Here is a 62,609-nt window from a genome sequence, read left to right as displayed (position 1 = left end):
CCTTAACACGGTTGCCAAGAAATAACTCTACTAAAAATCAACATTTTCCTCGAAAAAACTGTGCAACGATGATTAGTTTTGCAGTTAATTGACAAAAAAGTTGATATTCTAGTAATATCAATCACAGTTCGTAATATTTTTTTTCAATTTTTTTAGTAAATAGTGGTGCGCAATGTTTGGAACCATTATTTGCACTGTGTTCCTAATTTTCGCGCACTTTCAGTAAATGCATGTTGAACGTGAATACATGACTAATGAACCATTTAAATATTATGTAACACCAGTACTGATAATTTCCGGCCTGCCTCTCTACCATGTAGCAGATTTTGTATAGAAATTAGTAGAAAATTGTATGAACCGTAGCACTACGGCAGGCACTCTCCATCTGTCTACAATGAGACGTGATTTGTGAACAGCCCTTGGAACAGTCCTTCATTTGGATTTTCCGGCGGTCAATGTTAGGGACGATTCAAATATGACGTTCACAATTTTTTAGATTTTTAGAACCCCCTCTTCCCTGGGCCACCCCGCCACGCTTCATAGTATACCTAATACATGGCATATTACACTTTTTCAGACAACCCCAGCCCCATCCCCCCAAAGATGGACGTCATATTTAAATGATCCCTTATTGTTCCTATCCGTAACGGTCACTTAATTTATCCGGATGCTTTTACCTTTGAGATTTAGCCACAGGAAACAACCCCTCATGAAGTTTGGGTTGTTCACACGGTAGGTACCTAGTACGAATCGCAGACGAAATCAAGAACTCCGGAGGCCTCCGTTCCCCCTCTCTCGTAGGACAAAGTATTTCAACAAAGGTCAACTAAGGGCACACTACCTGATCTGAATAACTTTAGTTTAATGGGCAAACATTAAGTAATAGCATTTTTGATTACTTTTTTTGAGCAATTCATAGCATGCGCAAAGTTAGGCACACTATGCGCAAAGTTAGGAACAATCGAAGATATTGTGCGCAAAGTTAGGAACAAGGCAATGAAATAATTTTTCTATTTTAAGTATTTTTTGGTTAATAGACCCGTAACGTGGGTAGATCACCTTGGAATGGTGCGTTACGGCGTAAGATCTACCATTTCAAGTTTTGATCTTGCTATTTTCCAGCCTGGTTTATTTAAATGCAGGAACATTCCAGGATCAAGATTTGGTGTACTTTTTAACACAATTTATTTATTTATTTATTTATTTATTTATTCTATTTATTTTTTATTCTATTTATTTTTTACTGCTAATACATATACCGTTTGTTTCAGAGGGATGGAGGTAAATTTAACCTATATATAAATAACAATTTACAAAAATATAACAGTGGAGAACATATCACAATTTAATACTTTTTTCTATTTCAGATTTACAAGCAGGTAATCAGCGATCAAAACGGCGAAGTATTTCTTTCTTTAGAAAGGTCAAGATTACCGTACGATACAGTGACAAGTAGACCACGTTTTCCGTGTCGATTTATTCGTGCCGAGTTCCATAATTTCGATTTCTTTTTCGAACATTTACGATAATGTATTTTTGTTCATCACACCTTCAACTTATATTACGCATTGCGAACATTCGCGGATAATAAATATGAACAACGGTTTTATTATCCGCAATCTTATTAACACGGGAACGCGAAAAAAAAAATACAAGAACATAGATGAAACTCAAAAGCAACGATTCTAGTTGTTTAGTTGTCCAGTTTTCTCGTAAAGCTACGGTGCGGGTTTCGGTTTTACAGCATTGGCAGTAACACTAAGCGGAATTGCATACAGTTTATTTTCTGACTGAGAAACGATAAGCTTAAAACGTGCGTAATTACGAGTTGATCCGACATAAGCGTGGTTTAAAAATTATTCATACCCGGTATATACACCCTCATTCTTGTTTTCGATCGAATCCACTTTCGATCGAAAATCGTTCGCATTCCCGTTTACGACAGCAAAATCAAATGGCCTACTGATTCGATCGAACCAAAAACGTTCGAAAGTCGATACGTCCGTAAACAAGAATGGGGGTTGTTCGGATTGGTGAAAGTCTTCTAGCAGCGGAGTTACTCAACGCCAGCTTAAAGCTGCAAATGTATTTAATCATTAGAATTTTAATAATAGATTGGAATTAGTATTATTGCTTACATGGTCTTTGACCGTTCCTCTCAATTTTAGAGGGCCTTCGTTAGCGCTTTACTCGTGGGAGAAATCTATAATAACATAGTTTAGAGAACGAATCTTGACGAATCTCTGCCGTCTTACCTGGCTCTAGCTTATTACCGATACGCAATCGTCAGCTAGCTTAGCCGTTCTGCCAATTCAATGAAGCGCTATTATCGTTAAACCTAATAGATTAAGTAGATTACAATTTGCGATGCTAAATATAACCTAATTCATTTTACCCAAAATTTAACTGCTCATCGGTATTATAAATTCACTTTGTTATAATCAATTCACGAATTCTCAACGTAGTGTAGAAGAAATTTAGCAATAAGGTAATTATAGGTACATCTAAGGAACGAATTTCATGGAATTATAATTTTGCGGAACGAACATCAAACACGCTGTTAGTCTGTCGCAGTGACTATGCTTTTTCACCCCGATGACAATCTGATGACAGATATCCACGTCACTCACGAGAAGTGTCACCTAAAGCTTGAGCTCCAGGTTCGGTAGGCGAGAGAGGGTTTTCAGTGTTGCCATAACATGCCCCTCCCCGTGAATCCGGTGGTATTTCCCGACGGTTAGCTCTGGATTCACAGTCGTCCAAAATCTCCATTACTGCCAGTTTCACTACTGGTCGTTTAAACGTACCTGAAGCAGTCTTCACCATGACCTGACGTACCCTCCCGTCCTTGTTGATAATAAGCTCTTCAACCTTACCACGAACCCAAGTCCTCCTTTTGCCTTCCGTTACGTAGACCAAATCGCCGACTTCCACCGGCTTGGTGTCGCAAAACCATTTCGACCTTTTGTTCATTGCAGGGAAATACTCCTTCAGCCAGCGGTCCCACATGGTATCGGATAGATACTGAGACCGCATGTAACTGTTGCGAAGTGCTTCAGCTAAGTCCACTGGAGTCCTTAGTGGATTGTGGGCACCGGATGAATTCCCGAAGATAAAATGGTTCGGGGTTAATGCCTCAGTACCTCCCGACTCTTGTGGCATATATGTAAGGGGTCGTGAATTGATGAAACTTTCTGCTTCAGCCAGAACGGTTACCAAAACTTCATCATCGAGTTTCCTGCCGTCGTCCAATGCCCGCATTGCTTCCTTTACGCTTCTGACCATGCGCTCCCAGACGCCACCCATATGGGGCGCACCAGGAGGATTGAAGGTCCATTTGGTTTTGGCGTCCGTGAATGTGTCTGCACAGTCCAGATTGATTCTTCTTATTTGCTCCGCTAATATCCGACTGGCGCCGACAAAATTGGTCCCATTATCAGAAAAAATTTCTACTGGGGATCCTCTCCTCCGAACAAACCGCCGAATTGCCATTATGCAGGACGGTGTAGACAGGTCATATGCTACCTCGAGGTGGACTGCGCGGACCACGAGACACGTAAAGACCGCCACATAACGTTTCTCCCTGCGTCTTCCTACAACTACCTCTAGTGGCCCTAGATAGTCCAGTCCCACGTAGCTAAACGGACGGATGTACGGTGTCAAACGTTGTTCCGGTAGGGGCGCCATTCTAGGTGGTTGCGGCTTGCACTTCTTAATTTTGCACCACTGACATCCTTTAACTGCTTTATCGATCGTAGTACGCAGATTAGAAATCTCGAACCGCTGCCGAACCTGGTTCACCACAGTTTCTCTATTCGCGTGACCATATCGGCGATGATAGTGGTTTAGCAGTAACAAGGTTAGATGATGATTTCTTGGCATGATAATGGGGAAGCGAGCATCGAAGTCAGCGTACATGGCATGCGCGGTTCTTCCTTCAACCCTCAGAACACCATACTCGTCCGCAAATGGCGACTTCTTGAACAGAACGCTCGATTTTTCCAAATTCAGCCATTTGTCACTTGCCTTGTCTCGATTCTGTAGCAGTATTTCTGATTCGTCAGGATAGCTATCCGATTGTGCGATTCGAAACAACAGGTTTTCTGCTTCCAAAAATTCCCTCTGCCGCAAAGGTGTCTGGAGTGCGGGAACAGACTGTGGGAAATACCGTGAGCCCAAATAAAATGAATTAAAAAAGAAAATGAATGAAACAAAACAAAATAAATAACGTTGTATTGATTGCCTTATTATGAAAAATTGAAATAAATTGGTAAAGTGCATACCATCCTCACAGTTCAGTTTCAGCGCGATTTACTTTTCCGTGATAGTTGGAGCATTTTCAGCTCCAGGGGTTTCTTCCAACCGATCAAGGCGGAAGTTAGAAAAAAACAGAACAAAAACCGAACCGAACAGCCTACGAAGAATCACGCGAGAGAGTGGGAGAATTTCTTCATAATTGTCGGGTTCGGCATCATGCAACCGGAGTGTGCGAGCTGAGTGAGAAGCAAACGGTCTCTAATGAGAGGAACGGGTACAGCCGCGCATGTGTGTGCGATCATGTGCGTTTCCTCCGTCTCTTTCGCTCTTGTCGGCAGTCGAGAATGTGAGAGTGTAGGTGAGTAAACTCTCCGATCCCCCTTTGAACGATCGGGGATCGGGTGCATGACGGAGATCTGTGGTACGATTCGGCATTCAGTTGACGACGCTTGCCACGGACGGGTGCAAATTTTAGTGTTTGGGATGGAACGACGGGAGTACCCCAAGCCAGCCAGATCTATGGACGCGCAAGAAAATTCGGCCGATGGACACCGCAACGTGGACGTTCCGGTGAATTTTGCTGATGGGCACCAAAACGCGGACGTGACACAAAATTCGGTGGATGGGCACCACAATGGCGCAGCAAACGCTCCCATGCGGTAAGTAGCAGGGAAAAACTGTTGGGTGATTATGTGAAGAATACGGTGTAAGCGGTTAGTGCAGTGATGGTGCAACCGGCATTTGTAGCTAAAAATGGCCGCGAGGGGAAACAAAAGGTGTCGAATGGATGAAATTTGCTGGAGTCAAGCGGAATCGTGGAAGGGACACACTATGGAAGTTGGAAATGGATTATGTAAATTGCGAACGTGTTCCAACGGAGGAGTGACATAAGGGTGGCTGAACTATTGAATGCTTTCCGACGGAAGGGCGGAAATGCGTCGGGATGAAAAATATGGAATAGATGGTGTGGCAAATGTCAGTGGAAAGTCGATCAGATGGAAACGTGGTAGTAAAATTTTAAAATTATCAAGACTTAATACGCAAAACATAGCAACCGTTCCGACGGAAGGGCGGAACTGGAATAACGAGACTATTGAGTGCTTTCCGACGGAAGGGCGGAAAAGCGCAATTATTGCATGCTTTCCGACGGAAGGACGGAAAAGCGCTGTGTTTCAAATATATATATTTGCTTTTTTTGATGGAAGGGTGAAAAAGTAGTTTTGTCGAAATTTGAAAAAAAAGTTCAAAAATAAATGAGCGGCATGAGAAAAAGAACAATGATTATAACATATCTGAATTTACAGTGTTCAAAGGTGGAAAAAATGTGAAAACGAATGGTTTCGGCACAGACAAACAGACGTAACACTTGCGAAATTTCTATCGACCACGCTTTTAACGATCATTTCAAATTTTCATAGTTGTGGCTCTCACAACCAGAGGCGCGCCCATCGTTTTTCTATGCGTTTGACGTTTCACACTAGCGCCTTCTATTGACGATATTGCACACCACAGTGATTCGTGCAACTTTTCCACCAGGTGATGGTAGTGTGAACTGGGCGATGGATTTCCATGAAAATCATTCAAGGTGTTACGTCTGTTTGTCTGTGGTTTCGGGTTAAATAAAAATGGCTCAACGTAACTTATTGTTCAGACTGGACGCCAAGAGAAAGATTATATGGGGTCTCAAATCAGCGTAGAAATTAAAGCTTTTAGAGAACGCGTGTGCCAGAAACAAGAAGTGATGTTTGATAAAACGAGACGGGGCTTTTTATTGGTATCCATAGTATGGATTTGGAAGTGATGTACGATCGCGTGGATATTGTTGAAAAATGAATTTTATTCTATGTTTGTATTGCAATCATCTTGCATTCCACTGTATAATGCAAAATTCTTGGATACTAAAAGTAACGCTAAGAGAAAATTGATGTGATCGATAATGAAAGAAAGTTCCAGAAGACACAGTCTTAGTGAATAGAATGGAATAATTTGTACTGCATAGAGAAAAATTGGTTAGATGTGGTTTTCAAATTGGACATATAGATGCACAATTCTTACGCTTTGTACATAAGATACTAAGAGAAATTTTTTATTTGATTGTTTCAGCGAGCCAACGTCAAAGAAGAAGAAAGTTAAAGTCGCTAAGGCGTCTAAGACGACGGACAAATCATCGAAAACCGACAAGTTCAAAGCATTAAGTAAGGAGCTGGAGGAATCTAAGGCTCGTATGTTAGCTTTGGAGGAGGCGCTGGCACGAGAACGTGCGGAAAAGGAGGCTTTGAAAGCACGTGCGGACATTTTGAACAATAGTCGATGTGTTGTCGAGGAGAGCAGCGTTGACTTCGATGGAGCGCCAAGACCATGTAGTACTCGTCGAGCAGCAACGGTGACGAACGCCGAAGAAACTCGTTTCATGTCATCGGTGACCCAGCTTTCAGTGTCCTCGCTGAACGTCCCGGAGTGTGTTCCACTGGCGGACGACGATGACATCAACAGACACTCTTTTGAGATGTGGAAGGACCTGTTGATCGACTCGATGAAGTTGGCAGGGATTCAAGATGAAGAAACCAGATTCACCCTGTTCAAAATCAAGGCCGGGCCCCGACTACTTGGGGTATTCAAGAACACAAGCTCCACCGAGGATGCTCCCTCTGCAGAAACACAGCCGTTTGCCAATGCAATGCACCGTTTGAAAGCCTACTTCGGTTCGGGGTCAGACATTATGTTGCAGAGGAGAAAACTTGCGCTAATGTCCCAGAAACCAGATGAGTCTGATCTGCAGTTCGTCAATCGCGTTGCAGCGACCGCACGGCTATGTGAATTCAGTACAGGAAAAGAGTTCGAAGAAATCACCGGAACAGTCGCAGGACAGGCACGAAATCGTGATGTACGGACAGCAGCGCTACGAATCCTGAACAAAGGGGGTTCAATCACTGACTTGGTCGATAAAGTTCGCGAGATCGAAACCATTCGACTAAACGAGGAGTACTACAGGCAAAAACACATTCAGTCAGAGCCGGCAGTCATTGCACCGATAAGAGCAGATTATCCCAGGAACCAAGCAGCCCGTGGTCGTTTCCACCCGTATCAGTCGGCGCCTGCTTTCAATTCTCGGGGCAAATCACGTTTCGGAGAATTCGCTAGTCAACGCAACACCCGTCGTGACACGCCCGGGCATCGAGGAACAAACTATGACCGCGGAGAACGATGCTGGAGATGTGGAAACGTGTACCACTTGCCTTCGGAATGTCCAGCCATTGACAAGATCTGTCGAAACTGCAGCAAAGTTGGTCATTTTCAAAGAGTTTGCAGGGCTCCATTCAGACCGGCTGTGATGAACGAGTTCAAATCGGAAATACCAGAAGCGAGCATCAAGAAGGTAGCAGCAGTCGAAGAGATGGATGTGGAACCAAAACCGGAGAATGTAAGTGATGTACCCGGAAATTAATGATAATGTATACCGATATTTGATTTTTATACCTGTGACAGCATTCATAGGCGTTGTCGTTTAATTTGTTTCATGATTGATTTCGTTTCATTGTTTAATCTATCAAAATAATTTGATATGCTTTCATTTATTGAATAAAATGAATTCAAACAATAAATTTATAGCATCTTTTATTTAATTAAAAGTTATTCCTTGTAAAAAAGGTCTGAAATAAGTTAGTCGTCAACGGTATTATTGGAAATCAATAGCATCAGTATTCGAAGAAAGATCTATGCGTTCACTGTTAATTAGTGTTTATTCCATCACAGGTTGAGATCGCAAAACTGGCTCAAGAGGTGTCTCCTATGACTGTTTTGAAGGACGAAGGAATAATAGCAGCCACGGTTGCAGGAATGCAGTGTGAATTTTTAATTGATTCGGGCGCACATGTGAATACTTTCACAAATACGTTATTTCAAAAGCTAATGAGCAAGACAGATTACAGCAGCTCCGTATATAACCTTAAAAATCAAGCAGATAGATCCCTCCGCGCATATGCCACAGCAGGTGAAATTGCGGTTATTGCTACTTTCGAAGCACATCTTTTCATTTCGGACGATCGACCGATACTGATGGAAAAGTTTTATGTGGTAGACGAACGGCGTTCGTTGTTGAGTAGGCCGACAGCTACTCGATATTGCGTGCTGATGCTTGGAATGAAAGTCCCAGTAACGTTCAAGGAAGACAAAAGCGTTGCTTGGGTCGATGCAAGATTACATTCAGCGGACATATTGTCCGTTTCTGGTAGCACTCCGTTCCCGAAGTTCAATATACCACCAGTAAGGATCAACTACAACAAGGACGTGGCCCCTTGCCGCAATATATTCACCAACATTCCGTTAGCGATAAAACCGATGGTGCAACAGAGATTAAACCAATTGATGGCAGCAGATATTATTGAGCCCGTGTCTGACGAAATGGACAAGTCCTTTTGCTCATCGGTGCTTGTTGTCCCAAAGGGTGGCGAAGACTTCAGACTGGTTATTGACCTCAGAGGTCCAAATCAGTACATTTACCGAACACCATTTGTAATGCCTACCCTAGAAAAGATCCTTGCGGAATTGGATGGCGCTCGTTGGTTTTCGACAATTGATTTGTCGAACGCGTTTTATCATGTCGAATTGGATCAACAGTCGCGCCATTTGACAAATTTCTACACGGAATTTGGAGTATACCGGTGCATTCGACTTCCCTTCGGATTATGTAATGCCCCTGACATATTCCAGGAAGTTTTGGAGAAGAACATCCTGGGTGGTTGCAAGGGGGTAGTCAACTATTTGGATGATGTTTTAGTTCACGGGAAGACGAAAGAGGAACACGATGCCAATCTCGCAGAAGTACTAGCCCGTTTCCAGAGCCACAACGTCCAACTCAACGATTCGAAGTGCGTTTACGGGAGCCAAACAGTGAAGTTTGTGGGCTTCATCTTGACCCCAGATGGATGGATGGTAGAAGGCGATAAAATAGACGCCATAAAGAATTTCAGGAAACCAACAACCTGTTCCGAGGTTAAAAGCTTCTTGGGCCTCGTAACATTCACAGACAAGTTCATTCGAAATCGTGCGGATAAGACAGAGAACCTACGAAAACTGGCTAACTCAGTATACTTTTATTGGACTTCGGAAGAGGAACGGGAGTTTAACTTTTTGCGGAATGATGCGTTAAACGACATTACGAAACTTGGATACTACAGTGTCACGGACGATGTTGAGCTATTTGTAGATGCCTCTCCAACGGGACTGGGAGCAGTAGTAGTGCAACACAACTCTGAGGGCACCCCAAGGATTATTGCATGCGCGTCAAAAGCATTAACTGCGCCCGAGAAACGCTACCCACAAACGCAAAAGGAAGCGTTAGCCGTTGTGTGGGCGGTAGAGCGTTTTGCGTACTATCTCTTAGGTCGCTTCTTCGTCATCCGTACAGATTCGGAGGCCAATGAATTTATATTCAGTTCGCAACATCGGTTGGGTAAAAGAGCGGTCTCCCGGGCTGAATCATGGGCGTTGAGACTCCAGCCATACGATTTCGAGATCAAGAGAGTACCTGGAGAGCAAAATGTGGCGGACGCCCTTTCAAGGTTAGTAACCATTCAGTGACACATAGAACAGGGGTTAGGGTAATATATTTTACCGTTTATCGTTTAGATTGATCCAGGATACTCAGAATCCCATTCCCTTTGAGGAGGAAGACTCTAACAACTTTCTGTACACGTTAGATTCCGGGTGTATGGAAATCACATGGGATGAAATCGAACAATTCTCTGGACAAGACGATGAGCTGATCAATGTGAAGGAAGCAGTAAAAAAGAACTGGTGGCCGAAACATTTGCAAAAATTTGAGGCCCACAAGAAAGAGCTACACATCTTGGGAGATCTCATATTTAAGAGCGAAAGTACGGTTCTTCCGAAAGCTTTGCGAAATAAGGCTATGAATTCGGCTCACGGGGGTCATGTTGGCGAGGTCGCAATGAAAAGAATCATGCGCAGATTCTTTTGGTGGCCAGGCATGTCACAGGATGTAGTACAGTTTGTGAAAAGTTGCGAAACTTGTGCAGTACTGGCTCGTAAAAACCCACCTCTACCGTTGTCCAGTAGAGAGCTTCCGGAAGGCCCCTGGGAGATCATCCAGATTGATTTTCTTTCCATTCCTGGGACTGGAGTGGGCACATTTTTGGTGGTTGTTGACACATATTCTCGATATTTGTCAGTAATCGAGATGGGCCACACCGATGCGAACAACACCAACAGAGCACTTTGCCAAACTTTCCGGACTTGGGGTTTCCCAACGATTATCCAAAGCGATAATGGGCCGCCGTTCCAAAGCTCGGTTTTCATTGAGTTTTGGGAGGAAAGAGGAGTGAAAATCCGAAAATCGATACCTCTCTGTCCGCAGACAAATGGAATAGTCGAACGGCAGAACCAGGGTCTGATCAAGGCGGTAGCTTCCGCAAAATTGGACGGCGTAAACTGGCGAGAAGCATTACAACTTTACGTCCACAAACATAATACATTGATTCCTCATTCTCGGCTAGGCGTTACGCCTTTTGAGCTGTTGGTCGGGTGGAGGTATCGAGGCACCTTCCCTAGCCTGTGGAGCGGGTCGGAAACAAAGCAATTGGATCGATTGGATGTAAGGGAGCGAGACTGTGAAGCCAAGTTTCTGAGCAAGCAGTATGCAGACTTAGCACATGGGGCCAAAGAATCTGATATTCGCATCGGTGACACGGTATTGATGGCTCAACAAAAGAAATCGAAGGTAGATCCAACATTCTCATCGGAACGTTTTACTGTAATAGCAAGGCAGGGAGCTAAAGTTGTTCTGGTCAACAGTGGGAACGTTCAATATACCAGAAACGTTCAGGATGTGAGGAGAGCCCCATTGAATCATCACACAAGCCTCGAAGAGATTACAGGTGAAACCCAGCCCGCCCTTGAGGAGGGTGCAAGCCACTCTCCAGCGAACACTGGAAGAACCGATGACACAACTACAAGAGTTTTACGACAACGCGATACTCTGCGGAAACCGGCGAAGCTTGATGACCGTTTTGTGTATAATATTTACTGTTGAGAGTAGAGACGGGATGGAATGTGGGAAATACCGTGAGCCCAAATAAAATGAATTAAAAAAGAAAATGAATGAAACAAAACAAAATAAATAACGTTGTATTGATTGCCTTATTATGAAAAATTGAAATAAATTGGTAAAGTGCATACCATCCTCACAGTTCAGTTTCAGCGCGATTTACTTTTCCGTGATAGTTGGAGCATTTTCAGCTCCAGGGGTTTCTTCCAACCGATCAAGGCGGAAGTTAGAAAAAAACAGAACAAAAACCGAACCGAACAGCCTACGAAGAATCACGCGAGAGAGTGGGAGAATTTCTTCATAATTGTCGGGTTCGGCATCATGCAACCGGAGTGTGCGAGCTGAGTGAGAAGCAAACGGTCTCTAATGAGAGGAACGGGTACAGCCGCGCATGTGTGTGCGATCATGTGCGTTTCCTCCGTCTCTTTCGCTCTTGTCGGCAGTCGAGAATGTGAGAGTGTAGGTGAGTAAACTCTCCGATCCCCCTTTGAACGATCGGGGATCGGGTGCATGACGGAGATCTGTGGTACGATTCGGCATTCAGTTGACGACGCTTGCCACGGACGGGTGCAAATTTTAGTGTTTGGGATGGAACGACGGGAGTACCCCAAGCCAGCCAGATCTATGGACGCGCAAGAAAATTCGGCCGATGGACACCGCAACGTGGACGTTCCGGTGAATTTTGCTGATGGGCACCAAAACGCGGACGTGACACAAAATTCGGTGGATGGGCACCACACAGACCAGGTCGCAGACTTCAGCACCTTTTCAGTCACGATTACAGCTTCTATTGGTAGCCCCTTGAGTCGCAGTTTGCAGTTGGAGATAAATCGCTTGACTAGCGCTACTGTTCGGAGCAAAGTCTCCCACTTGGAAAAGCGGCTCACATCGATTATACCGCCTGGCATGGGGCAGGTGGTATGATGCAGAACAAAACGAGGCCTTAATTCTTCTTCTGTTCTTGAGAGTCCAGTATCCTTCGTCGGCCAACATTCTTCGGGGGTATAAAGAAAGTCCGGACCATTGAACCATCTTCCATCGGACGTAGGCTCCGTCTCCTTGCACCATTTTGTCAAGCAATCCGCGATGTTTTTCTGCGACGCAATCCAATTCCATTGTTCCGGTTGAGTAAGGGAAAGAATCTCTCCAATACGGTGTGCGACGTATGTTTTAAACTTCCGATGGTCAGAACGAATCCAACTTAGCACTGTGCTGCTGTCTGTCCACAGATAGCGTTTTGTTATCTTCAACGAGTGATTGGTACAAACACTATCCATAAGCCTCGATCCAAGAACCGCCGCTTGTAGTTCCATTCGAGGGATCGACATGGCCTTGAGCGGTGCTACCTTGCTCCTGGCCATCACCAATGTGCATCGCACTTTTCCTTCTGAAACGGATCGCAAATACGCAGCACATCCGTAGGCCTGCTCACTGGCGTCTGTGAAGACGTGCAATTGCAAATCCGACAGGTCCTCGGGCCGTACATGCCCAAAATAGCATCGGGGTACCTTCACGCAGTTCAATTTGGAAAGAAGTTTGGTCCATTCACACCATTTAGAAAACAAATCGTCTCCTATCTCTTCATCCCAATCCGTACCAGCACGCCACAGATCCTGCATGATAATCTTGCCATGGATCAGATAGGGCGACAAAAGCCCAAGAGGATCGAAAAAGCTCATAATGCACCGCAAAGTTGCTCTTTTCGTCGGACGTCGGCTGCCTTGTATGTAATCTATCAAGCTCTCGTGCAAATCAATAGAAAACAAGAACACGTCTTCTGTTGGCTCCCAGGTCATGCCAAGCACTCTTTCTGACATCTGCGTATCCGTGGCGATTTGCAGTGATTTCTTCGCGTCTTCCTCTCCCAACATTCCGAGGACTTTGGGGCTATTGCTAACCCAATTCCTCATTTCAAAGCCAGCACGTGCATGAATTTCCCTCACTTGTATAGCTCGTATCCCTGCTTCCTGTGGTGTGTCGAGGCTATCATAGTAGTCATCCATATAGGTCTTTTCTTTTATGGCCGCACTAGCATCCGGAAATTCTTCCTTGCAGGTATCCGCGTTCAACCTCATTACGTACATCGCAGAGCAAGGGGAGCACGTTGCCCCAAACGTCGCAACGTCCATCACGTACACGTCGGGGGGTTTGCTGTTGTCAAATCTGAAGAGGAACAGCTGAAAGCGCTTATCGGATTGTCTCATTCTTAGCTGATGAAACATTTCTCGCACATCCCCTCCGAATCCAATGCTGCGTTCTCGAAATTTACAGATAATCGAGGGAAGCGTAACGAGTTGGTCCGGGCCTTTCAGAAGTTGGGAATTGAGTGAGATACCATTCACACAAGCGGCAGCATCCCAAACTAGTCGTTTCTTCCCGGGCTTCTTAGGGTGGGATACCACATTCAATGGTAGATACCAAACTTGATGTTTATTCATTGCAGCAAGCTCTTCTTCTGTGGCCTTATGAGCATACCCTTTGCGGATGTACTCATTAATTTGGTTGTGTACGTTCGAGCGCAACTCAGGGTTTTTCGCCAATTTGATCTCCAAACTTCGCATTCTGGACAAAGCCATCGAACGACTATCTGGCAATTGTGTGTTGTCCGACTTCCACAACAGTCCAGTTTCATATCGCCCGTCGACTTTCACCGTGGTGCTCTCCAGCATTTTTCGAGCGCGCCTTTCCTCCGCAGGTTCTAGCAAAGGAAAAGACGAAATCCCTGCTTCCTCGAGCTCATATTGCTTTCGAACCAAATCGTTCAATTCTTGGTCACCATCACAGCCACATCTATGAACGCTGACGATTCCAGGAATAACAGAACCGGTCGAGACCGGTCCGTAGATTGTCCAGCCAAGAAGGCATCTAACTGCTATTGGCTCGCCAGATCCACCTGTTCGACATTCTAGAGGCGAGAACAGCTCAATATTATCGAGTCCAATCAGTACCCGTGGAACAGCCTTTTCGTACGAAGCCACTGGGACATCGCGCAGGTAGGGATATCGTTCATGCAGATTCTCTATCGACAGACTCTGACGCGGTAGATTGAGAGAGCCAACGGTGTGGGCTGAATTTAAACGGTAACAGCTTGTTTGCCCCTCGCCGGTGACGACTATGTCTGTACGTTGTGAAGCGTACTCCACTCGTCCGATGTCCGATGTCCATTTCAACTCCAGGGGTTCCGGTACGCCTTCAATTCCTAGCTGATGAGTCAAGCTGTCTTCCACCAGTGTCATATTAGAGCCTTCATCCAGAAATGCATACGTATTGCAACTGCGAGAACCGTGATGCAGCGTTAGCGGTATGATCCTGAAGAGCACTGATTTTTTCGATCGTTCGTGAATTTGTACGACACCCTGCGATAGGGTGATCGATCTGTGCAGTAACGGATGGTGTCGTCCTTGGCAGTCATTCACGTCACAACGGATTTTTGAACGGCATCTCCATTTGCCATGATCATAGAGACACACGTTGCATAGCTTCCATCGTTCGACCGCCTTAGCCCGGTTGTCTACGTCCATTTGCTGAAATTTGTCGCAATTCCGAACCCTATGGTCAGTTCCGGCGCATATTGGACAAGGTTGTCTCTCAGAACTGTCCTTATCCTTGGCGGTGGAAGCGTGAGTGTAGATTTGCCCCTTCTCCCGCCGTGGCTGTTTGTCCGATTTCGAGGGTCCTTGTTTTGGTTGAACTAGAGTGGTAACTTCGCTAGCGTCGGCTACCAATGTCTCCATGAATTCGCCGAACTCTTTGAGCGATGGGTGCCTAAACAACCTCTTGAACCGAACCCATTCTAGCTTCACAGTGGCCGGCAATTTCTCCACTAGTTCTTCGAGGAGTGTGGGGTTGAACAAGTGTCCTTGCAGGTTAGCTGCTTCTAGATGGTCGCACAGCTGATTAACGGCCATCCCGAAGGCCATCAAAGTGTCAAGCCTCTCCGGTTTAGGCGTCTCCAAACGTCGCACTTTCTGTAAGAGATTTTTCACTAGTAGCTCTGGCCTTCCATATAAACGGCGTAATGTTTCCATGATCGAAGGGACACTGTGAGGGAACATAAGCTTCGTCAGGACTGCTTCTCGAGCCGGACCATGAAGGCATTCTCGTAGTCGAATCAGGTTTTCGATGTTTGAAAACCCACAAGCCGTGTTTCCCGTCTCAAAACTGCTATAGAATAGCGGCCAGTCTTCCGGGTCTCCAGAAAAACTCGGTAACTTCTTTGGCCATATCTGTCGCGCCGATAGCTGCTCGGCTGTGGGCCCTACTTCTCTCGTTACACTTCTTGCCACTGAACCAGCGAAGCTCGGCGATTCTTGACCGAAATACGGGCCCTGGTCCTCCAGTTCTTCTTCGCGTTCGGGTCTTCTTACATCTTTAAGTAATTGTTCGGATTGGTGAAAGTCTTCTAGCAGCGGAGTTACTCAACGCCAGCTTAAAGCTGCAAATGTATTTAATCATTAGAATTTTAATAATAGATTGGAATTAGTATTATTGCTTACATGGTCTTTGACCGTTCCTCTCAATTTTAGAGGGCCTTCGTTAGCGCTTTACTCGTGGGAGAAATCTATAATAACATAGTTTAGAGAACGAATCTTGACGAATCTCTGCCGTCTTACCTGGCTCTAGCTTATTACCGATACGCAATCGTCAGCTAGCTTAGCCGTTCTGCCAATTCAATGAAGCGCTATTATCGTTAAACCTAATAGATTAAGTAGATTACAATTTGCGATGCTAAATATAACCTAATTCATTTTACCCAAAATTTAACTGCTCATCGGTATTATAAATTCACTTTGTTATAATCAATTCACGAATTCTCAACGTAGTGTAGAAGAAATTTAGCAATAAGGTAATTATAGGTACATCTAAGGAACGAATTTCATGGAATTATAATTTTGCGGAACGAACATCAAACACGCTGTTAGTCTGTCGCAGTGACTATGCTTTTTCACCCCGATGACAATCTGATGACAGATATCCACGTCACTCACGAGAAGTGTCACCTAAAGCTTGAGCTCCAGGTTCGGTAGGCGAGAGAGGGTTTTCAGTGTTGCCATAACAGGGGTGATAATTAAATTTAATACACAAACATACAATAAAATTATTGTATTTTTCCGACAGCCGGCTGGCGGAAAACTAAATCATATCAAGGGTTGCATAGCTCACATCACTTACCAATGTGAATCCAGATCTATGTAACTTTCTATCCCTTCCCTTCCCACTAACAAACTTCCTTCCTGTGACAACCGTGGGGATGCGGAGGTACACATGGTCTCTAGTAGCAACGGATGTCACACCAACATTCCTTCCCTTCCCCGATGACCGTAAGGACGTGGCCGGCGCCGGTACTGACAATTTAAAGTTTTGAACCTTCAAAATTGCACATTGAGGATGGAAAGCTACACCCAGGCCCCATCCATTTGGTTCCCTGTGCAATGTTGACTGTTCTGGTCAGTAACGGAGTAGCAACTACGAATTGTACGGTCATCTCATGCTCATGCTCATGCTCATGCTTTAAGTATTTTTTGGTTAATATTATGATTTTTTTTATATTGCAGACTAAAAGAAGGATCATAAGTCTATCGTATGAGCATGCTGTTCATGATATATTTTGTTTGTTCGTATTTTTTATAACGACTAGAAATTTGATTTTTCTTAACTGCGCAAAGTTTGGTGCATACACGGTAGTAGCTCTTGTTTACTCAGTATGGATATGGAGCATATATGAATGCGGAACAAATCTTATATTTTGACGTTTTTCGTTGAGAAAATGTGAATTACCTAAAAGGTGACCCATCTTACCCCGCCCTTTTTTCACGGCGCAAAATCGATCACTTTCTAAAACTGCCTGTTTAACATCATATTTTGTATTTAATGATCTTTTTATCGACCTTTAGCATAGCTAACTAGTGTATTGAAGAGTAGCGGACGAATACAAACCAATACGATTTGTATTTACAAAGTTATGGTGATGCATCCTTAGGTGACCCATCTTGCCCCGCCCCACCCTACATTAAAGTCAGCTTTGAACAACACAGCCGAGAGCACCATCGGGTACGTGGAACGAGGTTCCACGTGGAGTGCAGAGCGATTTTGAAAAAGAACGCAGCGCGGGCTGTAATGCTGCAGCAAGGAACCCGCAGTACATGGAAGGTTACAAACAGAAGGGGGGGGAGGAAATGACGGCTGAAAGAAGTAAAGGACGAAGAACAAGAACTGCTATATCGCAAGTCGAATTCTTCAAGGAATAAAAACAAGAGCCTCTTGATGGACGTACGTGAGGTAATTGAAAGGTGGAAACAGCACTTCGATGAGAACCTGAGTGGCGAGGAAAACCAGAGCACGGGAGACCAAGGCAACGGAGAAAATGACTACGCCGGCATAAGAGGCCGGCAATGATCCAACTTCCACACTGAGGGAGGTTATGGATACCTATGGATACCATTCACCAGGTCAAAACTAACAAAGCAACTGGTAAATACTGATAAGGATCATAGATCAACTCATGACCAAGTTAACCACCTGCCTGCACTGGTTGATAAGTAAGACCTGGTACACCAAACAGCTACCGGAGAAGCGTAAGGAAAGCGTAATCTACCTCATTCACAAGATAGGAGATCATTTGGAATGTTAGAATTCCAGAGCGATCAGCATTTCGAAAGCTGCCTACAAAGTGCTATCCCAAATCATCTTCCGTCGCCTTTCACCTAAGACGAATGAGTTCGCGGAAAGTTTTCAAGCTGGCTTCATCGATGGCCAATCTACAACGGATCAGATTTTCACCTTACGGCAAATCCTCAGAAATGCCCTTGAATACCAGGTCCCAACGTTTCGCCTGTTTATTGACTTCGAAGCGGCATACGATAGTACCGACTGCACAGCTCTACAAAGAATCGTGGACAACAACGGTTCGTCCATAATTTGACTACATTACCACCACACGAAGAACGATTCTGTAAGTTGTGTTCACCTCTTAGTAGTTTTCTCTGTCTAATTTTAATATGTAAAACGTCAAATTTCTAATAGAACCCTTGAGAAAGATAGCATATACCATCGAAACGTCGGGCATAGAGAACATAATGTCGTTTTGATAGCACACCGAAGACTGCAAGGCCGAAAAAACCCTCAAGTCCAAGAATCAACAGTCGATAACATCCACATGAAAACGGCTTTACTGGAAGCTGGTCAGACTGATCACAACAACGATGGAACTGCGATCGAGAAAGATTCGTCTAGGTACATCTAATGAACTCTTTAGCAGCAATCAGTTTCACAAAACTGATGCTCAATTATCTTTCCAATCCATTGGGATGTTTCTTTCATTATTCCTTCCTAATTGCCAAAAATAACTTTCAGTTTTTTTTTTCAGTTAAATTTATTGAATTCTCTTCAGATGTTTCTTTTTTGTTCAAATGTCATTTCGGTAGATTCATTTCTCTTCTGTTTGTGTGTTGTTTTTTGTTCAACTTATCAACTTATGTTTAAAGTATTTCTTTTACTAGGATCTTAAAGCTTCCTCACAAACAAAACAAGGGGGTGCTTATTTCGTATTCCAGGGATCTTGTTCTGGTTGTTGGCAAACGTTTTGTATTTCTAGTTGGGATGTTGGTTGGTTGATTGGATTTTTTTAGGTAGATGTTGACGTTCTTCAAAGATGATGTTTCCAACAATAATAATTTGGGTTTTCTCTTGAGAGAATAGCGGGGGTTGGATTACGCCACCAATGCCTGGGGGAAAACTGGCTCCACCTGGTCCCGGGGACCCACCGCTCACCCCATTCCCGAACGCAGAAAAGGATGTTAATTTATACAGACGATCGGTTGACGGGAGGTGATGGGAATTCCAAGCCGAGGAAGTCCCTCTCGAATGGAGAGTCGAGCGTGGTACGTGACCTCCGCGTTTCAGCATCCAAACGCATCGGACCACGTCCAGGAACGACATTTGGGCTCCGTAAGGTCGGGCAAAAGGAACTAGCTTTGCTAGCATTGGGACGTTAAGTTATTGATTGACTGCGATTGATGAGGGATGTTAAGATGGTAAGTTCATCAAATCTTTTGTCAGTGTGTGTGTGTCGTTTTGTATCGGTGTGTGTGTCTTCTGTCTTTTGAGATTACTGCCATCTGGCGGCGAGGTCGTAGTAGGCCTGATGGCAGAGCATTTCACTTCAATTTGCCAGTTGGACTTGGGTTCCTTGGTGGTTTTGATCTAAGTCTTGATGAGATGGTCTTCAACGTCTTTTCTCTCTCTATAGTCAGTTTAGTGTTCTTAGTAAACAATCATAAATCATCACATTTTGTAATATACAGGATGTTTAGCGTTTTTTTTTCTTCTTCTTAACACAACTTACGCGATGAAAACAAAAAAGTATTTACGAACATTTACATTAAGAATATAGAACAGGTTTTGGTTGTTTGTAGGATTTCCTTTTCTAATATACTCTCTCTTTCTCTGTCATACCAATGATTATGAACGACTATATGTAACGAACGCGAAAGTGAAATGTTACACTGATGGTGTTGTATTTGTAGTTCATCGTTTTTTTTCTATTTTTTCTTCGCCCTGTATTTTGTCGGCCTCACTAATACGGAAGCATCGCGCGGGAGAAACATTCCGGTACGTAAAACAAAAAACACATTTTCTAGCAAGTTTGAGCGCACGAAACGCACTCCCAGATGTTGAAAGAGCCAGAGGGTGGAGTTCGGTTGAGTTGATGGGATGCGTTTCGTCCCGAATAGCTGCTGGTGGTGGTTCGCTTTTCGTGATCAAGATGACATTTGTTTTCTTTTGTTAGTGATGGAAGCTTTTATCACAGACTCAACCTTTCGTGGACTTGCCTTTTTTGTTGTTAATTAAGATGTTGTGTGAAAAATTTCAAGGGATAATGTTATCTTCCGTTTCTTCTCTCAAGGTCTTCGCAGCCAACGCTATCTAGTAGTCAGGCTGTTGCCAACTGACAAACAGATGGCGCCAAAACGAAGACACCCGTTTTTGGATGTTTCAAAGCCACAGGAAAGATCTCATTCGTGGTGGTGGTGGGATCGAAAACCATAATTATCATTGTGTGTGTTGTTGATGTAGAAGAACAACCTAAACCGAACGTTTGCGAACGTTGTGAAATAAGTGTGAGCGCGTAGTGCCCGCTTTGTGGGTTACCTTGAAAGCCATTTTACGCCGGTACGGCCTCACCTCGTCGTCCAATATGGGCGATAAATAAAGTTTATGAAGTGATGCATCTCATCTGACAGCATTATCTAGATTCACGGGCTTGTTTTGTACAGTTACTCTAACCGAATAACCCATTAGCGGCACTCGCTGGCATCTTGTTCGTTCGTTTTTCTTTTCATATGTGGGACAAAATTTACATTTTACATAAATTAAGTTTAACAATTAAATACAATATTTTACATAAATTACATAGTCTTTTGTTTTAGTTCCGGAAGTTTTAACTAGGGGGGCATCTGGTGGACGATCTTGATCGATACCACTCTCTCCAACACGATAAATAACGTATATTATGAGCGACTTTTACTTACATTCTTTTGTGTCTTAAAAAACTTTGTTCGCTTCTCGACGTTTCTCTGGTAAATATTGTCACTGCCAAAGATGTTGGCGGCAGTGCATCGACTCGATTGTAAAACGATGTTCTCGATGATGGTGGTTACGAACGAGTTGTTGGTGGTGATAACTAACAGATGATGTAACGAAGTCTGATCGATTGATGGTGGAGGGGGTGATGATAACGAGGGCGCTGCGTAACGTATGGACCATCTGTTTTCGTTCTGGATTTGTTGTTGTGGTGGTGGTGGTGGCGGTTGAAGCAGCTTATTTCGTGTACAGGTAGATGGCGACGATCAGACCGTACAGACCCAAGACTTCAGCGAAAATGAGGATCAGAATCATACCGACGAACAGTCTGGGCTGCTGGGCAGTACCACGGACACCGGCATCACCGACGATACCGATGGCGAAACCGGCGGCCAGACCGGAGAATCCTACAGCCAGACCAGCACCGAGATGGATGAAGCCCCTGGGGAACGAGAGAAAAGGGGAGATTTTTTGTTAGGGTATGGTTTTAAATAACCTCATTTTATGAAATCTTTGGAGTACAGATTTTAGTAATCTTTCAATGTTGAATATGATCATGGGTCATGGTTTGTCGTTTTTTTTCAGATATTAAAAGTCTTCGTGTATTTAAATAAACCATTTTAAACAACTTCCTGAGATGTGACCCTTCTTTTTTCTTTTGCTTCTTCGGGGTCACTCAGAATCATAATAAAACACAAAAGGATTAAATTTTAAGCATTTTTATGATTCTCTTGATTTACGCAAGGCTCAGTTTAAGAAGTAATCAAATCAAACATATTATGTTAAACTGAGCTAGTATTGCGCAAGAATATTTTATTCAATGTTTAGTTAATCGTGCTCGAGCCAAAAAAAGTGCAACGGTCTTTTCTGCGGGATCGTTCCAATTTTCATACTTGTTTTCCGTAAAAATTATCGGATGTCAACGGAAGCAATTATAAATTACAGTTCCGGAACAAAGCGGAGCATCCAAATATAGTACAGGTAAGTGTGTACATACAACACTATCAGTTGTCTGGGCCGAAACAAAGCACGTTTTGTTCTATTCTCAGGACAAGAGCTGTGCAACTCCGGATACGACTGGGAGCACCGATATTACGGTAGTGATGGACATGGAGAATGCCGCGATGGAGGAAACCGTTCCAGTGATGGATTCCGCAGCGACGACGGCAGCGGTGGTCTCGGCGGTGGTAGTCCACCACCTAAATCATCAAGAATCGATCCGGCCGCAAGTAGGACAAGTTCCGCGAAATTAAGGACCGCTGCCGGGTGTTGGTGCAAATAGACAAGCAGCGTAACGAGAATGACCAGAGTAACCTGCCGGTGATGAGAAATCAGTCGAACTTCACCCGGGCGCGAAAGATTGCCGAGCAGATTCAATTTTTTATCTAAATCAAATCGAATAAAGTTTTGCCTGGTTAATTTATTCTTAATGATCTTTTTTTTCTAATTCAAAAACAACAACAAAACAATTTAAACACATCCTTGATAAATTCTGGTTAAACTAGCTCTAATATTTTCAACTTATACTGGAATTCGTTTTTATCAAAGTTATACTAGGTCAGTATAGCCCGCATATAAACCAAGCCTAGGGTCAACCAGGCGAAATTGATTTAGAGTGGGATTTATACTATTTAGTTTAGATTTTTTTCTGAGTGTAATCCACTGCCTTGGGTAATACACAAATTATGTCACGCAAAAATCGTTTTTTTTTATTCTTTGCTTCATAGGTTGAAATAAGATTAATTCAATCCCATAAAGACAGTAAACGCATAGGCAATCGATAAAATAGTGTTTTAACACCAACTAATCACAAAAAATGGATATTTGATCATGTAAATAGCATAATTCTAGCGTAACATGTGATAAGAGCCTAAGTCCAAAATGTAAACATTGGGAAATCGGCTTGAGAAGGTTTCCATGTATATTCATAAACCCTATTTAGAAATCAAACACTCTATTACTGCAACTGCAAACACTCGTAAACACTGCAAACACTCACATAACTGCTCCCTACATGCTGTCTACCATAAAAAATAAAATACTACATTAAATTAGTATAAAAATTGAGTTTTCGAACAGCAATGAACATTGGCCCTTTTGAAAATTTTCATCGACTTGGGCCCCAGTACTTTGGCCCTTTGAAAATAAGCAAATCACTTAGGCTTTAGTATATTGGCCCTTTGGCCAACTACGAATCGACTTAGGCCCTTTTCAATTGAGCTAATTTTGAGCAAAAAGAAGTTAGTTTGCATAAGTTTTCTTATATTTTACGTGATTATACAAAAAAGAATGAGATTCAAATCAAAACCATAGAAAATCCATGTAACATGCCAAAGAGCCTCAGTTAATTCTGGAGCAACATTTGAAAAGGGTCCAAGAGGTCTTGTGTCTTTTTTTGAAAACGCTCCGTAGCAGCCCGCCCTGGGGGGTCAGGAGCGACATGTGAAGTCATTGTTTACCAATGCTTGTATGCCCTTTTTAAATGTTGCTCCAGAATTTGAGATCTAGTCTAATTTGGGCCCTTTTATGTCGACTGAGGCCCAAACGGAACTATGAATTTACATAGGCCCTTTATAAAATCATCTAAATAGTCATGTTAAAATGGGTTTTGGCGTGGGTGAGGAAGTGTATCGATAGATTACGTGACACTTGATAGGAATAACAGAAAATCTCGTTTGTTCACATTTTCGACTTAGGCCCTTATCAAATGTTACGCTAGAATTGAGCACTGCTGAATAGGCCTTTTCATTTGACGTCTAAAATCAGCTGATTTTTCGGGCATTTGACAGTTCTCCTATGAGAATGACAGTTTAGTGTTTGCGCCTTTGTTCGGCGGTTGTAAACAGTGGCATACACGGACCTGTCAGCTGAAAAGGCCTATTAGTCACTGGCCTAGAAGTCGTTAAAATTGACACGGCAAAGACCTTACGACGACCCAAATGAGCATTGGCTAAAACAAATACTAGGGTTACCAAGAGATGGTTCAAACCAACACCACAGACAGACTGGCAGACACGCTTCCAACGAGTAGTTAATTCTAAATTAGACCTGTTGGATCCGGCTGCCATAGAACTCCTGACAACGAAGCTCAAAGCTGCCTCGGTCCCTGAAGTTCGGAAACGAATCTATCATGTTACTTCTTCTTCTTCTTCTTTATGGCTCGACGTCCCCACTGGGACTTGGCCTGCCTCTCTTCAACTTAGTGTTCTTTGAGCACTTCCACAGTTGTTAATTGAAGGGCTTTCTTTGCCTGCCATTGCATGAATTTGTATATTCTGAGGCAAGTACAATGATACGCTATGCCCAGGGAGTCGAGAAAATTTTCCCGACCGGGACGGGAATCGAACCCGCCGTCTCCGGATTGGCGATCCTTAGCCTTAACCACTAGGCTAACTGGAGACCCCAAGTTACTTAAACTACCCTATGCTACCCTATGCTGCCGTGAATAGCATATATGTCCCATTTGCATAGGAAATCCAGCAAAGATGGGACTGATATGCGATTCACGGCAGTATGGTCTATGCTAAATCACCAAGAATGCATGTGGTAAACCTTTTACTTGAGCTTTTACTCTAGTTGGTATGATAAAACTAAAAATATGAGCATTTACTTTTCGAACATAGTAATCCATATGAATAACTTTGGGAAACCTGAGTTAATGCTCACAAAAACTTGAATCACCTACGGACCATGTTCAGTTGAAAGTGAACACATTTACATGTTACATAAACGTCGAATTATGATCACTGTGTTGCTTTTAGTGCAATTACCACCTTAGGGCAACTCTGATGACCCTCCGAAGCCACAAGTGTCTATTTTTATGAAAAGTGCATGACCTTAGGCTTACCTACATTGGTATTATAAACATTATCATTTTCAAAGTCAAGTCGATATGTATGGCCATTGAAAGTTGTTTTAGGTATAAATAATGCACCCCAAAATATGGGTATCCAATCCTGGAGGAACCCCTCGAGGACTTCCAGCAGGAAATCCTGTAAGAATCCCAGTAGGAACTCCTGGAGAAACTTCTAAAGGAATTCCAGTCGGAACTCTTGGAGGAATCTCAAGCTCCTGGGGGACTGCCAGGAGGACCTCCTGGAGGAATCCCTAGAAGAACTCCTGGAGGAATCCCAAGAGAAACTCCTGGAGGAATCCCAGGAGAAACTCCTGGAGGAATCCCAGGAGGAAGTTCTGGAGCAATCCCAGAATGAACAGCTGCTGGAAGAATCCAATAGACACAACTACTGGAGGAGACCCCAGGAACAACTTTTGGAAGGATCTGGAAGAATCCCATTAACAACTATAGGAGAAATCCCTGGAACAACTCCAAGGGGAAACCTAGGAACTTATCCTATAGAAATCCCAAGTACTGCTCATGGACTGCTTTCCTAGAGGGTCTTGTGGGGTAATTCATAGGAAGTCGTAAAATATATCTCATTAGGAATCACTAGCATAGTATCACGGCCACAGATTGTTCCGGATTCTCCCTACTTTTAACTGAATCCGGATATTCGTCCTGCCATCCTAAGCTACTCATCCTGAATTTACTGATATTCATGCATGTGACCCGAAATCCAAAACGTAAACACCAGCTTCGACAAAGCAACTTACTCTGAATAAACTGCCCATATTCGCATAGCTGACGTAAACGCCAAGTGGGGTATCCAGTTAGCCTAGTGGTTCCCGTTTCGGTCGGGAAAATTTTCTCGACTCCCTGGGCATAGTGTATCATTGTGCTTGCATCACAATATACCAATTCATGCAATGGCTGGCAAAGCAAGCCCTCCAATAGCTGTGGAAGTGCTCAAAGAACACCTCCACTTGGAGAGAGGCAGGCCAAGTTCCAGTGGGAACGAAGAGCCATGAATTGATTGATTGATTGATTTGTCTTTATTGAAGAGACTTTTAGTTCATGGCTCTCCAATGAAGAATAAGGAGAAGGCAGTAAAGGTGTCTGACTAAAATATTTCAAATATGGAGAGACTTGGAATATCTTGATCACATCTCTCAGCTTGGAGAATGTTTCCCCATTATCGGAGAATATTTTAAGACCAACATGTGAAAAGAGTGGAACAACCATTGCACGCCTCTGCTTCTCACGTCCTAAGACCAAGCCCACCCGTGGGCTTAATACTACACACGCAACAGCACGTCGTTAACCCTCTCTTTCCCATGGTAGCACAGGTGATCCACTACTTTGCACTGTTCATACAAATACAGGATAAATTAGATCATTTCCATTTTTTCATCAGATGTTTGTATATGTATAATGAACTATTATGCCAAGTTTGATCAAAATTTCTCTGCTCGTTTTTGTTTTAGAGCTAAATGATTTAGTGTAAGTTGGTATTTTTTCTATTTTAATTCAAGCAATATTTGAATGTTCAATATTCCGAAACCTGAACATTATTTTAAACGGAAAAAAATACTAGCATGCCCTGTAGTATGTATATTAGCAGAATCAAATACCGTTTAACAAACAAGTTGACGATAAAACACTAATTTAATGAACAAACATGTGGATCATCAGTGATCCATTGGGAACATAACGACATTTTTATCCTTCCTGATCTAATCTGTTCCTTGTTAGCATGTTTGTTTACATCCAAGAAATTTGCCATTGTTAGTAGTGTTTCATGCAAAAATGTCATTATTTCATATGGTCGGTGTTCGGTCAGAGTGGACTACGTGATTTTTTGGATAGGTAAAGATATGTGTAGGAATTTGAAAACTCTGTACTTTTCGTCATAATATTGATGCAGATGTTTCGTTACTTAAACTTACTATAGTATTTCAGACAAAAACGCACTGCATTTGATATCCCAAGTTCTTGCAGGGCATTTTCCCGGAATCGTTGAAAAACAGATGGTCCGATCTGACTTAACGCCGACCATATAATATTATCTATTTATCGCCGGCAATAAGTCGCAGATGAATCCAGGAGAGATATATGGTACGAGAGGAGAATCCATAGATTCGAAGCGAACCGAATAACAACTACTCATGATAACTGCAAGAAGTCCGACAAGTTTCATTATATTTTACAGAAGGGCTAGATTAGAATCTTGAGATAAATTAAAGGTGTAATGGACGATTTACAAATATATAGTTTTTTGAAAAAAAATATATACAAACAAAAAACAAAATTTATATATGTACCTTCAGTGCATCCATCTTCCCAATGGATCACAGGTGATCCACCCCGAAATTCAAATTTTTCATTTCTAACGATATTTTGGAGTAAAACTTTACATCTTTTGCTCCGGTGATTTGTTTAGAAACCACTTAATCTATTTTTAATTGTCAAAAAACCTCGTGGGAAAGAAAGGGTTAACGATTTTTAATTTCGTTATCAACCCATTTTCGCACCGGTCGTTCGTTTCCATGTGAGTAAAATAATGATCGGTCGCCTTTGCGCACCGGTGGTCTCTATTCTCTCCGTACCATCGGTTTTTTGCACTTCTGTAAATCATCGCAATATTTTGTGTATTTCTATGGGGTTGTGGCAAATCTTATTCAGTATAATAATTTGTGCTCATATTATGAAAGATGGGGGTTTGGATAAGACTGAAAACTGTTAGTAAAAAATAGAATTCAAATAAATAATTCCCTTGCAGATTTGTACCAGTTTTTGTGCGTTTAAAGATATCATTTTCTCAATAATTTATGATTGTATTTAATCCCGGAATTCAAGCAATCTTTTTTTAAATTATATGTTTGTTGCTTACTGTATGACTTGTAGGTTGAATTTTTATCTAAAATAATATCCATCTCTTCAATATTCATGTTGCCTTTCTCACAAGAAATTTATCTGAATTTGAGATTATGAGCATCTTATTTAATAATTAGGTTTATTAAAGAATTACATCCCTTGCATTTCCAACACATTTATAACGTAGTTGTCTCCTTTACAACTTCGCGTAGGTTAAGATTCTTGAATCCTGGTCATAGTAGAAGCTGTCTTCTAACAGTCTGCGATAAGTTTGCGCAACCTTTTTTCATTAACGTGTATTTTAACATCAGCTAATTCTATACTCAGTCACAACCATCACTCGCTAATCTTAATATATATTGCGATCTTTTGAATGCTGGTATATGAATATTTTGTTGGAAGCAGATTCTATGCGCTTGAAGTAGACTGCGTATTTGTCAAAGTACATAATGAGCCCACTCTCCTTTTTGGCACTTCATACAACAATTGCTGTATTTTAACATCCAACACCTTGCTTTTTCTATAACGAGGAACCTACAACATGGCAGTCCTGCACACCGCCTATTTAAATTGATGAAACTTGGCAGTTGGACTACTTTTTTTAAGATTTTTATCGTTTGTTTTTACAAAAAAAATATAACTGTAGTGTTTCTATGATATCTGAGTTGAGTTCGGTACAGTCAATGCATCTTTGAAAAATCATAACTACTCTTATCTAATCTCATACATACGCGGAATCACCCTGGAAAGCAATCGTGTTACTTTTCTTGTCAATACTGATGCTTGCAGCATATCAGAGATATGACACATGCATCAAAGCGGCCTGGTCTACTGCGTTGTATTTACGCGCAAAGATGATTCTTCGAAATATGTACTTGGAGTACAGAATTTTTTATTTCGGCAAGGTACTTCTCGAATTTACAGGGGAGGAAGGATGCGTGGACGGTGAAGTTACCCATTTCGCACACTTTCTTCCTATTATCTCGTTTATTTATTTATATTTTTAAATTTATATTTAATAAACCACCCACTGACGACCACCATTTTCAAAAACAGCAATCAAACCAAAACTCTTTTGCCTTTTTGAAATATACACGACAAAACGAAACGCGAGGCACAGCTCTTTCAAAGCGGAGGATCTCAGCCCGGGAAGTGAAGAAAGAAAACCTTGTGGTCACTTATTACCGTCAAATAGTTTCTTTTCGTGTTAGACAATACGCACATCTTCTCACCGGAGTCTGCGTCGGATGACGATAATTTTGAAACTTGTCGGAACGAACTTCGCGAGTTATTTATTTGGACATTTTTCTAAATGTGCGAAACTAAGCTTTACTTGCTGCGTAGAAAACCCGGCTCAAACATGTACGTGTTAAAACAGCAAAACTCACTGAATCACTATACATTTCTTCAAACATTAGTTTCGAAACGATCGGCCGAATCAAAAACTAAAGGTGCGATTATGAGCAATCATAACTATGTTTAAGAGAAAATCAATACATTTTCGATATGCATGATCCTAAAATTGGCGAAGAAGCGAAAACTTTATTCATAACATACTTAAGCAAAGCTTGTCAATTTAAACCTATTATTTTTCTGCTTTTGTATTGTCACTCTATCACAATTCTATGTCAGACAATTTGTTGTGTTATTCGTGTAACCGTAACGATCTATGATATTGATTGGTTGAAAATTTCAAATATTTGATGCAAACTAAAATAAATTCCTACCTATACAAAACAAGAAAATCATTCTCTAGAAACTATATACCTGGCAACAAATCCATACTCATGTTCTTTCGTCTCCTCTTTACGCTACCCAGAGAGCTAAACGCGAGAGAGCGCACGAGCCTACGGATAGAGACCGTACTTTGCGTGTCTCTATATTCTAAGCCCTGCTACGAACCGTACGTAAACTTTTCGCTTTCGAGCCCTACTTAGCAGCGACCGGTGCGGTTCGCTTCTTTGTTCGGGGCTCTGCTTAACGTTAAAACGCTTGATTGAGCCCATGAGTGGGCTTGGTCTAAGCGCATTTTTTATTTATGAAAATTTATCCCGTTATTAGAAAGAAGGGAGTCTGTTCTACCTGTTACTGGTCAGAAATTACGTGAATAATGGGAAATGCGTTCAGGAGGAACGGGAGAAGCAGAAGTTCGAAATTGTTGATACGCCCTTTCCAAATGTTAGTCAGGATTTTTCCCAATGGCACATTTTATACCGATAACCCCTGCAAGGCATTATTACTCTTGCATTTCAAACGTCACACAGCTTCTTCCTGTACTCGGGTCGCATAATCATCGCTTGCGAGAGAGCGAGAGAAGCAAAACTGACCTCTTGTTGGCCGTTTGTAGGAACGTGTTTATCGTTTAAAGACGCTCCCGGAATGTGAGTGAGATTTCTCACGTCCATTGTCGCGGCCAGAGTTTAAAATTTTCATTTTCAATGAGCGAAATTCAACATGAATTTTGATGATTCTCGACTGAGGGATCAAAATAAAATTCATTTTGGTGAATGAATTTTTTCACCTATTCATTCATTTTTCTGTAACTGACAATTTTCACTGAGAAGTAAAACTGGACCGTAACTTCCAATTATACTTCCAATTACCTCAGAACTTGTGTATAGTAGTTAATTAGAATATTAATTATGTTCTCTATTTGTTCATTAAGTCGGATTGTGCGTCTGTTAATAGAAATTGGACACTTTACGACGTGCGCAAAAATATTCGTGACAGAGAATTGAATGAAAAAAGAGAGGCATTCAGCTGACAATGAATGTGGCCAAACACGAATGAAAAAATGAGAATGTCAATCTTCACTTTCAATATTCGAATTTTTTACTCTCTGGTCGCGGCGACGAATGGATATCACGACGGCGGCTCATCAATTGGGTGATGGTATTACAATAACCGTGCGAGGAGGAGGCATGTGTTAATCATTTTGGAGAAAACAAATTTCGAGACGCAGTGATTCGAGCAAACGACTGCCGATACCAATTTTGTTTTATAAATCGATTGGTTGGTTGGTTGGTTGGTTGGTTGGTGGCTGGAGATGCAAGGGACGAATAATTATTGACGAAGTTTGTTCACGACCTAATTATTTACTCGACGATGATTATCGAAGGGAATATAATTAGCCGGTAATTGATACTAACGATGTCGCGCTGTTAACCTCAAGCTAAGGGGATGGACATTTTAGTGTTCAAGGCCGGAAAACACGTGTCAAGTTTGTTTTCCTTCTTGGCGTAACGTTCCAACTGGGATAAAGTCTAGTTTTCTGCTTAGTCTTCAAAGAGTTTCCACAGTTATTTCCTGCGAGCTTCTCTGCCAATGAACATTTTGTATGTGTAGAAGACATGAACCATATTGTGCGGACCATATTATCACGCTCCGTATCATCCTGGGGCAAATCAATGAATTCCAAGAATCTCTCTACCTAGAGTTCATTGATTACAAAAAAGCTTTCGACCTTCTCAATCATGAAAACATGTGAGGAGCTCTCAGGCGCAAGGGTGTCCCTGGGAAAATCATCGGCCTCATTGAAGCACAGTACATGGCATTTTCGTGCAGATACTGCACAACGGTAACTTGTCCGAACCGAACCCATCCGGGTCGTTGCTGGAGTGAGGCAAGGCAAGGACGTATCCTATCACCGCTATTGTTCCTCATCGTATTATCGTAATCGACGAGATTCTGGTAGGTGCGATTGATCGTGAACCAAATCGTGGGTTACGATCACAGCCCATTACCCTGAAGCATCTAATTGACTTCGAACTGGCTGATGACGTTGCTTTCCTAGCACAAAGGCGCTCTGATATGCAGAGTAAGGTCGATGATCTTGCCGATCGCTCCTCGGCGACAGGTCTTACCATCAACGACAACAAGACCAAATCGTTGGATGTGAACACGGTCAACCCTTCCAGTTTTACGGTAGCTGGGCAAGCAGTGGAGAATGTTGATACCTTCCAATATCTTGGTAGCCAAATCTTGGGGGCACCAAGATCGACATAGGACAAATCTGCAAACAAGCGTTAGATTGGAACCCAGCAGGACGTCGCAGCAAAGGCAGACCCAGTGGCTCGTGTCGGCGCAGCCTCAACAAGGAAATAAAGGAAGTCGACAGAAATTTGACCTGGCCTGGCAATCGCCCAGTATGGAGATCTTTCAATTCGGTTTCCTGTACCACCATGAGTGCTCAGGACTGAAAGGGAAGGGGCAGACATGAAGATACTCTATGCCCAAGGAAATCAATGAAATTTCCGTAACTAAAAGAAAGATCTTCCATTTCAATTATCTCAATTATCATTTTGATTACAGAAATGTGTTCTTTGTGGTAAACAACTAAAGGCGGGTGCATTTTACCCATCCGTCCCTCGTGATCTAATATAGGGTAGGTAATCAAAATTTGAACCAAATTGCGGCTTTCTGAGGCAGTGCAAATTTTAAGTGATGTTTTCTCCCACATGGAAATAATTTACTACGGCAAAATCGTATGTACATGAAAGCCACGGGTAAAAGCTTTCTGTTAAATGGTAAAAAGTTTGTATTTGCACCGAATTTCATTGAAATATTTGATTTTTCATCAACTATGATTTTAATCTTAATTTGAACCATCGTAATCATAATTTGAACCAATTTTAATCTTAATTTAAACTACTGGCGGCAGCAGCTCGAGCAACTCACAAAACAGCCAATTCCATGCTAAACACTTAAAAACCACATGAATCTGCTAATTCTCATACCTATTTTTCATTAGGCAGTGGAATCTCAACTCAGAATGTTCGAAATTCTTTAGGAATTTGGAAACTAAATTTGGAATTTTTCATCCCCCAAGAGTAAACAAAGCAACCACTAACGCAATCTACAGGCTAACACTAGAAGCTCACCCCCGTTTACTAGTTCAAATTTAGATTACAAATGGTTCAACTTAAGATAACATTCTCCAAGTAAGAATCACTTAAATTTGATAATTTTATGACAAATAATGCGGAATATTATTCGGTTGATCGATTCTACGATGATAAAGCTTTCATTTGCCGTATTCACATATTGCGTGTGATACAATGTATGAGCTGTACGAGTGCATTGAAAATGTGCTTTCTCTGGGGGGAAATGGGTGAAATCACAGTGATTTTTCAATTGCCTGTTTTCCATGACAAAAACGCTTTTTTCAATGCTTTTAAAGTCCATGTTGTCAGGTTATATTACGGAAAGCTGTTTAACATCTTTTTCGGAACAATATTTGCCTAAAAAGTACGTCGTTTTAATGAATTTTGAAATGGTTCAAATTAAGATTACAACTTGACTAGTTCAAAGTTTGATTTCTTACCCTACGTTTATCGTCAATCTCTTTTGTGACCAATCTTATGAGATTTGTACTCTTTGTGCAAGATATCACTGCCACCAGAAAGAATTACCTAACTATTTCGTCAGTCAGTACGTCATGATATGATACATATCGGCAGGTTCATCGTCGAAGCGATGTGACGAACATCGAAGTAAATACAAAGAGCACGATACTTACTTGTACAGCGAGTACTTCGTGGGCGTATCCAGCGAACCGGCGATAAGGACAGCAACGACCAGACCGTAGATGGCAATGATACCCGCCATGACAACGGGAATGATGGACTTCATGATCAGCTCAGGCCGCATCACCGACATGGCGGCAATACCGGTACCGGATTTCGCCGTTCCATAGGCGGCTCCGAGGGCTAGAATGGAGAAAATAAAGCAACCGATTAGTCATCATCGTTTTTGTTCATGTTTCGCGTTGTCTGGCTGCTACTGTTGTGAAAAACAGAAACTTATTGCAACGTCGACAGCGATTTGCAAAGTATGCGTCACCCGATCATTCACAGCCATCCATTCTCATGAAAACAGGAAAACAAACGACCAAACAGTAGTGGGACCATTATCGTGGAAGATTCGTTTGCGACAGCTGAGTGAAACTTCTAGTTCATCAAGGGAAGGACGAACAATGCCATTTTTTACTGAATTACTAAATAATTAGACCATCATTTGCAAATGATGGTCCCGAGTAAAACGTTATCATAAAACAATTGTACAAGTTATAATGTTATGATCGTTCTTGTTATCAAAAATCGGTCGTAAAACAATGATACGAAAACTTATATTCATAAAAGCTGTTTAACGATAGTTTCTGATTGTTGAACAGTATTTCAATTGAAATGCCTTTAAATATGAACATTTTTTGTGAATAGTTTACATTGTAACTACATCTAATGAACATTGTAATTATTTAGTCAGAGGCAGATCAGCAGAACAATATAACAAAAATGTCTTGAGAATTTGGAAATTTATACTTGCGCTCCACTTGATATCTTCAAAGTTAGCTTCACGATGAATGATGAACCATTAGATACCCCGTCACATGATCAACCAGGTCTATGTGCGATCCTAAACCAAATACGACCCATGTGACAAAGTCACCGCCGAAAACCGAAACAATACCCATGGGTAAGGTCATCGAATGGGCTATCAATGACTCAACATAACTCGATTCCACTCGACTCGACGATTGCATTCCGATTCCACCCCCGTCCCGTGCGCTCACATGACACTCTCCCGCATCAGCAACAATGATTGCTTGCGAGCAAATAATAAATCTCACCGTCGTCGCCGTCATGTGGTAGTGATAAGACCACTTGCTTCGGTCTCTGTATTTACCATACTTCATCAGAGTCAGACCAGGTGACTACTTGCTGCTAGCCATCACCATCAGGTACATCAGGTAGAGACGACGGACGATGGATGACGTTGCGTGACCACGCGAAAGCGCGCTTACACACAGACGCACACAAATACGCGATCGAATGCGATTTGCCCTGCATGGCAGATCGGTGGAGTGAGTGGCGGGAATTTACCTGTGTTGTCGTCGTCGACGCTTATCCACTTTCGTATCATCGCCAAGGCATCGCGCGCCGCCGCCACTTGCCATGCGAAAGCAATTAAACTGCTGGCTGTGCTGCTACGTTACTAGCAGCGGCAGATACCTATATCTGGCGGCTATCTGGCATTTAAAAATGATAGCACGAGTGCTCGATGCTACGTAGGTACATATTTGCTCAGAATGATCATTGAGTCATTCTTGTCAAGTTTGCTGGTGACACAGCTGGAAATTTCTTTGGAAAGGCAATAACTTCTTTCAAGTTAAGCTGGGTGTGAGGGAGCTTTGTAACAACATCAGAAGAATTTGATGATAAACTGGCTTGAGATATTGCATTGCAAGTGATGCATGAGGTAGGTCCAATCGCCATCAGTTTAGTTTTTATTGAATTTGATGCTCTAACTCAGCAGTTGTGAGATCCTACGTAGTGTATTCTGTGTATCCTCGCCTTTGGCGTTTCCAAATGATATCGATCTGGTTTTATTGCTGCTGTTCTTTGTTGTGCTGTGATGGTAAAGAGTTTATTCTTGCCTAGTTTGAGTATACCTGGCTACGGTTAGGATAGCTCAGATTAATCTTCAGCATGAAAGAACACCAACAATCAATCTTTGCAGACTAATGCAAAATGGTACAGCCCTTTGTGACCTTAGTCCAAGAACCTTACTTTCGGAAGGGGAATTTCTATCTAGGCAACCTCGTGAACCCGGTGTTTGCCACTTTCAGTAAAAGTGAAATGGAAAACTCGCGTGTCATGCCTCGAGCCTGTATGTTTATCAACAACGCAGTCGTTGCTACACTCGTCTCTGAATTAATCACCAGAGATGTATGTGCTGTCACAATTGTTGTATCTGTTGGAAACCTCAACAGGAAATACGCCTGTACGGTTTATTTACCGCATGATGAACCGTCCCCTACGGATGCGTTCAAACAAGACATCGCATACTGCACATCAAAAGGCCTTCCGACAATTGTTGAGAGTGATGCTAATGCTCACCATATCATCTGGAGCAGCTCAGACATTAACTTGAGAAGCTTTGGGTTGTTAGAACACATACTTAACATAGGCAACCGCCCAATCTTCATGGCATCTGCTAGAAAAGAAGTGTTAGACATAACGCTTTGCTATAGTAAAATTAGTCACGAGCTGACCAATTGGCATGTCAGATAAAGAATCTTTATCTGACCATCGCCACATCTTTTTTAACACTTAAATGTTATTTCGCAAACTTTGTGTTTCAGGAGTCCCCTGTCCATCAACTGGGATCTCTTTACTGATTTGTTTGCGGCCATACTTAATGGATACTGGTTTAGATGATACCGTTGATACTACAACGGCGTTCATCGTGGAAGCTTTCGAAGAAGTTTGCCCTCTGCGGTCTGTCAAGACAAGACCACAAAAGGAACCCCTTTGGCGGAACTCTGATCTGGCGAAGCTCAGGAAGCAATGTGAACGATCCGGCTGGAAAAAAAAACCCTTGTACAAAAGGTTTCCAGTTTGAGTGAAGTCAATCGGTTACACAAAATCCTTGCAAAATCTTAGGATTTCCTAGAGAACGAACTTCGTTTGCCAAAAATGGCGATTTCACTTCCTCTGGTGAAGAAGTTTTGTAATGTTTATTTAGTACACACTTCCCCGGATGTGTGGATATTACGTCTTCGGATGAATCTGATGTCTTTGCTTGTAGTTATGATTCTCTAGCTTTGGCTTGGAGTATCATAACTATAGAATCGATTGAGTGTGCACTAAATAGCTTTGTTTCTTCCAAATCTCCTGGGGCAGATGGGATTTATCCTATTTCACTTCAGAAGGGATTTGATTATTTCAAACATGTTTTCAAAAAGTGGATGATGGTTAGAATACTTGACTATCACACCGAGGACCTGGGATCGAATCCCACTCCCGACAAACTCGCAAAAGTAAAGCGTGGGTCCCGAGATGAACTAGCCTAGGGCTAAAAATCTCGTTAATACAGATAAAAAAAAATGTTTTCAAAAAAAATGTTTGCAGTTTTGCCACAGACAAACAGACATACTACTTAGAAGAAAATTGCTTCAAAAACATCGTTTGGCATCTCACTAGCACTCTCTATAATGCTCAGTCCGAACCATTCATTTGCAGGTGTTGTTTCCCTCGGCTCGATGTAACAATTTTGCAGGTGACGACTCCCCCGTGGCGTCATCCATTCAAAAAACATGAATGAAGGTTCATGATTGAGTCATTTTATGTAAACATTGACCGGCGTCGCGTTCATTTCTCTTCAAAATTGAGAGGTGATGTAGGCACAGCAGCGCCACCATGACACATGCGAGCACAGTCCGAACCACACTTTATTTTCAAAATGACCGTTAAATCGTGCGAAGAACTCGATTTGAGTAGTATGTCTGTTTGTCTGTGGTTTTGCTACAGGGTATATTAGGGGGCATCCATAAAGTACGTCACGCTAAGAGGGGGAGGGGGGGGGGTTGAAAAGTGTGACAAGCAATGTATTAAATATAGGAAAAACCCGTACGAAGGGGGGAGGGGGGGGTTGAAAATTCCCATTTTTAGCGTGACGTACTAAATGGATGCCCCTTAAGAAAACCTGGCGGGATATTACTGTGGAGTTTATTCCGAAAGTGGATCGTGCGTCGTATGAAGAAGCAGAGTCTATCAGCATTTGACCTCTTTTCTTCTGAAATGCTTAGAATCGCATTGTTCATCTGGCCAACGTGCCTCTTCATGTGAACCAACATGCTTACCAATCTGGTAAGTCCACTGTGACTCTTTTACACAAGGTTTAAAAACACGGACACGTTTAGTACTTCCAGTGAGCTGTTCGCTCTTTGAAGGAAGCACGACACTAGACAACGGACTAGCATGCAACGCCCAGTGGCACAGCCGGAAAAGTGACAGCTGCGGCGGGAATCGAACCCGCGCTCCTTAGCACGATGCGACTAAGTGCTTGGTGACACTAGCCGCACGACCACGAAGCCACCAAGTTGTTTACGATGTCGAGAAAGCATTCGCTCAAAAGCAATCTTGTTTGGGTGTTTTCTTAGACATCGAGGGTGCCTTTGACAATGTGCCTTTCGATGCCATATTGGAAGCCACACTGAGTCATGGTAGGGTTTGTGTGCCATCAGTAATCTCACGCTCCCAATTTCATCCTATTCGAAAACTAACGATTGCGGCACCGATTGATTCCGTTCTTTTTGTTTTCATGCGTGCTCACTTCTAACAAAAAATACAAAAATAAGAAACAAAATAAACAGTGCTTCAACCTTTTGTTTTTCCTAGGATGAAAATGGGAGCCACATGCTTAATAAGGGAACCAATACCCTATATCTCCAATGATTTCCAATTGGATTCACCAAATGCTCAGCAACCGATCTCTATTCTCGACATTGCGTCTAGCTTGAGCTTGAGCTTGATTGACCGTCCGCAGTTGCTACTCCACTATCGCCAGATCAGCTACACTCACATCAAGGTTTTTATATATTGTAAGGTTGAGCATGACGTTTAGTTTGTGGAGAAAAGCAGAGGAAGCGAAATTTCAAAGGAATTTGAGGAGGCGGGGGATTTGTTTTCAGAATTTCTCACCGTGAAAAAATAATGGCCGCTCAGCCAGTTTTGACATCTAAGACAACCTTAGAATATATAAAAACCTTGACTCACACAAGGAACCAATGAGATAGCTGCTTGAGACTAACAGGCCTCTTCAGTGTGTGAGCGTTGTATTCTCGACATTGCGTCTAGCAGCGATTAATTGAGTGTTTGTGGATGCCTCCAAGGGGAAGTCCATTTGGGCCACTCCATTGGGCCCTCACTTCATGGTATGATATGGTTATAAGGTTGATGATGCTAACTACACGGCCAAGAGGCTCCACATAAAAAAAAGTATTTTTACTAAGGCATCATTACCCTATATTGGAAATCAAAGTTTTATTGTAACACTAGCTGTCATATTTTCTTCGAATTTCGACTGTTGGTGATTATGTTGGAAGGGGAATGGCGTTCAGTCGTTGGAGGAATAACTCAAAAACGGATTCTTAAGCTTTCATCCGACGTTTCGGTCGCTATATTGCGCCTTCTTCTGTGAATTAACTATGCTCCGTTTTGTCGTAAGTATGAGCCCACAGCATACACTGAAAGACGGCTTGCGGTTATCACAAGCACAACAATGTTTTTAAATTTAGGGTGGAGCGGGGCAAGATGGGTCACCTAAGGATGGATCACCATAACTTTGTAAATACTAATCGTATTGGTTTGTATTCGTCCGCTACTCTTTAATACACTAGTTAGCTATGCTAGAAGTCGATAAAAAGTTCATTAAATACAAAATATGATGTTAAACAAGCAATTTTAAAAAGTGATCGATTTTGCGCCGTGAAAAAAAGGCGGGGCAAGATTAGTAATCCTACATTATAGAGATCTGCGGAGGCGGCCATTGTGAGCCAATCGTGCAGAGAGAACTGTCAAAGTGTGAGCCAAATGAACATGCTTATCGTTCGTAGGAAGGCGCCGTTCGAACGTTATTGCAATCGGAACGAAATAAATTAAAATTATTTATTTTTAATATCGAGATATTGGCGGCATATGTATGTTTAGTAAAAAGATAAAAAAATATTATTTCTGCTTTCAAAAGCTCATGCTTTGACGACACTTTTGTTGCTGCACTTGTCGAAAAAACTTCCATTGCTGCTTCTTGCTTCACTTCTGCCGATATGATTAGCGTAACACTTTTGCATTGAATTTCAGATTTCTTCGATTGCTCCGCTATTTCAACAAAATTTTGAAAAAAAAAATCTACCATAATTAGAAAATGTAAACAAAACAACTTGAACCACAACGAAGTCACGCACAAAGTTTGAACATCTAGCTTTGTAGCAAGCGTTGGCAGCTGTTGTAAACAAAACAAACAGCGTTGCCGAATCGATGTATGTAACTTCCGCTCATCTCTATGTAGAGGATTTCTAGGCAAGATGGGTCACCTTTTAAGTAATTCACATTTCCTCAACGAAAAACGTCAAAATATAAGATTTGTTCCACATTCATATATGCTCCATATCCATACTGAGTAAACAAGAGCTACTAGTAAACATTTTATAAATTTAATTGGAATATAAAAAACTTTACGATTTGAGTGGTCCTAAGGCGACTTGAAAATCGATGTTTTCACTAAAAAATTATCATAATTTTATGTTAAAATTTTGAGCGTTCATTCCGCTTGATTGAAGTCATTTATGAGATAGTCTTGTAATAAAAAATAAATAACTTTTGAATGCTCCAAAAACACGTTCAAAATTGAAGGTGACCCATCTTGCCCCGCGGCCGTTTATATGGAGATTATATGGAATGTATCGCATAAGAAAAATGGCTAAAAACCATTTTATTTTTAATTTCCAATGAGAGTGAATATTTTTTCAATCAATGCTCTAAACTTTTGTATATTCATGCTGGTCATCTAACAAAATTATTAACATTATCAAAACATGAGTAATGCGCCCGAAAACGACACTGACCCATCTTGCCCCGCGACCCATCTTGCCCCGCCCCACCCTACTATGGCAAAACATAATCTTCAACCCATAAACGCTTCTTGTGTGCATTATGTTGTCTCTCATATCAACCGGTTCGATATCCGAGTGGTAGCGTGCGAGCCTGGTGATCTCAAGATTCTTGGTTCGAATCCGGTTGCCAACAGAAACTTTTTTTAATTGTAAATCGGGTCCATGGTAAAATTGAAAACATTAATCTGTTGAATTGAAACGAAACTCAGTCTGCACAAATCAAGTGGCGTTGTGCATTTATGTTGACCCTCAGAATAGTAATTTCAACCGCAAGCCGTCGTTCAGTGTAGGTCACATTTGTCCCAGACGTTACTTATCGTCTGCCGCCGGCGGCGGATGGATGGATGAAATATTCGAAAAACTATCCGGGTCGCAGAACAGCGATGCAGTTGCCCGTTTTGGCGCCACTTTTACTCTGTCAAGTCGAGTCAAGTACAAGACACTGAAGACGACCTTACAGTTGAGGTCGAAATACGTATCTGTCAAAGGATGCTAATTCTTAGTGGAATTCAAAGGAACAATACTTAACGCGATTTTCTTTTTACTAACAGTGTTGTTGTTTTCTCCATTTCTTGTGACATAAACAACACAGTTATCCAAAGTTTTACTCAAACAGCATCAAATTTTCATTTTCATTTTTCATTTTGCAGCATTTGGTGGGGCAATGAGAGCGCAAGTCAGTCCAAAGCCGATGATAAGGAGGGGTAATGGCTGAATAGTCTTTGCTGACCACATAAACGCCATGGGATAGGAAAAGGGTATTTTGGTTTGGGATTAGGGTGTTGGTGCAGACTTGACGATATCAATGCTATACAGATGCAAAATAACTTTAAGGCTCAATAGTGAATCGCATACCTTCCAAAACCAAAAAACAATAATCCACAAAATACCAAGCAAGTCATAGAAAGAAAAAGCGCCCGATTGTTTATTTTGTCAATTATAACAAACGGAAACTTCTACCCTCTCCGACTCGCCAGTCACCCCGGAAAAAATGTCCCTTCAGTTCTGGAAAATATATTATCCCCAATTAAGCCTTTAATCGAATTGTCCGCGTGGTCTTGTAGTACCCCTGCTAGGTAAGAATCAGTCATTGCCATACATATTAAATGCTAGACATGACCCCATGGATAGCATTTGCATATGTAAAAGCTTTGCTGATGTGACTTTCCTATTAGGCAATTCTCTCATCTCATGTTTGTCTTCAAAACCTTATCAAGCTTAGAAAATTGAAGTTGATAAACAATACATTACAAGGTTCGAATTCCCATAGAATGAGATCATTCATTCGCACTACAACAACATAGGAGATAATACCACATTGGCTGATTACAGTACGAATGTGAAAAATCTCCCTTTTCCCCCTATCCGCAACCCGGGGACGCGCCCTGTTGGATTTCGAAAGCCTCGGAGAATATTACAAACCTTCAATGGCATTCCCATAAACTAACCCACATTGCCCATTCAGGGGTCTGACTGGGCCTATTACCCTCCCTCAGTTTGTAATATTCTCTCCAACTTGGAATTATATTTTCCCGGCACATAAATGACTTCGACAAATGTTCGATATACTATGCAGCGTCATGATCAGTATAACTATATCAGATGACTTGGAGATCTGATTCTTACAGAATTGTTTGCCATTGATTATACATTCAGCTATTCTAATCATTACTGCAAAGGCCATCGACCACATGCCTGAAATCAAAGCTTCCTGGAAGGTATAATCCAAGCCCAGGGTTTACTCAAACAGCATCAAATTAGGCAAGAAATCATAATACCCACGCTTTTTGCACCATTTCATTGCAGAAACGGAGAATTGACCTTCTGACCATACTAAAATTCAGCTCATTACTACAAATCTAGTACTATACACCGAACGTCCCATTGAATCAGGGCTGGGATACTCGACTTATTCTCAAAGTGCAATTCAATCAGCCCCAACATTTTGGATCAATACCGGCGCCGGCCAGGTCCTTACTTAGAAAGAAAAAGGAATGTTAGAGTGTGATGGTTGTTGCTACTAGCGACCGAGAGCACTCTGCGTCCCAACAACGGGCACGGGATGGGGTATTTGTTAGTAGGGTACTAGGATGTGAAATCTGGGGAGTCTCCTTTGGTCAGTGATGCGATCCATGGATATGGGATATATTTAGGTGATGGATTGTGTGTTGATTACTTTGAAGGAGAAGCGGCACAGTTCGCTTGGTTGCATAACTTGTAGGCTTTATATGATAGGCACTGTGTTGTGAAAGTTGGAAAGTTTTTTCAACCGTTTCAATCTTCTAAAGAATAAGACTTGAATAGCATCTGCTGGTACCACTAATAGCACAGACCTAATAGTTCGCCAAGAGCTCAATAAGAATATAAAGTAGATGGAATGATGGGTTGCGTGGAAGTTTTAGTAAAACTTTTGCAATACGGTACATTTGTTAACATCCAAAACGACACTATCACCGCCCCATGTTTGCATCACTGGTCACTTTGGTCTTGTGGTGTGTCACATGAACACCGTGCCGCACAATTCCCATTGAATTCGTGTCTTGTACGTACATTGTACACATACCTGCGACCAGCCACAAACCGCACACATGACATATGCAGCAGCGAGCAGCGGTTCAGAAGCCATAGGCACAGCGGGTAACTCACCTAATCATTTTCCACAGAGGAAAAACGCGAAGGCCTTCCTCGATAAGAACCTCTAATACATGTGATGCATCTAGCTAGTTAGTTCTGAGCATAAGCGCCTACTACCTACTGTTGGTGTAGGGCCTAGCTAGAAGAGGCCTACTACAAACGCAAGTCAGTAGGTATATGAATGAAGCACGGCCTACTCCACCAAAGCAGGAGCGAATCGAAGGCGAATGATAATCATCATGTAATGACGTCACATGATTCGTTCAAGTTTTGCAAGTTTGTTCGCCTACATCGAAGTTGTCCCATCTGTAGGGGTAGTGGAAATTCCGAGGAATCCCATGGAAATTAGTTTCCGACCATTCGGGAAATGTTATATCATATTACAATGTGTAAATATGTGATCGAAACGGAAACGTCTCTAGCAACAATAATGGGTGGCTAAAAGGGAAAAATCGATATCCTGCTCTCAGGAAGATAAAACTCCCACTTTCCCCATGACGAGAGCAGAAATGCTGCGGAAAGATGAAAAAGATGAGTGTGGGAGCATCCTTTAAAATCGATATCGAAAACGAGAGCATATCTGATTTGCAAGTGCTCGCCCCAATGAACTAGTTTCAAGGGTTCAAAAAGTTGCAATTTTGCTAGACTGCTATTAGGGGTCAATCGTCTAGCGTGAAGTTGTGGCAGAAAAAACATCACTAAACTTCACGTAAAAAAAGTGGTCACGAGACCAGAAAAATATCCATCATAAATACATAAGCACTCGTTCGTCAGCGATGGTAAACCCCCTTCTCACATGGGGGGTGGTCCCGTGACCGGAAGATCGGTGCATGTGATCCAGTCAGTGGCATCGCTTCGCCGTTCTTACAGTTATTCGAAGATTCCTTCGATCACCCATCGTAGTAATCCTTGGCGGTCAGTGGTTCCTCAGCAACGTCCAGTCCTTGGCCCCAAAATCAATAATAATCAACAACGGGAGGCGCCGCACACTGCGATGCTCTCTTGTTCGTTTTCGTCCCAAACGCACTAGCACACAACTACTACGATCTAATACACATTCTCTTGTCACTTTCCACACGCATACCACTCGGCGAAGAACCCTACCGTCCGTAAGTGGAAAAGTAGGCGAACCAGACATGAGAAACACTGAAAATTTCACTTTTTTCCCCTAGGATCGAAATGGCCAATCCCATCATCGATCCCGCGCGACATGACACGAAATAATCCATCCACTCGAACAAGAACTGGTTCCACAATCACACACGCCCTGACCTTCATCGTCGCTGCTTGCTGCTTCAATCCGTGACACATGACCAGGAACAGGTTGTAACCTTGTTCCGTGCCAGCGACGAAGGAAAAAATTGATTTCTCAAAGATGTTGGAATTTGTAGGCTTACCGCTGAAAATGATCGCAGCAGCTGCTCCCATGACACCGAAGAAGGGTCCGTAGACGGGGTTTTCCTCTGGCAGGGCCATCTTTGATTGGTTTGGTTGCTGTTGGGTGATTCCTGGTTTGCTAAGATGAGTGCTGTTCGTCCCGCTGGAACTTGGCTTCTCTGCTGATGATGACTGCTGCTGTGGTCTCTGGTGCCTACACCAAGGAGAGCGAGAGGTCTCGGAGAAAGATGACTTACTCGACACACTCACTGTACAAAACTGAATGAACTACCGACTGGACTGGCTGGCAGAGTCTAGCAAATATGGCCTGCTGCTTGCTGGCTGAGCTGAATAATCTCTTGTGACGAACGAGGAGCTTTGAATGTGTGTGCGACGAATGCGAATGCGCTACACGACGACGAACCGCGCTGGACTTCAGCAGCTTCAAACCGTAATCGTAGTAAACGGTTTCTGTAGTATTGTAGTCGTCTAGTCGTGTACGGATAGACTGCCGTTGGACAGTGTGGGTGGATTTTACACGAATGTAGTCACATGATCCGTCGGGCAAAATGTTCGTCGCAGATAGAAGCCGACTGCCGATTGGTTGAAAATTACGAAGCAAGAAAATTTATCAGTCACGTGTGAACGGCAAGATAGCAGATGCACGGAACGAAATGAGAGCGAGAGATTTTGTGCAGTTTCAGTAGATAGGGTGACCATTTAAAAATTAAAGCGGAGAAATTGAACTTGGGAGGAAACTTCATAATAGAGCTTGCTGACGTTTTTTCACCTTTCTCTTTCAAACATGCAGGCGGAATAGAGCTTGCTGACGTTTATTCACCTCTCTCTTTCAAGCTTGCAGGCGGGATAGGATTTGTTTTCATCGGGAAACCTTTCCTGATGACAACAAATCCTATTCCGCCTACATGTTTGAAAGAGAAAGGTGAATAAACGTCAGCAAGCTCTATAGGAAAGGTTTCCCGATGACAACAAATCCTATCCCGCCTGCATGCTTGAGAGAGAGAGGTAAACGTCAGCAAGCTCTATAGTCCATTTTACGAACCAATTTTATGAATGAACTTTGACAGGAGGTAGCGTCCAATAACCTGTGAAAATCAATAAAATCATCAACATTGTTGTCACTTCGTAAAATGGCTCATTCACAGAAATCATATACACCAGCGGGGTAGCGCGGACGTCAACCACGAATAGATGTGCCGTAGTCCACACACGCAGAAGTCGGTCCACTCATTAATGAGCAGGATCTACTCAAATTTATATTCATCCCATGGCACTCCTAAAGTGAGCAAAGGGGGCCTTACTCATTTTTGAGCAAGTGCTTGAGAGCCAAAGCAGCATGAGTAAGCTTCACACATTGAAGCGTTTCGTCACCATTCCGGAAGAATGAGTAACTGTTACACATAAATGCGTATGCTTCGTTTGCTCTGAAAATGTGTGATAGTTACTCATTTGACTAAATTAGTTATTTTTTGAAGGTTTTCGAATAAAAAACAGTAGTTTCTGTTAATTAAAAGTTTATTAGTATTATAAAAATTAATATAAATTCTGTTGACGCATCATAAGTCGTCAAATTCGTGGCGGTTCCGCGGTTCCGCATCCGGTATTGTGTATCGATGACTGGATCAATTCATTGTCTGAATGTTCCAGCGATGCAGTTTATTGCCTAAATGAAATAAAAACTTAATTTAACAACTTATTTCAATTGATTATTAATGTATTACTTACTTTTAGAGATCATCCTTGCAATCATCACAACGAAAACTTTTCTTTTTATTTTTTTTGTTGAAAAAATTAACAAACGCTCGATTTTGGAGCGTTTGTCAACACAAGCCAAGAGCTCAAAAATGTGTAACTGGCCATCAGCTCACGGCGTGAGTAAGCCGTACACATAATTTTCACGCATTCTCCCGGATTTGCAGCGATGCTCCACAGTGAGTAACTGTTACTCATGCGATGAGTGAAGCAGTTTAAGCGTGCATGAATTTGACATGTTTGGGAAATTGACACTTTTGGGCACTCTGACAGATCTGGGATGTGCACGACATTTGCGAATTAGTCATTACCATAAGTTATTACTTAAGTAAAACGTGTAAAACTAGCAAAAGGTTACCAAAATTTTGGCGTGCAATCGTTCGAAATTACACGACAACGCGGAGATAGCAAATAAATCAGTAAGAAATTGTGTAATGCATCAATTTTCAGCACAAACCATTTTGAACGTGTTTTTGTTGTGAGCTACGGGGATTCTGGCTTTTGCTGGCCCCCTGATATACACTGAACGGCGGCTTGCGGTGAAAATCACTATTCTTAGGATCAATTTAAATACACAACGCCACTAAATTTGTGCAGACTGAGTTTCGTTTCAATTCAACAGAATTATGTTTTCAATTTTACAATGGACCCGATTTTCAATTAAAAAAAATTTCTGTTGGCATTCGGATTCGAACCAAGAACCTTGACATCACCAGGCTAGCACGCTACCACTCGGGTATCGAACCGGTTGATGTAAGAAGAAACAAAACGCACACAAGGAACGCACTCAGAAAAGTAAATCTACGAGGAGTTTCCAAAAGAGTCCCTGGAAGAATTTCTTCAAGAATCCCCTCAGGAAATCGTGTATTTATCGCTGCTGTCAGAAATATGTTGATTGTTGTGTGATAAAATGTCATATAGTTTGTATTGAAATGTGGTATATATTTATGCCGTTTTTCTTTTTTAACCTGGGTTGGAACTGGATTGGCGGAAAATGTGTAAACAAACAACGTCAAACAAAGTTTAGTACAAGCGAAACCGAAGTCGGGTTGGGGTTGAAACTGTGATCTGATCCAGTTCCAACCCAGGTTGGAACTGGATAATAAAGAAAAACGGCATTAGAATAAGGTATAAAAAGGTATAAGACTCATACGAAGTTAGTTGAAATTAAATGAATAAAGATTTTTGCGGATTTTTGCAGAAATTTGTAAAGAAATCTATGGAGAAAAATTTGGAGATATTTCTGAAGAAATTATTAGTTGAACTTATAATGGGAGCCTTGGAAGATTTTCTGAAAGAATCTTTTGAAAAATTTGTGAAGAAACCCCTAGGGCAGTTTCTACAGGAATCGCTGCAGAAAATTCCCGAATGGATCTTACATTTTTCTTTAAAGAGTCCCTAGAGGATTTTCGAAAGAAATCACAGGAAGACATTCTAGCAGATTTAAAAAAAAAAATCACTGGAGCCACTTCTAAAGCAAACCGCGGAGAAAGTTTTGGAATAAATTCTTGGAAGATCATTTAAGAGAATGCATAACCACAGACAACAGACATACTACTCAAATCGGAATCATCGCACGATTTAACGGTCATTTCGAAAATATAGTGTGATTCGGACTGTGCTTGCATGTGTCATGCTGGCGCTGCTGTGCCTCAATTTTGCAGAGAAATGAACGCGACGCCGATCAATGTTTACATAAAATGACTCAATCATTAACCTTCATTCATGTTTTATGAATGAATGACGCCACGGGGGAGTCGTCACCTGCTAAATTGTTACATCGAGCCGAGGGAAACAACACCTGCATATGAATGCTTCGGATTGAGCATTATAGAGGGTGCTAGTGAGATGCCAAACGATGTTTTTGAAGCAATTTTCCTTTAAGTAATATGTATGTCTGTTTGTCTGTGGCATAACCTTAAGCTAAGCTCGCTGGCGTAGTGTATGTTTTGGGTGAAAAATTACCCTAATGCCAAAGGAGGGTTAAAGGACTATCCAAAGGATTTTTCAAAAAAAAAAATCTAGAAAGGTTCCGAAAAATAGGGAAAATCTCTGAAGGATTTTCTCAAGAAATCCCTGGAGGATTTTTTGCAGAAACTCATACACATTTTTCTTACGCAACTCTTTGTAAAACTCCCAAGTACAATTTCTAGAGATATTCTTGGAAGAATTTCCAAAGTAACTCCAGCACGAACTTTTGAAACATTTTCTGAAAAACTCCGGAATGAACGAATTTTTGAAAAAATCTCTGGAGACATTTCTGCTATGCATGAATATTTTTTTTGAAAAAATGGAGGAATTTCAGAAGTGAATCATTTAAGATGTTTTGAAAGAATTCTTTGTGGAATTTGTAGAATGGGATGAATTTCTAAAAATCCTTGAAAAATTTTCCCAAATGAATCATGGAAGATTTTTGGGAAGAAAGACGGCTTGCGGTTATGACAAGCACAAAAATGTTTTCAAATTCACTATGGCAAAACATAATCATCAACCCATAAACGCTTCTTAAGAATGTATGCATTCTGTTTCCTCTCATATCAACCGGTTCGATAGCCGAGTGGTAGCGTGCGAGCCTGGTGATCTCAAGATTCTTGGTTCGAATCTGGTTGCCAAACAGAAACTTTTTCATTCATTTCATTCATTTATTTAGTTAACATCAAATTCATGATAATACTGAATCAACAATTTGCCGCCATAATACTCGATTTGCAGCTGCAGCTCTCCAACGTCGGTCACGCCCAACACTCGCCAGATCACGCTCCACCTGGTCCGCCCATCGTGCTCTCTGCGCTCCACGCCTTCTTGTACCAACCGGATGGTTAGCAACTTTGCAGGGTTGTTGTCCGGCATTCTTGCAACATGCCCTGCCCACCGTATCCTTCCGGCTTTGGCTACCTTCTGGATGCTGGGTTCGCCATAAAGTGCAGCGAGCTCGTGGTTCATCCTTCTCCGCCACACACCGTTCTCCTGCATGCCGCCGAAGATCGTCCTTAGCACCCGTCGCTCGAAAACTCCGAGTGCTTGCATGTCCTCCTCGAGCATCGTCCACGTCTCGTGCCCGTAGAGAACCACCGGTCTTATTAACGTCTTGTACATGGTACATTTGGTGCGGGGGTGAATCTTTTTTGACCGCAGTTTCTTCTGGAGCCCATAATAGGCACGACTTCCACTGATGATGCGCCTTCGTATTTCACGGCTCACGTTATTGTCAGCCGTTAGCAAGGAACCGAGGTAGACGAATTCTTCTACCTCGAAAGTATCTCCGTCTATCGTAACATTGCTGCCAAGGCTTGTCCTGTCTCGCTCAGTCCCACCTACCAGCATGTACTTTGTCTTAGCCGCATTCACCACCAGTCCGACCTTTGCTGCTTCACGTTTCAGGCGGGTGTACTGTTCTGCCACCGTTCCAAATGTCCTAGCAATAATATCCATGTCATCCGCAAAACATACAAATTGGCTGGATTTCGTGAAGATCGTACCCCGGCTGTTGAGCCCGGCTCGTCGCATAACACCTTCCAGGGCGATGTTGAATAGTAGGCAGGAAAGTCCATCACCTTGTCGTAGTCCCCGTCGAGATTCAAATGAACTGGATAGTTCACCCGAAATCCTTACGCTGTTCTGCACACCGTCCATCGTTGCTCTTATCATTCTAGTCAGCTTCTCGGGAAAGCTGTTCTCGTCCATAATTTTCCATAGCTCTGTGCGGTCGATACTGTCGTATGCCGCTTTGAAGTCGATGAACAGGGGATGCGTTGGGACCTGGTATTCACGGCATTTCTGGAGGATTTGCCGTACGGTGAAGATCTGGTCCGTTGTCGACCGGCCGTCGATGAAACCGGCTTGGTAACTTCCCACGAACTCATTTACTTTAGGTGAAAGACGACGGAAGATGATCTGGGATAGCACTTTGGCACTTTGTAGGCGGCATTCAAAATGGTTATCGCTCGAAAGTTCTCACACATTAACTTGTCGCCTTTCTTGTGGATGGGACAGATTATCCCTTCCTTCCACTCCTCCGGTAGCTGTTCGGTTTCCCAGATCTTGACTACTAACTGGTGCAGACAGGTGGCCAACTTTTCCGGGCCCATCTTGATGAGTTCCGCTGCGATACCGTCCTTACCAGCCGCTTTGTTGATTTTGAGCTGGTGGATGGCATCCTTAACTTCCCTCAGCGTGGGAGTTGGTTCGTTCCCGTCCTCTGCTGCACCAACATAGTCATTTCCTCCGCTGCCTTGGTCCTCCGTGCCTACATTCTCTTCGCCATTCAGGTGCTCGTCGAAGTGCTGCTTCCACCTTTCGATCACCTCACGTTTGTCCGTCAGGAGGCTCCCGTCCTTATCCCTGCAGATTTCGGCTTGCGGCACGTAGCCTTTGCGGGATGCGTTGAGCTTCTGGTAGAACTTGCGTGTTTCCTGTGAACGGCACAGCAGTTCCATTTCCTCGCACTCCGCTTCTTCCAGGCGGCGCTTTTTCTCCCGGAAGAGACGGGTCTGCTGCTTCCGCTTCTGTCTGTATCGCTCCACATTCTGTCGGGTTCCATGCTGCAGCATTACCGCCCGCGCTGCATCCTCCTCCTCCCGAACCGCTCTGCACTCCTCGTCGAACCAATCGTTTCGTCGACTCCGTTCTACGTACCCGATAGTGCTCTCAGCTGCGTTGTTGATGGCTGCTTTGATTGTACTCCAGCAGTCCTCTAGAGGGGCCACATCGAGCACACCCTCGTCCGGCAATGCTGCCTCGAGATTCTGCGCGTATGCGGTGGCGACATTCGGTTGCTTCAGTCGCTCTAGATCGTACCGGGGCGGCCGCCGGTAATGTACGTTGTTAATAACGGAGAGTTTTGGGCGCAGTTTAACCATCACCAGGTAGTGATCGGAGTCGATATTAGCGCCACGATAGGTCCTGACGTCGATAATGTCGGAGAAGTGCCGTCCATCAATCAGAACGTGGTCGATTTGCGATTCCGTTTGTTGTGGTGATCTCCAGGTGTAACGATACGGGAGGCTGTGCTGGAAGAAGGTGCTACGAATGGCCATGTTCTTGGAGGCGGCGAAATCGATGAGGCGTAGGCCATTTTCGTTCGTCAGCTGGTGGGCGCTGAACTTTCCAATCGTCGGTCTGAATTCCTCCTCCTGGCCTACCTGAGCGTTTAGATCCCCTATGATGATCTTGACGTCGTGGTTTGGGCAGCGGTCGTACTCGCGTTCGAGCTGCGCGTAAAATGCGTCTTTGTCATCATCAGTGCTTCCGGAGTGAGGGCTGTGCACGTTTATTATGCTAATGTTGAAGAATCGGCCCTTGATCCTCAACCTGCACATTCTTTCGTCGATCGGCCACCAACCGATCACGCGCCTCTGCATGTCGCCCATCACTATAAAAGCTGTTCCCAGCTCACGTGTGTTGCCGCAACTCTGGTAGATGGTATGATTACCTCTAAACGTTCGCACCATAGATCCTGTCCAACACACCTCCTGCAGCGCTACGATTCCGAACCCGCGGTCCTTCAGTATATCGGCGAGTATGCGGGTGCTCCCGATGAAGTTGAGAGATCTGCAGTTCCACGTACCGAGCTTCCAATCGCAAGTCCGTTTTCGTCGCTGTGGTCGTCGCCATTGGTATCGGTTCGCATTCTTCTCTTGTTGATTTTCCGGTGCTAGTCTTTTTTACGGCTGGCTCGCAGGGCCTGACACCAACCCACTAACCCAGGGAGCTGGGCTTACCTTCCCGGAAGCTACGGGTTCTGCAGAACCCGAAAGCTAAACAGAAACTTTTTATTAATTGTAAATCGGGTCCATGGTAAAAATGAAAACATTAATCTGTTGAATTGAAACGAAACTCAGTCTGCACAAATCAAGAAGTGGCGTTGTGCATTTATGTTGACCCTCAGAATAGTTATTTCAACCGCAAGCCGCCTTTCAATGTAGGGATTTTGCTTTCTTTAAAACTGTTCCTTATTTTTTTACTGAAATTTGTCCTGCTAATTTCTTCAATTTCTTGCCATTCTAAAAGAAATTTCATCTTGGGTTTTCGTTTTCGCAGAAAATCCTCCTGAAATTGTTCCAGTAGTTCCTCCAGAAAATACACAAGTTCCTCCGAAGACTCTCCAAGAATTTCCTTTGGAAGTTTTTTTTTTACCTGTATTAACGAGATTTTTAGCCCTAGGCTAGTTCATCTCGGGACCCACGCTTTACTTCCCTTGCGAAGAAAGAACTCACAATTTATGAGTTTTTCGGGAGTGGGATTCGATCCCAGGTCCTCGGCATGAAAGGCATGCGCTTTAACCATCACACCAGGTCCGCTCCTTATTTGGAAGTTCCACCAGGAATCTCCATGAGATTCTTCTGAGCTTTTATACAATCACTTGGAAATTCTAAAGAATTGCTGGGAGGGGGAGGTGGAATTGGCTTCGTTAGCGATGTTGAGATAATCCCATATTCTGAATCTCCATGCCAAACTGAGCCGAAATCCAAATTTTCATGAACTTTGATGCTGGGGAACCTATTTAAAAATCAGTTTGAAGTTTGTATGGGAGCGATTTGTCGAATCACCCCTCGTCGCATTTTGTACTGGGCGGAACAATCAAACAGTTGCCCAGCTGTCAAAAGGCGGTTTTAAAAATTCTCTTTGAAATTTATTTCAGGTACCAATGTGATGTTCTAAAAATCTGAAAAAAAATCATAGTGGCTCAGAAAAAGGTGCTCTTTCGTATAAAATCAAAAAATCAATACATTTTTCTTAATTTAAAAACCCAATTTCCACTAGCACGAATACACAATTAACGGAAGCAGCTTTCATTGCAGCAGCTCCAATGCTGAAATCAATTTATTATTCATATTTTTTTAAATCTAGTTTTATTGTGCGGGCATTCCCTTATCGCAGAGGTTCCCAAACTTTTGACTACCGCGGCGCCCTTTAAATTATTCAAAAATGTCGCGGCGCACCAACTACTTTTTCAAAGAAGATTTATCATTTTAACACTTGTCCGGCGTTAAATAAGACCGAACCATGCGTTTTTCAGTGATTTTGGGAAAATGTCCTGCAAGCACTTGGGGTATCAAATCAAGAATGTTATTTTCTCAGTTACTACTTTTCGTCAATAATAAAACATCTGCATCAAAAACATTGCTTAAACATTCACTGAACTTATCAAAAATATTTGAATTTTGCAACATTACAATGCGAAACCTTCGAATTTGTTAAATAAATAGTTTGCCAAATTTCAGAGAAATAGGTTTAAAAATAGTTTATTAAGAACCTGTGACATAGACGGTGATGGGTCAATTTTCGTTTTCTTGCAAGATGGCACAACTCAAAAAAAAGTTTTTTAGAATCATGCACGAAATCAATATTCAAATCGTTGCAGAGTTTTTTTGCGATAGTGTTTTTGGTAAAAATGTCGTTCCGAAACGTTTAGATAGCATGGAGACCAGCAGATGTGACAGTAATGATTCTGGATTCGCAGTGATGGAAATAACCGACAAGGAATACAAAAAAAAAAAATCTGGAAAAAACTTTGAAAAGGTCCTTGAAATATTTACTTTGAATTAAAAGCTATTGATAATAACAAAAACATAGCTGAATCACAAACAATCCAAATAACAAATTCAGAAGTTTAAAGAAAATTTTTGGAACTCCAGAAATTTAAAAATTAAAAAAAAAAATCTTCAAGTTGCTTGAGGATATCAAAAATTACATTCGTTAAATATTCGATGAGTATGGAATATAATATTCAACTTATAATTTGAAGAGGGGAAACCCCTTTGAACGACTATCTTTTGAAGTCTTCATCAAAAAGGCAAGACAACACATTGGAATAAAACGACCCTACAATGATGCGACACTAGTTTTACTAAACAAAACAAAAACTGCAAAAAAATGGCATTTTGAATAGTGTAATTTTCCAATTGTTGAACAGCTAAAAACTCACCTATTGTTGCACACTTTATGTTATTCTTATGAGGTGTGCAACAATTGGCGAATCTTTAGCCATGCAACAATTGGAAAATTACCTAATAAGAGGCTCAAGAACCTGCGGCGCACCAGAGAAATGATCATGGCGCACCAGGGCGCCGCGGCGCACAGTTTGGGAAGTACTGCCTTATCGAACACGACGGTTCGGAACGTTCGTGCCACGAACAGTCCCAAAAATCGTCCGTTTTTGCCTTCACACCTAATTTCACAGTCGAATGTGCCATAAATGACAGAGTGACACGTGCTTGTTTTGCTGCCTCACTTACATTTCATCTTCGCTTTCTTTCTTTTTTGAACAATGACAGCAGAAGGTCGCATCAAAAAACGAGGTAGTATGTGCAAAATTGGCAGCAAGGAGACATCAAATTGACAAGGTTCGTATAAAAGGATGTTTGAAACAGGGTGTCGAATCGACCTTCGAATCCAGTGGCCAAGGAAACTCACAATACATTTTGGTATCCCAACTCGCGCTGATTTCACCTCTCCAAATATTGATCATATTGATTTATTTTAGACCAAAGTCGATATCCCCAATAAAAGTTCGCCGAAGTAAAAACGTCGGCATTCTAATTGAAGCGTCGCCGACACAGGCAATTCTTATGCGTCGGCGAACCCCAAATTAGAATGCCGACGCCGAAGTTTTGACTTCCGAAGTTCCAACTTTCTCTCGCATGTATTGTTCGTGCAGTTGAAAATCGGAATTTTCGACACGCGAAATTCGATTTTTCTGCTAAACCGCGTGTCGGACGTACGTCGGGCACAGTGCGCTGGATAGAGGGCCAGGTCCGCTGTCCAGCGCACTACGTCCGACGTTAGGTTTCACGTATGGATTTTGAGAAAATTCGATTGTCGGGTGTGGGGTATCTTCGGGTTTCAACCGCGACGACAATAACAATCAACTGTACGCTGTTATATCATACCAGTGCTGCCAGTTTCAGTGAAGGGGTTTCTTCAAGGGGTTTCTGCTTGATTATATCTGGGATTCCTATAGATAATATCGTACGATTCCACTTGGTTTTTTTTTGGAATTTAATGAGAATCTTTCGTTTGGTGACCAAGGACGTGAATTCCTGAGATTTCTCCAGGAGTTCCTTCTGTTATTTTTCAGTTATCAATCCTGATATCCCTTTATAAATTTCTCTCACGTACATATAGCTATTTAGGAATTTCACTAGGAATCGAAATTGATATTTTGTACAGTACACATTCGTTAAGTTAGTTAAGAAAAAGAAAACATTTATCAGAGAGACAGACGTAACCCTTACAACCCTTACCGCTTCGGAAGCCACAGATCTAGCAAATCTTATATTCACATATACATAAATATTTACTAGAATTGAATGGGCATTAGATTCTTTTGATCCATTCAAATCTCCTGGATTGGACGGAATTTTCCCCGTACATCTGCAAAAGAGCAAGGTAAAGATAATTCCAATTTTAATGAAGCTTTTTAAAGGCAGCTTCCTCTTAAGGTATATTCATACAAAATGGAGACAAGTTTGAAATGTATTTATATCAAAGAATAACAAAAAAAATGTCGTCGCCAAAATCATTTCGGCCAATTAGTGTTATATCTGTTATCTTAAAACTAATGGACAAACTTATAGATGAGTACATTAAAGTTGAAATATTCAATGATAAACCTTTAAATAGAGCTCAGTTCGCGGGAAAACGATAATATCGGCTCTTCATTCATTGGCTACCAAGGTTAAAAAAACTTTCGACACTAGAGAAATACTCTTGGCAGCATTTCTGTATGTAGAAGGAGCATACGACAATGCAAGTTTTGCATCAATGAAAAGTGCAATGAGAAATCATGGATTCTCCCAAAGTATTATTGATTGGATAGAAGAGATGCTGTCGAAAAGAAAATTGTCAGCACATATGGTGGAGATACAGTTATAAAAGTAACAACTGTTCAGGACTGTCCCCAAGGGAGAACAATCTCTCCCCTCCTCTGGTCTCTAGCTGTTGATGATCTTCTTGTAAAACTACAGCATCAAGGATTCGATCAAGGATTCGATGTAATTGGATTTGCGGATGATATTATCATTAAGAGCCTGTTGACGCCGTGGGATATATGGGTCTGTAATCCCAAAAGGGTGCTGAATTTCATTAGAAATATAGTACCTGATTGGAACACACGCCAACTACTGGGAGGATAATCCCTCCTTAATAGCGACGAATACTTCCAGTACGGGAAAAATAAAGAGGAAAACACCACAATAGATCAAATAAATGGTCGCAGTGGTATCATGACCCCAACACAGGAAAAAAACCCTTACAACAAAAACAATAAAACACATCATTACGAAAACATAATCGCCCAATGCTAAACGTACTGGGGGTTTCTCAAGAAACTGCTTCCAGGAACGTATGCTGGGGATCTGCCCAGGAATTCCTGCTGGGAGTGTTTCTTCATAGCTCCTTCTGATCTGATAGAATCGATTCACCGATTTAATCGAATGCTTTGAATCGATGTTTTCACATCGATTCGATATTTTAAAATGTTACAAAACCATAAAATGATCCGTTTGCAGCAAGATTTATTTGTCTTAATAAATTTAATATCAAAAATTGAGATTTTACATCGAACCATCTCTGGAGGAATTCTTGGATGAATCCGTGGAGGAATTCCTAAAGAAATTCCTGAAAATATCCTCCAGGAATACCTGAAGGATTCTCTGGAGGAATTCTTGGATGAATGCCTGGAGCATATTCTGGAAGAAATCTTGAAGGAATCCCTGGATGAACTCCTGGAGGATTTCCTAGAGGAAATATGGGAGGAATCCCTGGAGGAGAAACATCTTGAGGAATTCTTAGAGAAATTACTGGAGAAATTCCTGGAAGAACTCCTGGAGGACTTTTTGGAAAAATGGCTGGAGGAATCCCTGAAGCAATTTCTAGAATAACCTCAGGAGAGGAATACCTGTAGGACCTTATGGACAAATTTCTGGCGGAATCCTAGGTGGAACTCCCGGAGAAATCCCTAGAGGCATTCTCGATGAAATCCCTGAATGAATCCCTGGAGAAATTTCTGAAGAAATTCCATGGAAGATATCCTGGAGGAATCGCTGTAGGAATTTCCGCAGGAATTCCTGGGTCGATTCCTGGAAGAATTCCTGGAGCAGTTCCTAAAGAAATACCTGGGGTAATCCCTGGATAAATTCTTGGTGGAATTCCCGGAGGAGTTCCTGGGGAAATTTCTGAAGGAATCCCTGGAGGATTCCTTAAGAAATCCTAGAAGGAATTTATAGATGGATCTCAGAAGGAATTCATGCAGGACTCGCTGGAGGAATTCTTGGAATAATTCCTCTGGATAAACTCCGGGATAAATTCCTAGAGGTGTTTTGAAGAAATTGCCGTAGGTATTGTGGAGGTATTCCTGAAGGAATTCCTGGAGGAATGCTTAGAGCAATTCCTGGAAGAATCCCTGCATACATTCCATGGGGAATCCCTGGAGGAATCCTTTGAGAACTCCCTGGAGGATTTCCTTGGAGGAATTCATGAAGAAATGCCTGGAGGAACCCCTGGAGAAATTTCTGGAGACATGCCTGTAGGAATTCCTGGAGGAATCTCTAGAGAAATTCCTTGGGGAATCTTTAGAGGAATTCCTGGAAGAATCCTGGGGAATCCCTGGAGGAATCCTTTGAGAAGTCCCTGAAGGATTTCCTTGAAGAACTACTGGAGCACTTTCAGGAGGAATTCCTGGAGGAATCCGTAGAAGATTTTCTTGAGGTATCTCAAGAGGAATACCTGTAATAATCTCTGGAGGAATTCCTTGAGAAATCTCTAGAGAAATTGCTAGAGAAATTCCCGGACGAATCCCTGTAAGAACTTTCAGAGGAATCCATGTAGGAATTCCAAGAGGAATCCTGAAGGAATTTCTGGAGAATTTCCTTGAGGAATTCTTGGAAGAATCTTAGAAAGAATTCCCAAAGAAATCCAAGGATCAATTTCTGAGGAAATTCTAGGGGGAGTTTCTTAAGAAATCACAGGAGGAAGTACTGAAGAAATCGCTGAAATTCCAGAGGAAATCCTGAAGGAATCCTAAAAAAAAGTACGCAGAGGAACTTTTGAAGTAAATTTGGGAATCTCACGAGAGCTTTCTTAACGAAATCCTAGTAGAATTTCTGTAGGAATCCCTGGATAAAAGTTTGAAGAAATTTCTAGACAAATTAATTTTCCCTTCAATAATTTGTCTAGAAATTGGATGGATTTTTTAAAGAAATTACTGGATTAATTTTGGAATAATCTCTAGTAAAATGTTCTGAAAGAAATTCTGGAAGACATTCCTGCAGAAATATTTCAAAGAATTCCACATGGAATTATTGGAGCAATCGCCATCGGAATTCTGGAAGGAATACTGCCTATGATCGCATAATTGTCCCATATGAATAGGAAACCCAGCAAATATGGGACTGATTTGCGGTCATGGGTAGAATACATATGTGTAAAAATCCATGAAGAAATCTCTGAACGGATCTCGGGAGAAATTCCTGAAGGAAACCTCGAAAACAGCACTTGAACAATCACTGGAGGAACCTTTAAAAATATCCCAGAAATGTCTGGTGAATCCCTAGCTGAGTTCTTAAAGGAATTTCTGGAGGAATTCGAGGTGAAACCACTGCAGCAAGCTATGAAAAAAATCCTGGAGGAATTGTTCATATTCATATAGTTTACGAAACTAGAAACAAATCTAAAAAAAAGTCATTTTGAATCCTGAAAACTTCAATGCCTATGTGCATTAGACCTGTTCACTTTTTTTTACCTACCCGTGTCACTTCAAATTATCAATCCACATGCAAAAAGAAGTCGTCAGTCCAAAAATGAGCCAAATTGATAAAGGTTTAGAGATGTATCAAATCGATTTTGTGTTTTTAGAGCATTTTCACGAAAATGTACTCCAATATCCAGAAAATTCCATCGAAAAGATACCGAAAATACCGTTAGGATATGATTAGAACAATACTCTACGACTTTGCCGAAGACACTATGGTGTTTAAATTGCATATTTCGAAGTTATTCAACAATTTTCGTTAAAAAATGATGAAAAAATACAACATTTTTACGATTTTTCATGTAAAAGTCATGTAAATTTACATTATTTTACGTGACTAATTTACCTAGCTATTGGTCCTGGGTGTTACGAACATTTCGTCCATACATCATTTTAGCGTAGGAATTCGTTTTCATTGACTAATTATCAAAAGTTTGCCATGTTAATACTAAAAATTGCATAGAGTTGCCAGCACGAAATAAAACAAAGTTACCCATGATTAAAACGTCATTACACTTCTTCGTCTCATTTGCATCAGTTTCAAATTGGTGCAGGTGGTTGAGCATGAGACTGTGGATCCGAAGATTGAAGGTGCGAGCCCTGGAATAGGAGTTTTTGCGTCTCGATCCAGCTATAAGTTGTAAAACTGGAAGTATTGATGGCCAACCGCGCGAGTTACGGAAGGTTAATCAGATGCTGAATAGGGTAGTGGACGTATTTTTGCCAGGGGCATGTATTTTGGCCCCATAATCTACTCGAAGATTTTCAGAAGGAACTCCAGAAGGGCACCTTGAAGGAACTTTAGCACGTTTCTCAGAAGGGGCTCCTGGAGGACTCACATAAGAAACCCTTGATGAATTTCTATAAGGAAATCCTGGAGGATTTCTAGAAGAAAATTAAGTGTATAATTAACTTTAACTTATTGGAGCCGGAGGGGTCAATATGACCCCGGCGATGAAACCGAGCATAAGAAGCGTATTCGAGGTTAAGGTTGCGGCAGTGAAGGCAAAACAATTCGGCTCCAAAGGGTTAAGTTAAATACACGTCAATAAAAATGAGAAAGAAGAAAATTTTAGAAGACTTCTAGAAGAAATTGGTGGCGAAAACCCAGTAGGAAATCACGGAGAAGCGGAAGCTCTAGGTGGAATCCAAGAACGATTTCATAGAAGAATTCCATGTGGCTTCGTAATCGTGCGGCTAGTATCACCAAGCACTGCTTCGCTTCGTGCTTGGGAGCGCGGGTTTGATTCCCGACGCAGCTGTCAGGAAAACTATTCGACTGTGCCCCTGGGCGTTGCATGCCAGTTCGTTATCTAGTGTCGTTCCTTTAAAGGGCGAATAGCTCACTGGAAGCATTAAATGTGACCGTGTTTTTAAAAGGAACTCCTGCAGAAAGTCCACAAAGAACTTCTACTGGAATCCTGGGCGCCCTTCGAGGGTGACACACTCGAGGGTGCTCAAGGATTCAATGATTTGTGTTCTAACTTGTGATATTTGTCTTTTCCAGACGCCCTGAGATATTATCGGGACCTTATGTCTCGGGATACTGTATAATAAACCTCTGAATATCTTTTTTTTTTAAATTAAAATTAAACAAATTCTACAAAAACTTTACAGTAATTTCAGGAGACTCGAATATTCCATTTCAATTTTTTGATAAAGTTTTTCTAAGCTTTAGGAAACTGCAAACTTTATTCGGAAAAACTTTTTGTATTTTGATCGTACATGTCACATACAAGAAGCAGTTTCGAAAGTTCAAATTTTGTTCTTTACGAAATAGAAGACAGAGAAATTTAGATTATAATAAAAAAAATAATGCATGTGTAATAAACTTAAATGTTTTCCAGAAATGAGTTTGTTTTACAGAAATATTTTAGTTACAAGAAAAATCTCCAATAATCAATAACTAGCAGCAGCTTTGAGTATGTCTGGCGCTGGATTTGAATTGGTAGAATCTACATAGGAGCCACAGCAAACATACGACCTGAGAATGTCTTTACTATTTTTAAGAAATATCCGGCATCCTCATATTTCAATCATCGAAACATATTTATTGATTCTCCTACAGTCTCCTGACAAACTATGTTAATTTGTAAATCTAGTTTTAGATTGTGATGTCCAATAGAGAACTCGTGAGATCAAATTTCATAGATCCATTTTTTTCTTACGACCAACCTTACTATTTCTTTTATCTGCCACCGATGCGAGTCATATGACGAATTCAGCTGACTTTTTTACGTAAAAACGCTCTTGATAACAGACATGCATTCTTCGTTCCCTTTACAAGATAAGCAAACACGGAGATAGAGATGGTTTCGAAGCAAGCACTACCCATGGCCATATCTTATAAGAGCGCGCGAACGTTTGCATGTGATGTGACAGATAACAGACGCAGGTTGGCCCAAATTAAATAACATCCTACGACTACTGAAATAAGTCCTAAATACGTAACAGGTAGAGGATATTTAGCTGTCGGCCTCCCTCGTGTCGACCCAAGCATGCCGGTGATAAATGGCGCTAAAATACGCTAATCGTTTCGCACCTGTCCCCGTGATCGGCTTTCAATCCAATGGTTTGATTCGTACAAAAAATGATAGCACTGACTGTGCCTGTGAGATTAACTATTATTAGTGCAGGTCTTGGATTAAAATGTTGAATTAAGAATAGATATATTTTGGACCTTACTAAGACATTGTACCTTGAGCAGTCATTTTTGGAGTTATTGGAACCACCAGCGGGTTACTAATCGATCAACTTTTCAGCGCAAACCGACTTATGGTTCTTCAGATTTGTGCTCTTAAAAATTTGAGGTGAGGCTCCGTTGTACAGGGGATGGCCAAAGTGTTTGGGATAGGTAACTTTTTTTCTTCCACAAAAAATTCAACATGCTGTAGCTTTTCATAGAGTGCATCAAAAAATCTCAAATTTTGACTGTTTGTCAACCTATTATATGTGCATCATTGGTACAAATTTGGGCTCGATTGATTAATTTTTCGCGAAGTTAGAACCGTTCGGGTGAAACACTATTATTTAGACAACTAATTTTTGAAGTGTCATATCTTGGAAACCAGTGAACCGAATTGAATGATTTTTTCAACGTTTATCAACAATATATTGATACTTAATACGGCGTTATAAAATGTAATATTTTCTTACGGCGAATTAAGTTATACCGGGTTGAAATTTTTACCCATATAGAGTAAAATAAGTCAAATTTTCAATGTCACACAAAAAATACCAAATGTGTTCTTCCTTCAATCTAAATAGGCTCTAATATATCTGATAAGAGATAACTTGAGAACAGAAGTGCAAAATCTTTGGATATCAACTCTAAAATTTATTAACATTGTTGTAAAAAAAATACGTTTTTTCGAGAAAAATCCAAAAAATGTCAATTCATAATAACTTTTTTCAACGTTTAAAAAGTACCTATGTTTTAATAGTTTTTGAAGCACTAACATATTGTTAGTGTACGTTCAAAATTTCATTCAATTCGGTTCACTCGTTTCCGAGATATGACTACTCAAAAATGAGTTGTCTTAAAAATAGTGTTTTACTTGAACGGTTCTAACTTTGCGAAATATTGTTCAATCGAGCCCAAATTTGTATCAATGATGCACATATAATAGGTTGACAAGCAGTCAAAATTTGAGATTTTTTGATGCACTCAACTAAAAGTTATATCATGTTGAACTTTTTTGTGAGAGAAAAAAAAAGTTGCCTATCCCAAACATTTTGGCCATCCCCTGTATATTCATCTTAAAGCAACACAGCCGCTCATTAGAGTAATATCTACTCATCATTTCAATAATGAAGTAGCAAAACCTTTACATTTAAAATCATGGCTATGTAAAATAACGATCCTGTCCTGTAGTCATAAATCATTCCGTAGATGGAGTTGAAGTGATAAGCGCGGTTCATTCGGACTTCGATTTTGTAGCTTTCCGATGGAAACCCGGATAAAAACTAACCATAGGATATTTGGTGAAAACCATTCCTGCAC

At 41.8% G+C, this 62,609-nt stretch overlaps 3 protein-coding genes across 3 annotated transcripts; all 3 read right to left on the bottom strand.

The window, feature by feature from the left end:
* Positions 1-2,622: 2,622 nt before the first annotated feature.
* Positions 2,623-3,918, bottom strand: LOC134290707 (uncharacterized). Its single transcript, XM_062857884.1, has one exon. The coding sequence runs from the start codon at positions 3,916-3,918 to the stop codon at positions 2,623-2,625; it is 1,296 nt and encodes a 431-aa protein (XP_062713868.1).
* An 8,348-nt stretch (positions 3,919-12,266) lies between these two features.
* LOC134290706 (uncharacterized) lies at positions 12,267-17,333 on the bottom strand. The gene is made up of 3 exons (XM_062857883.1): positions 16,077-17,333; positions 12,592-16,019; positions 12,267-12,317 (listed from the first exon to the last, which is right to left on the bottom strand). The coding sequence occupies exons 2-3, from the start codon at positions 15,376-15,378 to the stop codon at positions 12,267-12,269; spliced, it is 2,838 nt and encodes a 945-aa protein (XP_062713867.1). The 5' UTR covers positions 15,379-16,019; positions 16,077-17,333.
* Positions 17,334-18,676: 1,343 nt separating this feature from the next.
* Positions 18,677-44,474, bottom strand: LOC109422315 (V-type proton ATPase 16 kDa proteolipid subunit c). The gene is made up of 3 exons (XM_019697003.3): positions 44,103-44,474; positions 33,136-33,325; positions 18,677-21,347 (listed from the first exon to the last, which is right to left on the bottom strand). Exons 1-3 carry the CDS (start codon positions 44,179-44,181, stop codon positions 21,143-21,145), a joined length of 474 nt encoding a protein of 157 aa, XP_019552548.1. The 5' UTR covers positions 44,182-44,474; the 3' UTR covers positions 18,677-21,142.
* Positions 44,475-62,609: the final 18,135 nt, after the last annotated feature.

Source organism: Aedes albopictus, chromosome 3 (genome assembly GCF_035046485.1).
Source record: "Aedes albopictus strain Foshan chromosome 3, AalbF5, whole genome shotgun sequence".
NCBI lineage: Eukaryota > Metazoa > Arthropoda > Insecta > Diptera > Culicidae > Aedes > Aedes albopictus.
This window is presented reverse-complemented; position numbering and strand designations above follow the sequence as displayed.

Bases quoted from the DNA above. Each gene is read 5' to 3' on its own strand.
- LOC134290707 (XM_062857884.1), bottom strand. From the start codon at position 3,918: ATGTACGCTGACTTCGATGCTCGCTTCCCCATTATCATGCCAAGAAAT.
- LOC134290706 (XM_062857883.1), bottom strand. From the start codon at position 15,378: ATGTTCCCTCACAGTGTCCCTTCGATCATGGAAACATTACGCCGTTTA. The intron at 12,318-12,591 runs GTTTGTACCAAT...ATACCCCCGAAG, and splicing joins GATCGAGGCTTATGGATAGT to AATGTTGGCCGACGAAGGAT.
- LOC109422315 (XM_019697003.3), bottom strand. From the start codon at position 44,181: ATGGCCCTGCCAGAGGAAAACCCCGTCTACGGACCCTTCTTCGGTGTC. The intron at 33,326-44,102 runs GTAAGCCTACAA...TCTCCATTCTAG, and splicing joins TGCTGCGATCATTTTCAGCG to CCCTCGGAGCCGCCTATGGA. The intron at 21,348-33,135 runs GTAAGTATCGTG...CTCGTTCCCCAG, and splicing joins ACGAAGTACTCGCTGTACAA to GGGCTTCATCCATCTCGGTG.